The sequence below is a fragment of the Pan paniscus genome, chromosome 6 (assembly GCF_029289425.2).
Source record: "Pan paniscus chromosome 6, NHGRI_mPanPan1-v2.0_pri, whole genome shotgun sequence".
In the NCBI taxonomy this organism is placed as follows: domain Eukaryota; kingdom Metazoa; phylum Chordata; class Mammalia; order Primates; family Hominidae; genus Pan; species Pan paniscus.
This window is the reverse complement of record NC_073255.2, coordinates 185,997,171-186,058,289: the sequence shown is the minus strand read 5'-3', so window position 1 is coordinate 186,058,289 and position 61,119 is coordinate 185,997,171. Positions and strand designations below refer to the sequence as shown.

Genomic DNA, 61,119 nt, shown 5'->3' with positions numbered 1-61,119 from the left:
TTCCCACAGACCCCTGCTCAGGCTCCATCCGTCACCTCATGAGACCATCTCTCCCTTTGTGTGTAAAAGTTGTCTGTTTAAAAATGAGGCAAGAGGCCGGGCGCGGTGGCTCATTCTGTAATCCTGGCACTTTGGGAGGCTGAAACGGGCAGAACAGGAGTTCGAGACCAGCCTAGCCAACATGGTGAAACCCCATCTCTACTAAAAATACGAAAAATTAGCCAGGTGTGGTGGCAGGCGCCTGTGGTCCCAGCTACTTGGGAGGCTGGGCAGGAGAATCGCTTGAACCCAGGAGGTGGAGGTTACAATGAGCCAAGATCATGCCATTGCACTCCAGCCTGGGCAACAAGAGTGAAACTCTGTCTCAAAAAATAAAAAATTTAAAAAGGAATTAAATTAAAAAATAAGGCAAGAAACTTAGAAGTCACAAGGAGGCCTTCATTCCCTGACAGCTATAAAATGAAGTTTCTAATTTTGTTGTAATTGTCAAGTTTCTTTTAGCCCAGAGCTGTACAATTGTACCTGATTGTTTAAAAACATTAAAAATACAGTTTAGACATGAAATACATACACTTAAATAATTATGTTTTATAAAAAATTTGGTCAAAGAGTCATAAATGCAAATATTATGGATTGTATGACCCAATTACATCTGGAAGTTCCAGATAGGACCTAATAAACATAACTTTAAATATAGAGCTAAGATAGAATGAAATAAAAGGAAACTCCAGTGTGCCCCAAATGAAGGCAAAACTGTACCCCCAAGTTGTCAGCACATGGGTCGCTGCTGGGCCTACCTGGAGTGGGGTGAGGAGAAGGATATGTAGGCCTTGGGCCGACAGGTAAAAACTGGCACCTCCTCATGAAGCTCCTTGAAGGCCTCATTTTCGAGGGCCTCATCTTCATTAAATACAAGGTTCAGAAAAAAATGCATCCCAACACCAAAGGATGATGTGTTAGTTGCATCTCTGGGAAGCAGACACTGAGACATGGCTTGGAGTTCAGGAGGTCTACTGGGGAATACTGCCTGTAGAAGATAAACAGAGGAGGAAGCAGGATCTTTCAGGCAAGTCTTAGGCCACAAGGCAGGGCCAATACCTGTGAAAGGAAAGAGGCAAGGAAGCAGGAACAGAGCAGGATGTGGATCTGAGTTTCAGCCAACCCGATGAGGGGCTCTAGAGCAAATATTGTCTCTCAGAGAAGTCCTGTGTTGGGCAGAAATAATCAGGCCCTAGGACCCCACCTGCTCAGCCATGGGCTGGGGCTGCCCAAGAAAAGCATGAAAACCAAGGCATTTCCTGAAGGGGTTCACTACTTGAGCTGTCAGTTAGCAGGGCTCCTTGCAGCTGAATGGTAAGTTCCTGAATGGAGATGTGAGTGGCATAGCTCCATGGCTGCCACAGATGACAGAGAGTTTATGTTTCAGGCCGGACTCCGGGTGATGGCACCAGAGGGGGCAGTATCTTCCTTGAGAATTCAAAACCACAGCTAGTACCTCATACAGGTTTGTGATTCAAGTGTACATTATCCACTGGGCTAATAAATTGACGTAAAAATTGGCCTTAGCCCAATGATTGCACTTGAGGTTTCTGGCTGAAGCAAATTCAAAAACAGGAGGAACCATCCCACAATCCAGACCACAAGCCCTGCTCAGTGTAAGCTCATAGTCACACGTTGCAAAATCCACAAGGAAACAATCCACCATCAGTGAGAACACAAGCAGCAGATTAAAATCCAAGAGCTAGAATTCATGTAAAGATAATTCAGAAGATAATATAACATGCGTATTTTTGTAATGTATAAGACTAATAGATGGCACAAAGTAGAAAGAGCAGAGTGGGAAAAGCATAGAAATAGAAATCACCAAACACTAACATAAATCAAGATACTAGGAGTGCAAAAGTCTTTAATTTTTTAAAAAATCAAGATATTATAAAAAAGAAAGTAACATTTGAAAAAGAAAAAGAAACCAACAGAATTTCTAGAAATAAAATATATACTCATTGAAAAATTTTAATGGACTGGTGAAACTGCAGAACTAGATACAGCTGAAAAGAATCAGTTAAACCAAAGATAGACAAGAAAAGTACCCAGAATGAAGGGCACAGAGAGAAAATCATAGACAGAAACATGACATGTTAAGAGCATAGGCTAGGAATATTTACCATGCCTCTATCTAATCAGATGCTCTCATCTAGAAAGCAATGATTAGGAAATCTGGAGAAAAGAAACTTTTTTTAAAAAAAGAATGGCTAACAATTTTCAAAATTTGATGAAAGATATAAATCCTCAAATTTAAGAAGCACAAGTCCTGAATAAGGTAAATAGAATGTAAACCAAAAATAAAATTCTAAGCTCCCCAACTGACTGATGGACCCTCCCCACGGCCAAGGGCATTCCAAAGCTAACCTGAAAAACTAGTTCAGGCCATGATGGGAAGTGGAGGTTGGACATGCCTCATTATACCCTCCTTCTTTTGGAATCCAGGCACAGCTGACTAGCATTAACATTAAAATGGAGATCCTAAGACTGCCAGAAAAGACTTTTTGTAGCAATAAGACACAAATTCTAGCCTGACTCTAGTATGGCATCACATGAAAAATGGCAGGCCCTGAAAAAATTGTAGTATTTTATCCCAAAACATATTGCTTTGACATATTTTGAAATGGCCCTGCCAAGCTGTCTCTTGAGGGGAAAAATCTACATTCTATAGAAAATCTGTTTCTTTCCAGGTCTTTTCCCTGATCCAGGAGACAATTAACTAAGAGTCTGGCATCTTTTTAGGTCTCATAAAAGCTCTGAAGCCTGCTAGCTGGAGGTTTCATCTGCATGATAAAACCTCGGTCTTCACAACCCCTTATCTTAACCTAGACATTCCTTCCTATTGATTCCAGGTCTTTAGATAATAACTCTTTCAGCCAATTGCCAATCAGAAAATCTTTGAATCCACCTATGTCCTGGAAGGCCCTGCTTCCAGTTTTCCTGCCTTTCCAGACCAAACCAATGTATATCTTACATGTATTGGTTGATGTCTTGTGTCTCCCTAAAATATAAAAAACCAAGCTGTAGCCCAGCCACTTTGGATCCCCTGGGGCTGTGTCATGGGCCATTGGTCACTCATTTTTTTTTTGTTTACTTCTTGGTCACTCATATTTGGCTCAGAAAAAAAACTCTTCAAATATTTTATAGGTTGACTATTTTCATCAACAAAAGGTAAAGTCACATGTAAAAATATTGTGATAAAACTATCAAACACCAAAAACAAAGAGGACATCCTGAAAACAAACAGAGGAAATAACCAGATTGGCTTCTAAGGAAAACTACTAGATTAACAATAGACTCTTCTATGGTAAACATGGAAGTCAGAAGACAATGGACTATCATCTACAAAGTGGTAAGGGAAAATAACTGTCAATGAAGATTTTATACCCTGATCAACTATTATACAACAGCAAAACCAAACAAAGATGTTTTCAGAAAATAAAAACTGAGATATTCCATTCATAGACCCTCACTGAAAAAAAACTACTAAGGACTATCTTTTGGGAAGAAGAAACTTGAACTCAGTAGGTAAATCCTGTAGGAGAAGGATATAAGAAGAAACAATGGTGAGAAAAAAGATCAGTAAATGTGGGTAAATCTTAACATGCATTGACTTTATAAAACAATACAAATTTTAGGGATACAAAAAAAATGGAACTAAAATACTAGGAAACAATCACATGTAAGGTGGATGGAGTATGATTAAAATGAAAGCATTCTATGGTCCTTGTGACTTCAAGAAAAGGGCAGAGATATCAATTACATATAGACTTTGTGAGTCAAACACACATGTTTAAAATGTTCATTAAAACTGCTAGATAAATAGAAATAGAATGTTGCCTAGCAGAGGGAGAAAATTTGATTGAAGAAAGTTTCATTAATCTAATAGAAGGTAGGGAAAGGGAGAAAGAAGTGATGAAAAGATCACAAAATAAAATGAAAAAAATCTAAATATATCGTATTCACTACAAATATCAACAAAATAAGCTTTCTAGTTTAAAAACAAGTTGTCAGATTATAAAAGAAAACAAAAATCCAGTTCTATGCTTTTAAGTTTTAGGAGGAGTATTAATTCATAGGAGCATAACCATAAAATAGCTTTCCTTTTTCTTCATGACTACCCTGTAGTTGTGCTACATCAACCCTTCCTTGCTTTCCAGCTATTTGATACCATATGACATCTTGTCAAAATTCTAATACTATATTTCATCACTTTCTAAGAAAAGTCTCATTTCAGTCTTAGTGTGAGGCGCATTTGAACTTTGAGTGAAGCTCAACACAGAACTCAGGTCCCCTCAACTCCGGTTCAGGCTAGATCTACCTAGAGCACTAACAGCTTGGGGTGAAGAGAACATGTGGTCGCTCTTCAGACCCTGTCATGCTTCCTTCATACAGACACTAGCCTAGGCCTTCACAAAGCTTCACTTTTGGCTTTATAAGGTCAAAAAGGAGGTAGAGGAGAATGTGCTTACATCTGTTGATGGAGAACCTTCATTCAGCTTGGTTCCGCCTGTGACTGCAGGCATCTGCTGGTATGGTGGCGTCCAGGTAAGTGGGGTAGTGCTCAGCTTCACCCTCACCCCCTCTGACACTGAGAATCACTCCTAAGAGAGGGATCTGGAAAGTATTGACCCTAACTCTTTCTCAGGGGCAGACATCTCATCCTGTGGCCTGTGGCCCACAGCAGCGGCAGAGTCCCTGCCCCTCCCATTCATCTGTGTGCTCTGTCCCAGGGAGGCAAGGAAGCTGATGAGGTCTCATCGCACCATCGGGTTGAGAGGAACTGGGATGGAGTGGGAATAGCCCCGCCTGCCCCCTATGTTGCTTTAAGCCCTACTCTGATAAGTTACTTCTTCAGAAATCGACATGAAATACTGTCTGTTTCCATGATTCAGTACATCCACACACTTCAGGAAACACATATCAAAGGCCTCCTCTTCTTCCCTACAGTGGAACATGGAGACTGAAAAGGCTCATGAGCCATGTCCTGGGCTCCCACAAAAGGAGACCAAGACTCTCATGTGGTAGAAAGGGAAGGAATAGCCAACAATCTCCCTCTCTTGAAGTCTTCTTTTTCTGTGTATAGGGGGGAGGGGTGTCAGTGGTGGGCCAGTCCTGAGGTGGTACCTCCTGGTCAGCTCTGTGAGTGACTGTCTCAACTCCTTTTGGCCACATGAAGTTAAAATGCAGGGCTCCTCACATCTTTTGTCCTTAGTATTGAGCCTTAGCCTCAATTCCCAGACACAGGCAAAATGATGCTTGACATCCTGTCACATGATGTTTGCAAGCGATAGACCTAAAACTTGAGGGCACAAAATAGTTCAAAGTAACTCACTGGACAGAAAAAGACATACCAGCAAACATTAACCAAAAGAAAGCTGGAGCATTAATATTACTGGACAAAACAGGCTTTAATGCAAAAAGAGGGATTACTAGGATAAATAAGATCACAATGTTATGAAAAAAATGAGCTTCAATGTTTCTAACAACGTGGACTCAAAATACATAATGCAAAAAACGGCAGAATTACAAAGAAAAAATGGAAAAATCGCAATGGGAGATTTCTACATCTCTCTGTAATTGATAAACAAAAATTAGTAAGGATATAGAAAATTTCAAAAGCATATTCAACTAGTCTTATCCAAATAATTAGAGATTTTGTTCTTTTCAAGTATACATGGAATATTTACAAAAATAGATTGCAAAGCAAATCACAACAAATTCCAAATAACCTATTTTACTCAGGCTACTCTTTAAAACCACAATGCAGTAATCAGAAAGAAATAATAAAATAATATACAAAATGTTTTTAAAAAGAAGAACCATTTACTGAAGAAAATACAAAACACTTTTTGCTAACAATTTAATGCTGTTTTTGAAACAATTCCTATTGTGATAAATTCATAACAAAAATCTGCAGCTGATTACACAATATTCAGTATGAATGTGCAAATATACAGTTGGTAATCTTGTGAGGGGAAAATAAACCAAGAGTATACACAATTATAGGAGTAAATTCATATTAAGCATGTCATTTTATGAAATGAAATATGTACTACTGAGAAACACAAAGGACTGAACTACTGAAAATGCAACAGCATGACTGAATCTCAAAAACAGTATGCTGACTAAAGGAACCTACATACAGAAGAGTGTATATGTATGATTCCATTTCTATGAAAAGGCAAAAGTAATCTACCATGGCAGAACACAGATGCGTGGATTCATCAGAACTCAAAGATTGAAAAAAAACATAAGGAACTTTCTTCAGTAATGAAATGCTTTATATCTTTTTTTTTTTTTTTTTTGAGACACTTTTTGCTCTCTTGCCCAGTCTGGAGAGCAGTGGCATGATCTCGGCTCACTGCAACCTCCACCTCCCAGGTTCAAGCAATTCTCCTGCCTCAGCCTCCAGAGTAGCTGGGACTACAGGCGCCCGCCACCATGCCCAGCTAGTTTTTGTATTTTTAGTAGAGATGGGGTTTCACCATGTTGGCCAGGCTGGTCTCGAACTCCTGACCTCAGGTGATCCACCCGCCTCGGCCTCCCAAAGTGCTAGGATTACAGGCATGAGCCACCATGCCCGACTGAAATGTTTTATATCTTGATGGCAGGTATGGAGTACTTAAGTCTTTGCATTTGTCAAAGCTAGACAAGCCATAAACTTGAAATCTGTGCATTACACTGCATATAAATAATACTTTAATTTAAATAATTTTAATGTTTGTGCAACACTTACCATGAAACATGTTAAAAGACAGGCTGGGAGAAGATATTTGCCATCTGCCCATCTAACAAGGTATTGTGGAGATTATATACATAAACATAAAATGTATGCTAACAACAGTATAAAAGATGGTAGGGATAACCTGCTGTAAGGTTATCACACCACATGTGAAGTGGCATAATTTATGTAGACTGTTAAAAAATTAAAGACGTATATTGTAAAACTGAGGACAACCATTTAAAATTATATGTAACTAGTAAGAGAATGGTGACAAATAGAAATTACTAAAAAATAGAATACTAATATAAAAATAGAATTAAAAAAAAAAAAACCTCAACCCCAAAGCAGGCAGGGGGAGAGAGAGAGAGACAGAGAGAGAGAGGTATCACTGAACACCTGGAACACACAGAAAATAACTAGTAAGATGGTAGATTTAAATGCAATCGTATTAGTAATCACATTAAATGTTTGGTGATATGATTAAGATCCAGAATAGATTTTTAATGAAATACCTATAAGCCAATAAGAAAAAGATCTCACAACAGAAACATTGGCAAATGATATGAAGAGGAAATTCACAGAGGAAGAAACCAAATGTCAGTAAACATGAAAAGATGTCCAACTTCATTAATCAGGGAAATACAAATACAAATTAAAATAATGAGCTACCATTTCACAGTCATCATGTCGGCAAACGTTCTGAGTCCATTATCAGTAAGTATGAGCCAGGATGGGGAAAGAAAAAATTACACGATAATGGGTGTGTAAGTAGGCACCATCCCTTCAGTGAGCAGTTCGGGAAGCCGGGGAAAGATGAAGGTGCTCTTGCCATCCAGAGTCCCATGTCTAGGCGTCTCTAGAGACGCACTTTAGCAGTGCACAATGAGACATGCGTGCAGATGTCGCTGGCAGCAGGTTTGTTCTCATTCCTCTAGGGGGAATGGAACGTAAACTGTAGTTTATGTATTCAATGAAATACTATATTGTGGGTAAAATGAATGAACCAGATATTCTTGTTTAAACATGTCTGTGTCTCAAAAACAAAATGACCCATGGAAAAAAGCAAGTTGCGACAGGATAGGGACTGGATAATATCATTCACATAAAATGTAAAAATACCAAAACCAGTAGTGTGCATTGTTTACGAATGCACACATGTTAAGAAATGCATAAAGACCTGGGTGAGAACTCTAGCCTCCGGGAAGGGAGGGGACAGGATGCATAGCTCTGGCCTTACCTCTATCTGTAACTTTCCTTTTTTTTTTTTTTTTTTTTTTTTTTTTTTTTTGAGACGGAGTCTTGATCTGTCCCCTAGGCTGGAGTGCAGTGGGGCGATCTCGGCTCACTGCAACCTCTGCCTCCCGGGTTCAAGAGATTCTCCTGCCTCAGCCTCCCGAGTAGCTGGGACTACAGGGCCGCGCCACCACGTCCAGCTAATTTTGGTATTTTTAGTAGAGACAGGGTTTCATCACGTTAGCCAGGTTGGTCTCGATCTCTTGACCTCGTGATCTGCCCACCTCAGCCTCCCAAAGTGCTGGGATTACAGGCATGAGCCACCACGTCTGGCCATAACTTTCCATTATCTGAGCTGCCAGCATACTGAGTCCTGTTGCCTTCCAAGACCAGCTCCACTCCTGGGGTTCCATTAGGTAAACACAATGTCCTCTGCTCCCCCCCGCCGTCTTCCCTCACTTAAGTTAGTTCCAGTTGGGCTTCATCGCTAGTAACCAGGACGCCTGCCTATAGTTTCTTCTTTTTTTTTCCTTTTCAATTCATCCCCAGTTCTCGCCACCTCGTAGGTATTCAATTAATACATGTTTAAGTGGACCTGTCCAGGAAGGGGAGTCCTCAACTCTAAGCTCCTGCATTTCTTTTGGGACTTCTCATGGTTACAAAGAGCATTCATTCATACTGTGACTGAGGGTAAACAAGTCGCTGCCCACTCGGCCTCAGTTTCCTCCTAAATGACCCGTCTGGCCACTTCCAGCCCCAGCAGGGTCTGATTCTAGGAATTCGGTCCTTTCATGTCGAAAACAACACTCGGGCATTTCACAAAAGCACCCAACCCCCTGGCTCCCCTTGGAAGCACAGCCCGCGTCCCTGGAACCCGGGCTGCACTGAGCTGGTCACATGAACTCCGGGCTTTCTCTGGTGTGACGGGTTTCTTAGATCCCTTTGTGAGCGCAGGTTTTGAAAGGGAACGACCCCGGGTTCTGGGTGTGAGAGGCGCAGGGGATCGGCGGGAGGAAGGCTGTCGGAGCCAATCAAGCCGCCTCCAGACCCCGGCACGTCGCCTGGGCTGCGCGCTCCGACTGCGCCTCCGCCCGCGCGCCTCCCGGCCTCGCCCGAGGGTGCCTGGGCAGGCGAGGACCCCAGGTGAGAGGCCGGAGGGTCCTGGAGGGTGGGAGGCCCCGGCGGTTCGGCCCGGGCTCCACGACGGGCTGGCCCGGGCTCAGGGCGTGTCCGTCGCCGCCGGGCGGCTCGCTCGACACTGTTCGCTCCTACCGGCTGTAGATGGAGCTGTCTGGGTTCCGGCAGCCTCCGACGAGCCTCGGAGTGTTTCTCTTTAAACGGCCTGAGAGGGACATGCCTCCCAGGATGCAGTTTGTAGCAACATGGCAGCTGCTGTGCAGCTCCCCTGCTGAAGAGGCGCCGGGACGGCAGCGCAGCTCGCAGCCGGGGCCGGGGCCGGAGCTGGGGTCCCAGCCGCGGCCGCAGAGGGGCGGCGCGCGGGCCGGGGGCCGCCGTTGAGGGCCGGGGCCCAGCTCGCCGCCGGGACGCAGCCGGCCGGGCCGCCTGCACAGCCGCGCGCCCCGCTCCGACGCCGCCGCTCGGGCTCCGCGACCCCGCGCCCGCTCGCCCCGCGCGCCCCGAGCAGGCCGGGGCCCGACGGCCGCGCGCGAGCCCCGGCGGGGAAGATAGGGCTGGGCCGGCGCCGCCTGCGGAGAGCGCCGGGCGGCCGGGCCTGCGTGGGGCCGCGCGCAGCAGCGGCGGCGGCAGTAGCGGCGGCGACTCCGGGGGCCCGGGCCGGACAGCGCAGGGCCATGGCCGAGGCGGCCCCGGCTCCTGTGAGGGCGGCCCGCGCGCGCACGGACGCGCGGCCTCGGGGCCCCGGGGACGGCCTGCGTGTCCCGGGCTCGGCGGCCCGGCCTGGGATCTCGGTAAGGGGCAGAAACGCTGCGACGTTGGCGCGGGGGGTGGGGGCGCCCTGGAGGGGCCCGCACGTCTTGACCCGGGCGGTGGGGGAGGGCTACGGGCCTCGCCGCCGTCCGTGCGAGGGAGGCTGCGCTCACGCCCGGCCCGGCACACACGCGGCCCCGAGGTGGGGCGCCCGGAGGCGCGCTCGCTCCCTGCGGGGCCCGCGCTGCGTCCGTCGGGGTAGCCGCCGGCACGTTTTCCGCAGAGCTCGGCCCCGCGGAGCCTTCCCCGGCCCGGGCGCGGCGCTGACGCGGCTCTCCCATTTCGCAGAACGGAGACACTGAGGCACAGACACCTGGCGGCGACCCGCCCTGCCGGCCCCAAGGTCACGTAGCAAGGCATCCGTGGCACGGTGCGGCAGCCCCAGAAAGGCCTGCCCAGAGGGCTGCGGGCCTGGACGGGGAGGGGGTGGCTCTGGCGGCGGCCGCCCCTGGGTGAGGGGCTGGGCCGCCCTGGCAGCGGACGCGGCCCGTCGGGGGCGGCGGGGGAGGCCGAGCAGCGCCCAGCTGGGCATCTCCGCGGTGGGAGCAGGTGACCCTCTGAGCTCCAGCCTCTGCCTCCGGCCTCTGCGTCTGGAAGGTCGCAGGCTAAACTTTGAGTGCCCTGACAGATGGTGTCTGGGGAGTAAGCTTCTCAGGGGTTGGGGGCTGATGTTCCTCTTCAGGGAGACACTTAAAAAATCATCCCTCAGATCCTCCCGCAGACCTGCTCTTTGAGACGCCCTGGCCGTGCTAGTGAGAGGATTACTGCATGGGAGTCAGTGCCTTTGAGCCTCAGTTTCCTATTGTGTACACAGGAAGGAGGCAGGATATATAGCTTTCTAAAAAGCCTCCCAATTCTTTAATTAAAAAAAAAAAAACTCTTGAGAAAATAAAATCAAACGAAGATGTTTACATGCCTTACTCTGGGCTCAGGCCTTCGGGGCCCTTGAATGGTATATAATGCTGGGTGAACCGTACTGGGTCATTCAAAAAAATGCCATGACTTTCTTAATAAGTCAGATACTGTGGTTATGGATGCTTCTGCTAATGTGGCATGAATCCTGGAGACTCCGTCCACTCCTGATCCGTCGGGGAAGGAGGGACCGTTAAATCCTACAAATATGGTTCAGAAGAATTCTCCCTCCAACCCCCTACCAGCAATTTGAGAATTTGAGCTTATTCGTTTTAGATATATTTACAGCTCCCTCCCTCTCTTTGGTCATTTCTTTCTGCTTAGGGTAAGATAAGCGGCAGGTTTACCGGGATGGATGAAATTATAGCAAAGGGCTTTTATTTGGGAGGCGAGGGAGGGAACACCCTCCTGTGGCCCCTCTACAGTCCTCCAAATCCGGAAATGGAGAGAGACAGTCTAATAATAGCAAAGAAATAGTATTTTCCTTTGAGCTCTGATTCGTCTAGCTGGTAAAGATGCCTTGGTCTGCTGGCTCTGTTTACTATACTGGAGGGTTTTGTTTTGTTTCGTTGTTTCAGTTAAACCTCTGCATTACTCAGAGAGACTAACTTGCTCCCCAGGGATTTTTTCCCCTTCTTCTTTCTAGTGCTAGGCAGATACCCTAATCTCCCTCTAAGGCAAGGGCTGTAATGTGCCTATTGTGTTGCGTTAGGCAGTCACTTTCCCTGAGAGCCAGGCGCCTAGCCTCGAGGGCCCCCAGCGCTTCCTTCACAGGGAGTGAAGAGTTGAGAGGTGGCTTAGCTGTTGATGAGCCTGCAGGTTTAGGGGTCTGTGAGTTCCTTGAAGATGTTTGCAAAATTCTGTGTATGTGCCCTTGTGTCTTTTTTGAGGACAAGAACCCAAAACTTTCATTAGGTTTTCAAAGAGGTCCCTGACCCCAACTTAAATGATAATATCTCTAAAGGCAAGGCCTTCCTCCCCACCTCTCCCAACCCTATCAAATCTGCCACAGGTCTTTGTGTATAAATAATATCCAGGCCTCGGGATTTTAGAGGTAAAAAGGATTCAGAGCACACACCTGCCTGGCCAGCTGCCTCAGTTGACAGTTAAGGCCTCAAGGTAGCCTGCAGGCTGTGGAACCAGACCACTGGGTGACCTGGGGCAAGTTGCTTGGCCTCTCCTGTCCCCAGTGTCTTCCTGTACTAAGTATGGATAGTAACTCTAGTAGTACCTGTTTCATAGATTTTGTGAGGATTAAATGAGATAATCCTTTAAAATGCTTAACACAGCTCATGGCACATAATAAATGCTGGATAATTGTTAGCCATTCTCAGCTGATTAGCGCTCATGTCTGGTTCGCGGCAGAGGCTATTAGACGATACTATCTCAAAAACCTTTTGTGAATAGGATCTTGAATATTCAATCCGTGGCTTAAAAGTGTGATGCTGTCACAGTTAAGTCACCTATAAATGAACCAATAAAAGAAAAAAAGCTGTAGAAGATATGGAATTGCTTTAGATAAGTCTCTGATAGGTGACTAAAGGAACGTCATTATTTATCCTAATAATTTTTTTGTAACTCAACAATTTACTCTTCAGCCGGCATTTATCGAACACATACTATATGTCAGACTGAACACTGGGGCTCTGCCAATTTTCAACGGAAGAAAATTGAAATTTTAATTAAAGACCACTTGGATATAGAGCATAGTGACTGAGCAGATTGACTGAAGGAAGATGATGAGGGAGTGGACAGAAATTGTTACAGGAGAAATTGTGTTAGGTTCCAATAAAGATACCGATGATCTAGGTAAATACATAACTAGTTACTCACAGAAGATCGTGGCTTCGCCTCCCCAGTGATTCAAGAATTCTCTCAATGTGAGTATGGCAGGGTGAGGAACAAGGAGAGCGTGGGTCATTGAGATCCCAGAAGGACTCCAAGTCTTTATGTTGGTCTAGTCCCCCCAAATCTGGATACAAGTCACCAGTCCAGCTGACTTCTGCTCTACTTCCCCATCCTTCCAGGCCTCACTGCTTCCTCATTCCCCATGTCGGAAACCCCAGGGTGGAACCCAGACCACCTGAGCACACCTGCTGCAATGGACCGCTGCCCACTCCTAGGAGTGGTTGAATTGCCTGCCTTCACCTGCCTCGATGTCTCGCTCTGCTTATAGCAGAAGCCAGGCCAGAATACCCAGAAGCCCGTTCAGCCTCTACAGCAGGGGCCGGGCACATAGAAGATGTTTCCAAGTCAAACATACATATACCATACTGACTCATTGAGATGAGTCTGCAATGCAACTGTTATCAAAGAGTAAGAGTCTGGGAAACTTCAGATAATGTCATGTCCTCACTTTTGGACCGAGCGAAGGACAGAACCCAGGGCACCACAAAGGCCTAATGCTGGTAGAAGTGGTGGTGGCTGGATGCCAAGTCCACCTTCCAGTTAAGAACATTAACAGTTCTGGCCCCTGCTGGTGAGACCCCCACCCCTGCTGGGAGATGTGGGATAGTAAGTGCTTGGCTTTTACAAAATTCTGCTCTTTTGTTTCTCAAAGTTTTATGTTCAGTGCTTCAACAACTCAGGGAGGTAGTGTGTGTGTCAGATATTATTATCCTCGTTTTACGGATGAGGACACAGGACACTAAGAACAGAGAGGTCAAACGACCAATCCAGAGTGACACAGGTGGCAATAGGTGTAGACAGGGCCAAAAGCTCTAACAGGAGTCCAGCACCCTTCCGCTCTCCCACACTGCTGTTCGTAAGGTACCCGTGCAATGTATGTTGTGAAAAAGGAGATGGCTCTGTAAGAAACAAAAGGTAGCATAATCATGTTTCATTTGCGGTTCATAATAGTGTTATAATTGATGTCTAAATTGGTGCTGTGGTCTCTAGAAGAGATTCACATATGAGGGGCACATATTATTGCTACCAAACGGAAGCACTTTTTATGTGTATACTTGTCTTTGGGATTTATTTTGCTAGCTGGAGACTGTGGCCTTCAATCCTCTTCCTTTCTTCCATGAACACAGGTTCAGCAGCTGGACATGGAGAACCAACGCTCATCACCTCTGTCGTTCCCCAGTGTTCCACAAGAAGAAACCTTACGTCAGGCCCCGGCTGGACTCCCCCGAGAAACTCTGTTCCAATCCCGCATTCTTCCTCCCAAAGAAATTCCTTCTTTGTCTCCCACCATTCCCCGTCAAGGCTCCCTGCCCCAAACTTCCAGTGCTCCCAAGCAAGAGACTTCTGGCCGGATGCCACATGTGCTCCAGAAGGGACCCTCACTCCTGTGTTCTGCCGCTTCTGAGCAAGAGACTTCTCTCCAGGGCCCCCTGGCTTCCCAGGAAGGGACCCAGTATCCACCCCCAGCTGCTGCTGAACAAGAAGTCTCCCTTCTCTCCCACTCCCCCCACCACCAGGAAGCCCCCGTTCACTCCCCTGAAGCTCCTGAGAAAGACCCCCTGACCCTTTCCCCAACAGTTCCCGAGACTGACATGGACCCGCTGCTCCAGAGCCCGGTTTCCCAAAAGGACACCCCTTTCCAGATCTCTTCTGCAGTCCAGAAGGAACAGCCGCTCCCCACGGCAGAGATCACCCGCTTGGCTGTGTGGGCTGCCGTCCAAGCAGTGGAGAGGAAGCTGGAGGCCCAGGCCATGAGGCTACTGACCCTGGAAGGCAGGACGGGGACAAATGAAAAGAAGATAGCCGACTGCGAGAAGACAGCCGTGGAGTTCGCGAACCATCTGGAGAGCAAGTGGGTCGTGTTGGGGACCCTGCTGCAGGAGTATGGGCTGCTGCAGAGGCGGCTGGAGAACATGGAGAACCTGCTGAAAAACAGAAATTTCTGGATCCTGCGGCTACCCCCCGGCAGCAATGGAGAAGTTCCCAAGGTAAGCACATCCCAACTGGGGCTTCCCAAGGAAGTGATCTGAATTGGAGTGTGGTTTAGGAATGTAGTGTAATATGAAAGAAAGGGGTGGTTGATAAAGGAAAAAATACAGTGATCCCAGTTGCTAGGACATGCCAAAATCAAATGATTTCTCCTGTTGATGAGAGTATAGGCTAGTACAGAAATGCCCCTGGGATTGGGGATTGTCAGTTTGGAAGGGTGTTCAGCAGAGCTGTCCATGGTGTGAGAGACTACGAAGGCAAAGCGAAGGCCGATGAGAGCCGTGGAGAGGCTTTACCATCAGTCACTGAGGGTGCATTAGCTTCACAGTTGCAGCAGAGGAAGGAGCTTGGGTTAAACATCACAAGGATCTGTCCCGCTCCACATTTTTATGAGTTCACTTATAAGCCATGTTAGTGCCAGGAAAACTGATTTCAAGATGTTTCCTTTCAAAAGCTAGAGAAGTTAGGTTTCCATATTATTTTCCAGAAGGTTCTGAAAGAGCTTGAGCGTGGACTGGCTTGCTTTCTCTTCTTCAGTGCTGCTGCCCCCTTTCACAGCCATATGTAGGGAGAAAACAGACTCTGTTCTCTAGCCCGGTATGTCTCAAATGTTACTGTGCACATGGATCTCCCCGGGATCTTACTGAATGCAGAAGCTATTTAGTAGGTCTAAGGTGGGGTTGGAGAGTCCGAATTTCTAGCAAGTTACCTGGTAGCACCATTGCTGCTGGTCCACAGACCATGCTTTAGAGCTGCAAGAATTATATCCTGAAGGGGAGGAAAAGGATCCGACAAGACAGGTCCCTCACTCTTTGGGGCCAGGACAGTGGCCAGACTTCTAGAAAAGTCCTAGGTGAAGGCCCAGAGCCAGGAGTTTGGGCCTTGGGATTGGCCAGCCGTGGGCCTGTCACTGCCTTCCAGCGGGTCTGAGCCGAGTTGTTGTGTGGTTTCAGGTCCCTGTCACATTTGATGATGTTGCTGTGCACTTCTCGGAGCAGGAGTGGGGAAACCTGTCTGAGTGGCAGAAGGAGCTCTACAAGAACGTGATGAGGGGCAACTACGAGTCCCTGGTTTCCATGGGTAAGGAGAAGCCTTCGCTCGCTGGGGGCTGCCTGGACGCCAGCTCAAGGTGCATTCATAAACTTAGGGAGTTCTGAACCCCAGCAGAGCCAATAGTTGCAAGCAAGGAGAACAGAGTTGTAGAGATCACAACAAGTTAAAGCAAACGCCCTCATATACCCACACTCATCAGTGCGGCCCAGGCCAGAATGGCTTGTAAATTGAGACCCCACTCTCAGAGAAGCTGCTGGGGCAAGGAGGAGGAGAAAGACCTAGACATCAGTGGTCTCTCCGTCATCATATTTTTCCCCATGGGGACCCCTTTTTAAATAAATTAGTTTGTCCAGCAAACTATTATTAAGGAAGGAAAAAAGAATGAAAGGAAAGTGTGCTGAGTGTCTCCCGTGTACCAGCCACATTTGAGGTGCTGTACAAGTATCATCTCCTTGGACCTGCACAGCCAAGATGTTGGGGAGGCTAAGACAGGTGTTCACACTCCTGTTTGATGATTCAGGTGCCTGAACACTGAGGCTGTGATCAGGGAGGTTAAATGCTTATTTCATGGAGATCTGCCTTACCCCGAAGTCTGTAGATTCTTGTGATTTTAATTAAGAATATTTAAGGATGAAAACCTGGAAAAATATACTTTACTTACATATATATGTGTGTGTGTATATATATCTGTTTCTCTGATATGGAGAACTTTTTGGGTATATACAAAAAACGTTATCTTAAACATTTAAATGTGTTGTCACATAGAAACTTTGATTCCAGCTAGAATTGATAATTTTATACATACCTTTCCATAGGATACATTCCCTTCCTTTTAAAATTCTTTTTTCTTTTTTTGATTGTGTTTTTTAATTGTGAAAATTCAACAATTTAAATGATTTATATAATTAAGAGCAACCACCACCCATTCACCAGTACCACTCCCCAGAGGTAACCACCATGAACACTTTGGCCTGTGTTCTCTCTCATCTTTTTTTGCATGTGCAGATATAAGCATGATACATGCACTGAGGCACATGCAGTTTGGGGTTTGCACAGAGGGGCCCGTTTACTTATTTTGCCTAATGTAGGGGGATAGAGAGTGTTCCATGTCAGCACACGTAGGACTCCTTGGAAAGACAGTGCAGTGTTCCACGTGAACCATTAGGGCTTTTGACCTGTCTGCTGTTGCTGAAGAGTAGGTTGACGGTTACAAAGTGTTATGATAAACATTTCTGTGTATTTGTGCACTTCTGTGTGTTACAGTAGGACAGATACTAAGAAGTGGGATTGCCAAGTAAACAGGATGCACATTTATAGTTTTATGGCTACTGCCTGGTGCCCTCCAGAAGGCTGAGCCAGTTGATATTTCTGCAAGGGTGTGTGAAAATGCCACTTCATACCCTGGCCTGAGCTGATGTTCTTCTATTTTAAATATTAGCCTTTTTTATAGGTGAAAAATGATACCTTATTTATTTATTTAATTTTTTTTTTTTTTTTTTGAGACAGAGTCTCGCTCTGTTGCCCAGGCTGGAGTGCAGTGGCACGATCTGGGCTCACTGCAAGCTCCGCCTCCCAGGTTCATGCCATTCTCCTACCTCAGCCTCCCGAGTAGCTGGGACTACAGGCACCTTCCACTGCTCCTGGCTAATTTTTTTTTGTATTTTTAGTAGAGACAGGGTTTCACCGTGTCAGCCAGGATGGTCTTGATTTCCTGACCTTGTGATCCAGCCACCTCGGCCTCCCAAAGTGCTGGGATTACAGGCGTGAGCCACACGCCCAGCCTACTTCATTTATTTAAATATGTATTCTTTGATGATTAGTGAACTTGTGCATCTTTTTTTGTTTGTTTGTTTCTTTGTTTTTGAGACGGAGTCTCGCTCTGTTGCCCAAGCTAGAGTGCAGTGGCGCAATCTCGGCTCACTGCAAGCTCCGCCTCCTGGGTTCACACTATTCTCCTGCCTCAGCCTCCCGAGTAGCTGGGACTACAGGTGCCCACCACCGTGCCCAGCTAATTTTTTGTATTTTTAGTAGAGACGGGGTTTCACCATGTTAGCCAGGATGGTCTCGATCTCCTGACCTTGTGATCCGCCCGCCTCGGCCTCCCAAAGTGCTGGGATTACAGGCGTGAGCCACTGCGCCCGGTGAACTTGTGCATCTTTTTATATATTTATTGGCCATTCATATTTCTTCTATGAATTACCTATTTATAGCTTTGCAATTTTACTAGTTATAGAAGTTCTTTATATATAACTATGGATATTAACCCTTTGCCATATGTCAAACATGTATATATATGTATAATATTTCCTCCAAGTTTCTTCATCTTTTAACTTTATTTCCAAAGAACTGCAAACTCATTTTATGTAAGAAAATCTATCGATATTTTATGGCTTTTAGATTTTTATCAGGATTAGTTTTTTGTTTTTTTCTTTTTTTTGAGACGGAGTTTCACTCTTGTTGCCCAGGCTGGAGTGCAGTGTGCGATCTTGGCTCACTGCAACCTCTGCCTCCCAGGTTCAAGTGATTCTCCTGCCTCAGCCTCCCGAGTAGCTGGGATTACAGGCATCCGCCACCACGCCTGGCTAATTTTTTGCATTTTTAGTAGACATGGGGTTTCACCATGTTGACCAGGCTGGTCCCGAACTCCTGACCTCAGGTGATGCGTCTGCCTCAGCCTCCCAATGTGCTGGGATTACAGGTGTGAGCCACTGCACCCGGCCAGGATTAGTTTTTTACCTTACCAAATTTCAAATATCTTCTGCCTTTATCATGAAAACCTGGGCAGGTTTTGACTACCTCTGAGCAACATGATCCCTCTACCCCCCGCCACACACACACACCCACACCCCCACACCCACAGGGGGCTCTTGGGAAAAGAGGGGGAGACTTGGTGGTTTTCCGTTGTGGTCTCCAGTCGAGGAGCTGCTCCTGGAATCACGTGCCCACAGATGATACCTTAACAACATCCAGTGCAACCTCATCCCAGAGCATATTTTTTTTCCCTTTCTTCTGCCTAGACTATGCAATTTCCAAACCAGACCTCATGTCACAGATGGAGCGCGGGGAGCGGCCCACCATGCAGGAGCAGGAAGACTCTGAGGAGGGCGAAACGCCGACAGATCCCAGTGCTGGTGAGTGGCTAAGGGTGATCTGCAGCTCTGCATTCTAGATCTTTCAGTACTCAGGAAGCCCCAGCATGAGGCAGCACAATCCAAGGTAGGCCCTGCCAGGATATGTTAGCAGGAAGGAGGCCCGCAGGTGCCAGGACCTGCTTTGGAGTGCCATGATCACCAGTGGCCCAACTTGTTGATTAATAGGAATGCCGTTGGGTTCACTGTCTCAGGAATTTTTTGACATGACCAAGTGTCACCTCACTCTCTGTAGGAAATAAAGCAAGAAACTCAAAGAAAGGCAGTCCCTTGTCAAGTAGTCATTAGTGCTTAAAATTCCTGGAACTTCCGAGAAAAGGGCCACATCCCTGAGTCCTGCAGGTGGTCAGTGGAGGGATAAGGGGCAGGCATGGAGTTTACCAGAAACATCCTACATGCACAGCTTCAGCAGGACAGCATGTAGGTGGAGTCAGCAGATATGCACCCAGCGAGACTGACCAGAGGCCGTGTGGCTCATGTGCACACTCTGGTGTGAGGCTGACTGTATCTGAGTATAGTTTTTCTGCTTACTGGGGGTGGGATTTCAGTTGCTTGATCTTTTCAGAGTCTCAGTTTCCTCATCTATAAAATAGAACTGGCACTAATATCTAACTGTAGGGCCTGGCACAGTGATTGGCACATAGCAGTGGCTCAGTATGCACCAGCCGCTGTTGGTGTGCCTGGAGGTCGCCCCATTCACAGCAGCTGGGTCAGTGGCTCACACACTCACACTGCAGGCGCTCTTGTGGTGCATGGTTGCTCTCTGAAGCCCCTGCTTTGGAACTGCCCTTGGACTTGCATCACTTATCTTGATGGTCATCAGCAGAAGCTGATCCTTGTCCTTTGTGGGCAGGTGTGGCGTGTGAACATAGCTGAGAGTTACTGGCGATCATGTCTGCTGAAAGAGGATGATCCACCTGGAGAACTCTGTTTGGGGCCAACAGCCAGGTCTTGTTAGGAACTAATGTCGTTGATTTGGGGACCTATCAACTGGCTCCAAGCAGATGTTCTAGGAACATGGGAGTAATGTTGGCCCCATGTACTGAGTGGGAAGGTGACTTCTGGGAGAGACAGAACCCTGTAAAAATACAAGTGCTGGCATGTCCCAGAGAAATCCAGTGGTGTCACTTTCTATGGATTTGCCTAAAATTTAACTCGAGGAGAGGGGCTAATCCTGAGTTCATTCTGGCAGACAGAAAAGAGGAATTTAAAAATTGATGAGGATGAGGGATTGGTGACAGTGTGGCACATGGCAGGGTGAACTTTTGGTTGAGGAAAATCAGTCTGAACCTTAAAGGTTTGAGTGGCCACATCCAAAAGCAAAGGTCAAGTAGAAATAGATTCTAGGTGGAAGAAATGAGAAAGAAGTGTTGCGAGGCAGAGAATGAGAAGTCAGGAGAGATGATTTGTGGTTAAAATCCTAAAATACAGTCTGCTGTCCCAACGGGGCCTTGCGGTTCAGGTGCTGCTCTCATAGAATTTTCTTGGAAGGGCTGGATGCAAGAGCATGGATCCCCTTTCTCTGTCTGCTTTTCCCTGCCTCATCACAGATGGCCTCCCACAGAATGGGGCCAGAATTGAAAAGCAAATAACCCAAATCCATTCAGTCCTGGGCTGGGTTTGTTCTGACACATGCACATCCACAGGAGCTTCTGCTGGAAGAAGCGGCCTCACGGAGGCCTCCTTGTGTGGCTGAAATGTGTCATTTGTTCCAGTCACCATCTCCAGGCCCTGGGAGTCTGCAGTGGGAGGACAGGGGAGGACATAGGTACCGCTGCCCCTCAGAGTGGGCCGCACACTCGCACCTCTGTGCTAAACCAAAGGCCCCGGCCTCGCCATTGCAGGCTGGTTCTACAAAACTGCAGGTATCAGAGCCGTAGCACTCCAGTGGTAACCTGTCCATCCAAGCGCCTTCTCCTTTTGCAGAATGGCAGCAAATCCAGCCATGGGCCAGACCAAAAGTATGAGACAAAGGGGTAAAAGTCCAGAAAATTGAGACTTCTCATAATTCCAAATATACCAAACATGACAATTTTATGAATTGGCTAAGTAAATTCATTCAATAAACTATCATTTAATGGTTGGCTTCCCAAGGGCAAAGAGATGCAAAGATGATTCAGATGTCAACCCTCCAAATACTCAGAACAGGGGCTCCCATTCATTCACAGCCCTGGAAGGGTGGCCATGGAGGCCAGAGAAGCCAGGCACCATCTTCACCTAGCAAATTGGCAAAGAGTAAAGCGAACCAGAAGGCATGGCTGAAATCTGTGTGCTCAGACATTGCCACTCAGAGGGTTCATCATTTCAGTCTCTCAAGAAAGCAATTTGATGCTTTCTAGTCTGAAAATATATATGTATTCTTTACTATATATATATAGTTATATATATAACTATATATATATAACTATATAACTATAACTATATAACTATATGTATAACTATATACATACATATATATAACTATATATAGTTATACATATATACATATATACGTATGTATAACTATATATAGTTATATATATATATATATATAGTTTTGTTTTGTTTTTGAGATGGAGCCTCACTTTGTTGCCCAGGCTGGAGTGCAGTGGCGTGATCTCTGCTCACTGCAACCTCCCACCTCCTGGTTCAAGCAATTCTCTTGCCTCAGCCTCCTGAGTAGCTGGGATTACAGGTGTGTGCCACCACGACCAGCTAATTTTTGTACTTTTCTTTAGTAGAGATGAGGTTTCACCGTGTTGGTCAGGCTGCTCATGAACTCCTAATCTCAAGTGATCCTCCTGCCTCAGCCTCCCAAAGTGTTGGGATTAAAGGCATGAACCACTGCACCTGGCTTATTTTTAAGTATATTTTAAATATTTTAAATGTTCTTACATTTGACCTAATAATTTACTTCCTGAGAGTCTAGCAGGAAAAAGAATCCAAAATATAGATTAAGATGTACAAATACAAATCACAGTATGATAGACTATTACACACTAAAATCACATTTATGAAGAGTTTTGAAACCATAAGTTTCACTCATATGTTTATTTAGTTCATCAGATCTCCTTGGTAGCAGGTACTGTGTCAAGAACTATATTAACCCTGAGGCCCTTGCCCTCAGACTTAACTCCTGTGGAGCGACTGACATTAACAACCAAAACACCCCCCACAGATGAAAGCACGGGCACCAGCTGTGACAAAGCTGAGACGCAGAGCATCCAGGGCTGCGAGACACACGACAGGAAGGTGCCCTTGAGTTTGGGAAGTCAGAAAGGCCTCTTGGAGGACGTGGAATTTCTAGTGGAAACCTGAAGACTAAGTAGGGCTCTGGTTGCTCCGTAGAGAACTCACTGCAGGGGGGATGGTCTGGAAGCTAGGAGACTACTTGCAGGTTCTTTCTGCCTTCCAGGTAGGAAACCTTGGCATCGCCCTGAGAGAGAAGTGGCTGTTGTCAAGATATATTCTGGCAGTGGACTAGGAAGGACTTAGGGATTGGTGGGTGTTGAATAGGAGGGCTGGGGAGGTGCTAAGGATGGCCCCCAGGCCTCTGGCTTAAGTAAGAGTAGAGGGAGGGTAATGTAAGGTTCAGATTTGGAGAAACACTGAGAATTCCGTTTTGAACACATTAGGTTTGAGATCCCTGTGAGACATCAAAGAGCAGGTGTTGAGAAAGCAGCTGAATAAAGGAGTCTGGAGTTCAGAACTGAGGTCTGAGCTAGAGACATCTGGCCTTGGCACATTTGGACATTTGGGTGTCGGCAGCAGAGTTAGATTAGGTTGCTCAGTCTGTAGAGGGGGAAGAGAGGAGAACACAAGCCATGCCCTGCAGAACCCTGGCTTTTGGGGCAGATTCGGGGATTTGGAATATGTTGTTCATGATGGGGCCCAGATGTTAGTATTTTTTAGCTTCCAAGGTGATTTTCATCTGCAGCCAGGGTGGAAAACCACTGTTGTAGGATTTGGAAAAAGAAGGAGCCAGAGGAATCAAAGGAAACGGAAAGAGTGGCCAGAAAGGTAGCAGGAAAATTAGGATACTGCCTTGTTGGGTATTTCTAGAGAAGAATGTTTCCAGAAGGAGAGAGTATGCCCAACCGTGTTGTATTCTGCTGTGTGGTTTAGGAACAGGAAGACTAAAAAGTGTCCATTGGATTGCAAGCTAAAAATCATCAGTGACCTTAGGAAGACAAACGTTGGTACCTTAGTGGAGGTGGCAGCCTGATAGTCAGTGGGTGAGGAGCAGGTGGGAGGCGAGGAAGTAGAGATGGCAGGTGCTGACAGTCATTTCAAGAAGTGTAGCTGTGGGGGAGTGGAAATATGGGACAGTTGGGGGGATTCTTGTTTGCCTAAGATGGGGATCGCTAAAGCTTGTTTGAAATGTTAATGGGAATGATCCAGTTGATAGGAGGATTAAGGATGTAGAAGTGGGAAATGTAACTATAGTGAGGTCAATGATGTAAGCAAAAGTAGATTAAAAAAAACTGGATGGAAACATACCAAAGCCATATTTCTCTATGTTTTTTAAAATGTTCTGATGTGAGCATATATTACTTCTTATTCAGTAAAAATATATTTTTTAAAACAGTACACAATGAAAGATTGAGTTGAGCAGGGCAGATTGAACATGTATTCATTCCCACCTTCCCAAATCCTTCCTTTTTTTTTTTTGAGATGGAGTTTCGCTCTTGTTGCCAGGCCGGAGTGCAATGGCGCGATCTTGGCTCACTGCAACCTCCGCCTCCAGGATACAAGTGATTTTCCCGCCTCAGCCTCCCCAGTAGCTGGGGTTTCAGGCATGTGCCACCACACCTGGCTAATTATGTATTTTAGTAGAGATGGGGTTTATCCATGTTGGTCAGGCTGGTCTCGAACTCCCAACCTCAGGTAATCTGCCCGCCTTGGACTCCCAAAGTGCTTGGATTACAGGCCACCACACCCGGCCTCCCAAATCCTTCTAAAACAAGAGTGAAGAAACTTTTAAAAAGAAAGGAGAAATAGCAACGAAGTTTTTCAGCCCTGAAGCAGGTGGATAGATGTGGTGAGCTGAATCTGAAATTGGTACTGGGGAAAACTGAGAAGAAACCCAATTTGCACCCCCACACCTGCTTGGGGCTCAAGAGTTAATAGTACCAGAGACTCTAGGGATCCCTGGAAATAGGAATGAAGTGAGGCTAAACACAGACAGCTGGCTGAACATCTTTTAAAGAGACCGCCTAACGCTCCCCTCAGCTCCCATTGCCTCCCTCAGTCCCTACTGCAGGCATCTGCCTCTCCCTAGCCCTGATATGTGACAGGCTTATTCTCTGGAGAGGGTGCAAAGGAGGCTCTCTGGACATGGGCACCAGGCACAGTTGAGGGTGGGGCACCATACTGAAAACAGGGGAAGAAGGAGACTTGACATGCAGATATTGAGATCTCCAGCCTTCTTCCCTAACTCGACTCCCAAAATGTTGCCAACACCCAGAATTAAACCCATTGGGAAGGATATTGGAAGAGGCTTATCTGGAGACTTTTGGGACCAGCCCAAGAGGTTTCTGAGTAAAATGACTTGGCCAAAGCACCCTATGGGCCAAACAGAGTCCCATAGTTAGCAAGCCCCACCCAAATGCACTCAGCTCCCTGTTCTCTTGAGTGTCCCCTTTTAAGTCTCCGTGGACAACCAAGAACGAGAAGACATTTGGGAAAAGTCTGTGGTGTACAGAGACAAGTAAAGAAATCAGAAAAAATATATTTAGAGGAACAGAGACCATGCAGAGAGGGAAAAATGTATATATGAATACTTACATGTAAAATCCTTAAATCAAATAAGTGAATGCATTCATGACACAAAAGTGTAATGCTTGTTTTTTAAAAAAGGAATAGAAAGGAACTCTTGGAAATAAAAAATGTAATAGTACAAATTAGAGACTCAGGAGCAGTGTTGGAGGATAAGCACACATCCCAGAAAATAAAGCTAAAAGAAAAGAAAATAGGGAAAAAAATAAAAATAAAGGATGGAAGGGAATAGGGAAAGAATAAGAAAACTGAAGGATGGAAGTCCAACATCCAGATAATAGGAATATCCAGAAAAAGAGTAGCAGAAACAGGTGGGAATTATCAACAAAATAATTCAAGAAAAAGTCCCGCCAATTAAAGCCGTAATTTTCTAGATTGAAAGAGCCAGCTGCCCAGAGCACTGGAAGAAAATAGACCTACACTTTCAGCACTGAATTTCAGAGCAACTGAGAACAAAGGAAATCCTACGAGCTTCCAGGGAAGAGAAACAGAGTCATGCGAAGAAACGAGAATTAGAATGGCCTCAGACATTTGTAACCACATTGGGAGCTAGAAGACAGTAGAGTAGTGCCTTTCAAATTCCAAAGGAAAATATTTTCCAACTTATAATTCAATGTCTAGCCAGACTATTTCGATTAAATATGAGTGAAACTGAGACATTTTTAGATATTCAAGTCTCCACAAATCCTTTATCAAACTGGGGCAGGCGCTTTGCCAAAATGAGGAAGTAAACCAAGAAGGAGGCATTACAAACCCCAACTTGAGAGAGAGGTGGAGGCACTCCAGGCGCACGGCCCAGGGGCATTCCGAGAGGTCAGCTGTGCACCTAGAGGCAGCCAGTCGAGTGGGGCACCTCCACAGGTCCCAGAAATTTGTCTTCAAGTAGATGAAATGGATAAATACCCAATATATTTGAATGTTTGGAAAGGAGAGTTACACAGCAAGGTAAGGTTGGGGGAGTTTGGGGCTAAGTTCATGATAATTAGTCGTAAGCTGGGCAAAAGAAATAAGTGTCAGATCTAGGGAAAGCAAGAAGGTTTACAGGCATAGGAGGCACTCACTGAATACTACAGAGTTTAGTTATAAATAACATTGATATAATCTAGCGAGGTAAACACCCAGTATTGATCCAACTAAAATTACAACAAAACTGTATTGGCAGGATCAGTTCGGAGGAGATGGTTCTGACTGTCATCCCTTGGAAGTCAATGGATGATGCTTAAAATTGAAAACTCAAGGAGTAGCAATATAAGTGTGTTACTTAGAGTTATGGAGGTAAATGACCAAAGAGTCAGCTGGAATCATTGAAGTGATTGCTTCGGGGAGCAGGAAATGGGGGCAGAGGAGTGGAAAAGAACTTTTTTAAAAATAAGTTTTGGGCCGGGTGTGGTGGCTCACGCCTCTAATCCCAACAGTTTGGGAGGCCGAGGCAGGTGGATCACTTGAGGTCAGGAGTTTGAGACTAGCCTGGCCAACATGGTAAAACCCCATCTCTACTAAAAGTACACAAAATATGTATATATAGCTGGGTGTGGTGGCCCATGCCTGTAATCCCGGCTACTCAGGAGGCTAAGGCAGGAGAATCACTTGAATCCAAGGGGTGGAAGATGCAGCCCCATCTCAAAAAAAAGAAGTTTTGAAGAACTGTTCAACTATGTTCCACTAGCCTATGTGCATGTATAACTTTAAAAAATTTTTTTTAATTAAAAAAACCTAACAGAAAGTATAGCCATGCGAAGATTGGAAAGTCAGTGTCCACCAATATTTATTTACTTTGAGCTGGTAGAGAGAGTTAATGTGGCAATACTGGTTTTTAATTTCACAAAGAAAAAGTACAGAGAGAGTGAAAGTCCCCTATAGTTTTCTCTCAAGAGTCAGCAGTTTATTCATTCCAGTTTTATGTGCATGTGATTACATACACATGGCCTTAATTATATAAGTAATACATATACACATTATCATTGTAAAAAATTCAGACAATATAGAAGTATTGGCAAGTTTCTTTTTTCAATACTATATCATTGACATTTTTACATGTCAGAATATATAAATTTGTCGTGTTCTTTTTCATAGCTGACAGTAGTATTCTGTGTATTGATTTCATAATTTATTTAAATACTCTGCCATTGATGTGCATTTAGGGTGTTCACAAGTTTCAGCGCCTCAGTAAAGATTATTATAAATAGATCTTCATGCACTTGTCTGGAATTTATTTAGAAATGGATTTTCTGGGTCAAAGGATACACCCACTTAAAAATTTAATAGATCCTGGCAAATCCCTTCAAATCACTTGTGCCAATTTACATGCCTTCACCCTTCTAAGCATGAGAATGTTTGTTTCTACACACTCTTACCAGTAATAGGTATTATTTATCTTTTTCTCATTTGCCAAAGTAATAAGTAGAAAAAACACAATATTTGGATGTTTTTATTTGACTTTCCATAAGGGTGATGTTGAGCATATTTTCATACCTTTATTGATTACTAGTATGTCTTACTACTCTGTGAATAATCTTTGTTGTTATTCTTTTGGATTACTCATCTTTTTATTATTGATTTGTAAAAAGCTTTTAAAATATTAAGGATATTAGCTCTTGTCTAACGGTATGTATGTGAATACTTTTCCCAGTTTGTGGTTTACTTTTTTTTTTTTTTAGACAGAGTCTCACTCCGTTGCCCAGGCTGGAGTGCAGTGGCGCTATCTCAGCTCACTGCAACCTCCACCTCCTGGGTTCAGGCTATTCTCCTGCCTCAGCCTCCTGAGTAGCTGGGGTTACAGGTGCCCACCACCATGCATGGCTAATTTTTTTGTATTTTTAGTAGAGACAGAGTTTCACCATTTTGGCCAGGCTGGTTTCAAACTCCTGACCTCCGGTGATCCACCTACCTTGGCCTCCCAAAGTGCTAGGATTACAGGTGTGAGCCACCACGCCTGGCCTGTGGTTTACTTTTATATTGTGTGTGTGTGTGTGTGTGCGCGTGTAATAGCAGTTTTTAACTTTTATGTATTCAAATTTATCACTTTTTTTTTTTATTTTGAGACAGAGTCTCACTCTGTCGCCCAAGCTGGAGTGCAGTGGGGCAATCTCGGCTCACTGCAACCTCCGCCTCCCGGGTTCAAGCGATTCTCCTGCCTTAGCCTCCCGAGTAGCTGGGATCACAGGCCCCTGCCACCAGGCCCAGCTAATTTTTGTATTTTTTAGTAGAGACGAAGTTTCACCACGATGGCCAGGCTGGTCTCGAACTCCTGACGTCAGGAGTTTGTCCTGACGTTACCCGCCTCAGCCTCCCAATCTGGGTTTCGTATCAAGTGTAGAAATATTTACTCAAGCTATTTTATTTAGTAAACACTATGATCACAGATCTTAGGTCTGTGAGCATCTCAAAAAAAACCTATAAAAATATTTGAAACACAAAATAAAATATTTTTTGCCCTAGAAAACAAAAAGAAAATTGCTAAGTCTAAGTAATTAAATGCTTATTTTAACTAAATGTCTAAAAATATAGCATTATATCACTTTCAGTAACTAATAAATTCAGTCTTCACAAAGGTTTAATACATTTGAAAACAACTTATAGGATTTCCCCACCTCACAGGAGTTCTTATGAACACAAATTATTACAAAGATTAAAAACCAATCACAGATTAAATAAGTTTCTTATAGCCAAATGATGGCAACAGCAAGCTACAAGAATCCTTTCAAAACAATTTATAGCAAAATTTATAGTTGATAAGAGTTGGGCACGTTTAATATGTTTGGCACGAATAACCAAACATCCTCCAGAAGGAATATCTGAAGTCCCATAGGGTTACAGATAGCCTGTTCCTCAGCTTAAAGTTGTAAAACTTGGGTATGAATTTCTTATTTATACATAAATTTTTTTGTTCATCAGGAGTTTGATGTGAAATATGTGAAGTAGCTTTTTTCCCTTTCTAATCAGGAAGCCAGTTGTCTCCCTTCCTTTTAAACTTTTCCCCACTGGATTGAAATGTTACCTTTTTCATAAACTATATTCCCACAATGTATGTGTCTTCGATTAATTTTTTAAATGGGAGAACAAATTCCTGCTTATAAATAAATGCAGCTTGGTTGTCAATACTCTTTGAAAAGTTGTTCGGGGTGGGGAGACATTTTTGGTGGGAAACGCTGGCGTTCCCTGCTATTTAGCAAGTGGAGGGGAGGTGAAAGTGTGTACATACTGCCTGTTTTGAGGGAGGAAGAGTATGTGCCACAAAGAGGAGCAGGTGAATGCCTAGAGCTCAGGGAGGAGCACAGCTACGTCCAGCTGAGAGCACTGAAGAGGCTTGATGGAGTGGTGGACACCCGAGTTGGGTCTTGAAGTAGGGCCAGGTATTGAAGGCACTAGTCTTCAAGCTGAGGTACCCATGCTCTTGAGGGGACAAGGGTACTCCCCAAGAGGGACATAATACAGGTGGCTTTGAGGGCACAATTTCCAGTCCTTAGTCCATCTCTTCTTGTCCAACTGATCAGCCAAAAGCACACAATGCACGTGGTCCCTGAAATGTGGCTTCTCATCTACATCTCCCATTATTTAAAAAAAACAAAAAACAAAAAACAAAACAGGCTGCTGGGCATGGTGGCTCATGCCTGTAATCGTAGCTCTGTGGGAGGCCGAGATGGGAAGATCACTTGAGTCCAGGTGTTTGAGACCAACCTGGGCAACATAGGGAGACCTCGTCTCTACAAAAACTTTAAAAATTAGCTGGGCATGGTAGCACTTGCCTGTAGTCCCAGCTACTCTAGAGGCTGAGGCGGCAGGTGGTTTGAGACAGGAGGTTGAGGCTGCAGTGAGCCGTGATCTCACCACTGCACTCCAGCCTACGCAACAGAGCAAGGCCTCATCTCTTAAAAAACAAAACAAAACAGTCACTTCCTGCTCATCTCCATCTTACTATAAAGCATTTCTCAGAGGCATAAAGCCCCCAGGTCACCAAACAGAAAACATTCAGAATTTTAAGATACATGTCCTGCAGCGTGTCACTCTGGGGCCTGGATGGCAAGTTCTCTTGCAGCTTAGGTTGTTTGCAATATTTTACCTTTAACAAAATTGAAAGAACCTAATCATGTTGTGAGCTAATAGGTCATTAGAAACAGTTTTTGATGATCATGTTGACCATGTGATCTTCGTGGCATATAATTCAGAAGTTCAGAATTGAGTGACAGTTCCATAACAAAGCTTCTTCCAGCCCATCTACATATTTATGTAAATGAGGTTTCCCAATGTAAATGAGGTTTCATATATAAAAATGAAAAAGACTAAAATTGATTCTGAACTATACATTCTACAATAAGAATATTGATTTCTAGATAAGTAAACTAATTGGAAAAAATTTCTATTCATCCTTATAAGAGATACATTTCCCAAAGTTTCTTTATTTTCTATCTTGGATAATTATTTATCATTCTATAGTGATAATCACTAAGGATAACTTAAGCCAGAAAAAAAATGAACACTTAGAGACCTGTGGTTATTAGAAATGAAAGCAAAATTAAACTTTCAACTTACATACACATTTTTGTGGCAGAGTGGCAGATGAAGTGATCAGTAAAAGCCTTCTAAACATACAAATATGTTCTATTAGGATAAAATTCTGTGGGCAAAGTGGGAATAGAAATAGAAGTTCAAGGTGAAAAGGAATGATATAAAAATTCCAGCTATCAAAGAATTTGTTCATGTATTTTTAAGTGAATAATGGTGGGTTTAAAATTGCTGGGGTTCTTAGATTCCATTGGTGACATTAAAGGGTGATGGAAGAGTTTATTTCAAAGTATCAATATTTACAGTACTCCAGAAATTACATCTTTTGCAGTTACTGATGCATTTTATATATTTATTCAAAAAGGTGCAAAGGAGTACATAGTTTTAAAAATCATTTTAAGGTGTAAGCAAGCAAAATATTTTAAGTAGTTTGTGGAGTCAGGGAAGAAGTTTTCCTGATGCTAGAGTCGTGGTCATGTTTGTGGAGGGATCATAACAATTTAGTGCAGAGACAAGGATTGAAGACAGATGGGAAAAGGCACACAACTAATGGAGCAAAACTCCAGGGAGAAAGAAATGGGCAGGGCTAAGGAAACAAGCAGAGGAGTTCAGTGACAGGAGGAGGGAAGAGAGACATTACTTTCCCTGAGATTGGAGAGAAAAGGGAGGTAAAGATGGTGACTTTGAGCCAGTGTAGGAAGTAGGGGATGGAGGTATGGATGACTTTTTCTTTTCCTTTTAATAGAGAATAGGACACAGACATCTTTGGAGAGAGTGGGAGAGTTCCACAGTTCTGAGGGAATCAAAGGTCTTCATTTAAGGCTGTGGCGGGGGGGTAAATGAGAACATTAGAGCTGCTTTATATTCCATCCACTTCCAAACCAGTTGAGTTGGTGAATCAGAGAGGCATTAAAGGAGTGCCGCGCATCCGAAGGAATCCAGCTTAGGTCATCTAGCACCCATTTTCAGCCTGATGAGTTTGTCTGATTTCTTAGTAAGGGAATGAATGGATTTGGCAGAGGAGCATGAAGAGCCTCAGGAGGGCAGGACTGAGGCTGCTTGGTTCATTTATCTCCTGGTTTCTTTTCTCTTTTTCTCACAGCACTTGTCACCTTCTAACATACAAAGTAATTTATTTATTGTGTCTACCACCTTATGTAAGGTCTATGTTTTTTTCACTGGATATATCAAAAGCCGTTAGACCACATGACATGTAGTTGGTGCTCAGTAAGTGTCTGCTAGTAAACATTCGATGAATGAATGAATATGTGTGTACATGACATATTCTATTGTCATTGCAGTAAACATTTGTTCACCATAGCAAAACTCTGGGAACAAAAAGCGAATGTTCTTCTGTTAGGGAAAGAATGAATAAGCCACGGTATTATCCTGACCGTGGAATATATACAGCATTTTTAACAATGTATTAGCACTGTAGAAATTGATTTGAAGCCGGGTGTGGTGGCTCATGCCTGTAATTCCAGCACTTTGGGAGGCTGAGGTGGGCAGATCACTTGAGGCCAGGAGTTCGAGACCAGCCTGGCCAACATAGTGAAACCCCATCGCTACTAAAAATACAAAAAATTCACGCCTGTAATCCCAGCACTTTGGGAGGCTGAGGCGGGCGGATCACGAGGTCAGGAGATCAAGACCAGCCTGGCTAACACGGTGAAACCCCGTCTCTACTAAAAATACAAAAAATTAGCCGGGTGTGGTGGCGGGTGCCTGTAATCCCAGCTACTCGGGAGGCTGAGGCAGGAGAATCGCTTGAAGTTGGGAGGCGGAGCTTGCAGTGAACCGAGACCGCACCATTGCACTCCAGCCTGGGCAACAGAGCGAGACTCTGTCTAAAAAAAAAAGAAATTGGTTTGAAGGGATTTCTACAAGATATTTGAGTAGAGGAACACAGAAGAGGCCAATAGTGACCAAAAAAAAAAAAGAAAAAACATAAATGTGTATGTGTTGTTTAGAATAACAACATAAGCACAGAGAAAAGTCCTGGTAAATTATAGGAGTTACCTGGGAAGTCATAGCGGTGAAATGGGAAGTAAGGGAAGGGGAAGGCAGATTAGATGGAAAAAAATACTGCACTAAAAACCAAAAATGTGTTATAATCCCATTTATGTAAAATGACACCTATGTATGTAATGATCATTTGAAATTCATCTACAGACCTATAGGCAAGTTTAGAAACAAATTTCAGGGCAGTGCGTAATAGGATGCTATTTAACTAAAAGCAAACCCAAATGCCCATGGTGTACATGCATACGTGCTTGGGAATGTGAGTCTGTTTTTTGGACACCTCAGGGTATGGGGCCGAAGGGTGGGAGTGGTCAGGAGGTAGCCTTTTCTTCATCGACCTGATTGTGAGTGAGCAGATGAGAGAGAAACTGTGTTAACTGTACCAGTTGGCTGGTCTGACTGAGAAAGGGAATGAGCATCTCTTTAAAATAAACCCTGGCTGGGCGCAGTGACTCATTCATGCCTGTCATCCCAGCACTTTGGGAGGCTGAGATGGGAGGATCATGTAAGCCCAGGAGTTCAAGGCTGCAGTGAGCTATGATCACACCACAGCACTCGAGCCTGGGTGACAGAGTGAGACCTTTCTCTATTGAAAAAATAAGAGTAAAAATAAACCCTGACAATGCTGAATTTTTTTTTAAATTATGGAGCTCATGGAAAACAAACTTTGCATCTATTTTAACTTGACTACAGTTTGTATTGGTATTCAAAGCTACAAGGTGTCCAGAAAATTCTGTGTCTACTCATTTCCAACTCAATATTACATTTCTTCAGGGTCTCTAAGATAAGACTTATTGAGATGTAAATTGTAGGGCTGCAGAAACCTGGGCAGTTGGCATGAACATTCTGGGTTCTTTTCTCCTCCTCACCCCTGCCCACTCTCTCTCAGCACACGATGGGATCGTGATTAAGATCGAGGTACAGACCAACGACGAGGGCTCAGAAAGTTTGGAGACACCTGAGCCCCTGATGGGACAGGTGGAAGAGCACGGCTTCCAGGACTCAGAGCTGGGTGACCCCTGTGGGGAACAGCCAGACCTGGACATGCAGGAGCCAGAGAACACGCTGGAGGAGTCCACGGAAGGCTCCAGCGAGTTCAGCGAACTGAAGCAGATGCTGGTGCAGCAGAGGAACTGCACGGGTGAGTGCTGGGCGGGGACGGCCGGGGAAGGGTTGCCATGAGGCCTCCCAGAGGGCCCCTGCCCCCTGGGAAAGCTGTGGTTCCTTCAGAGAGGTAGCTGGACGCTGATGGGGCAACAGGTGGGAAAGAATTACCAAGCACGGCCTTGAGTATAGGCTCCGTGACGCGGGACTTGTAAGAATCCGTCTCCAACCTAGGAAAGAAGTGGTTACATCTAAAGACTGGTTCAGGCAAAGGGATCTCAGAGCTCACCTATCCCACCCCTCATTTTACAGGCAGAGGTTAAATAGATGGGGCAAGGCCACACAGAGAGTGGCAAAGCTAGAACTCTCCCAACGTGTCCTTGATCATCTCATATCACCCTAGAAGCCTCAACTACCTTGAAGATTTCAGCCCTGGAGAGCATGGTTTTCAAATAACAATAGCACCGGCATTCTGTGGTCGAACCTAGTCTTCATTTTTGTTTAATTATAAAACTTTATCACCATGCTGCTCACTCTTGCTCCTTCTGAGTTCAAGAACAGTAAGGCACTGGGGCTCACGGTGGCCTGATCCCAGGACATCTTCCGTGATGGATTTTCTGATGCTGAGCCATCCTGGCAGGCCTGGGAAAAGCCCTACTTGATCATCATGATGTATTTTTTGAATTCACTATTGGACTTAGGTAATAAATATTTTACTCAAGTTAGACAACTGTATTCATAAATGAAATGAACCTTTTCTTGAATTATTCTCATCTAATTTTGGAAACAGTATTATACTGGACGTATCAGATGAACTGGGCAGCTTTTGCTGTTGTTCTGTATTCTGAAAAAAAAAATAGGAATTGAGTGTGTTCCTTGAAAAATTGGTAGAACCCACATGGACTTTTGTTTTTGTCTGGATGTTTCGTTTATGTGTGAGTCATTCACCATTACATGTTTGTATTGTATTTTCATATTTAGAAATAGATCCACATCCATTTCTGTTTTTAAAAGTATTATATTGATGTAAAGTGTTTAAAAATTATCTGTAGATAATTCCTCTATAATTTGCCTTTTTGCACTTAATAAAATACCCATGGTATTTTATTAATGACCATCTCATTGGTCAAAAGATATGGATCTAGGCCCAGAGCAGTGACTCACACCTGTAATCCCAGCACTTTGGGAAGCAAAAGCAGGAGGATTGCTTGAGCCCAGGAGTTCATGGCCAGCCCAGGCAACATAGGAAGACCCCATCTCTACAAAAAATTTAAAAATTAGCCGGGAATGGTGGCGCATGCCTGTAGTCTCAGCAACTCGGGAGGCTGAGGTGGGAGGATTGGTTGAAGCTGAGAGGCTGAGGCTGCAGTGAGCCATGATTGTATCACTGCACTCCAGCCTGGGTGACAGAGCAAGACACTGTCTCAAAAATATGTACATATATGGATCTACCACCTTATTTTTAAGTAACTCCATGGTATTTCAGAAGTGTTTTGACATACCATGCTGTCTTTCATAACAGAATAGTGAAAAGACATAAGTTAAATTCTGAGTATATGCTAAATTGGGACCATCATCGTATAAACTCTATTGCCTTTTGAGCAGTCCCCATTAATTGTAGTAGAACTTTAGAAAACTACTAAACAGTAGTTTGTGGAGTTTTGAGTCTTGAGTTTTAGGGCCAAATGTTTGGTGTTTACCATTCCATTAAGAAAAAAGCACCTTCGGCCAGGAGCGGTGGCTCATGCCTATAATCCCAGCACTTTGGGAAGCTGGGGCAGGCGGATCACTTGAGGTTAGGAGTTCGAGAGCAGCCTGTCCAATGTGGTGAAACCCCATCTCTACTAAAAGTATAAAAATTAGCTGGGCATGGTAGCAGGCACCTGTAATCCCAGCTACTCGGGAGGCTGAGGCACGAGAATCGCTTGAACCCAGGAGGCAGAGGTTGCAGTGAACCGAGATCATGCCACTGCACTCCAGCCTAAGCGATAGAGCCAGACTCAGTCTCAAAAAATAAATTAAAAGAAATAAGCACCTTTGATGCTCAAGGAGAGTTTAGTGCTTCTCAGGATCTATTTTGCCCTTTGCCTTTCAGACATACTCAGTATTTTCAGGATAAACACCAGGGCAACTAGTTACCACACTCTGCAGCTGCCTGCTCCTTGATCTTTTAGGCATCATGCTCCAAGGATGTTCTGGGTCGCTTCTTGCTGAGAATCCTAACACTACTGAGGCAGCCTTGACTCAGCACACCTGTGTCCTAATTTTACCACTGTAGTTCACTGGCTGTAGAGGAGGCCAAGGAAGTGCTAAGGACAGGGAGTCATTAGCAACCTTACAAGACGTTGGCTGGGTCACAAACATTGCTAGCTTCAGTCCATGTTACTTGAGGAGGTAGACCAGGTGGGTCCCAACCTGCAAACTCTAGAAAGGCCTAGGACTTCATTTTCTATTTGGAAACATCACTTGATATCTCTGGGCTTGGATGACCCATCTGTAAAATGGGGAGAATTCTTGCTTGACTCGTCCTATAATAAGATACTGTGCTCATGAAAAAAAAGGACAGGTATGAGTACTCTGAAAAGGTCTTGTTGGTTTTTAATTATTCTGCAAACACGGAATTTTTGTGTCTTCTGTCACAGATGGGTCCAGAGAAGTGAGTGACTTTCTTATGTCACACAAAGCTGGTGACTAAAAATAGAACTCACCAGTTAGTGCCAAATAAGTACAAGGCACTTGAGAAAACTCAAACAGGAGTCGGGAGCCACTTCTTTTCTCTAAAACTTACATTATCATAAAGGACCAGGCTAGAGAGTTGAGGGGGCATCCCCGGGTGGGGCATGCACTGCCTGCACCTGATCCAGATTCAAGGGTGGTCGAGTCTGACTGTGCCGGTGCATCTTCCGCCCATGAGAGGCTGCAAAAGGCTGGGTTCCTGATCCCTGGGGTGGGCACCAGTGAGTACTGTGGGCTCCAAGGAGGGGTGGAGTGCTGTAGGTTTTGATCACCAAGGCAGACATGGAGAGGAGAGGGAAATTTCTGGAGGAAGGTGAGGAAAGGCACCAAGAGGAGAAATCATCCTCCAAGTGGATTAAGAAAGAAGTGGGCCGGTCTGAGCAGAGTTCAGGCAGAGATGTCCTCAGAGGGGCAAAGACTGAGAACCTTAGGAGTGGAGACCCTTTGGTACAGCTGGTAGAAACCCAACCTTTAAGTAGCCTAATGAAAAAGGGGTGTGTATCGCTCATATAATTAGAGAATCGTGAGTATTCCAGCATCAGGCATGGCTGGATCCAGGTGTTCCCACATCGGCTCTGTGTACTGGTTTCCTTCTTTCCTGCTGGGTCCGGCTGTACCAGCAGTTTCGCATCATAACCAACAGGAAGCGATTTCCCCTGCGGTCCTCTGTATAAAATCCAAAGAGGACTCTTTTTAGCCCCTTTTAAGTCTGGACTAATTCCTGAAGCAAACAGTAAGGCCAGTCTGGGTTACGCGTCTACCCTGTTGGGGGAGGGGAGCGGACCAGGGGACGCAATGAGGGGACTTTTCCCAAAAGAAGGAATTTGGGCCAATAATGCAATGTTTTGGTGAGGGTGAAGCAATGCTGTACCTCCATCCAGGTAGGTTAGGGGCGCCAGGCAGCAGCTAACGACTTTCTCTCTCTGTCCCTGGAGCAGAGGGGATCGTGATCAAGACAGAGGAACAAGATGAGGAGGAAGAAGAGGAGGAGGAGGATGAGCTGCCGCAGCACTTGCAATCCCTTGGGCAGCTGTCCGGGAGATATGAGGCCAGTATGTACCAGACCCCGCTGCCCGGGGAGATGTCCCCCGAGGGCGAGGAGAGCCCCCCGCCCCTGCAGCTAGGAAACCCCGCAGTGAAAAGGCTGGCGCCCTCCGTGCACGGTGAGCGGCACCTGAGCGAGAACCGCGGGGCCTCGAGCCAGCAGCAGCGGAACCGGCGCGGCGAGCGGCCCTTCACATGCATGGAGTGCGGCAAGAGCTTCCGCCTGAAGATCAACCTCATCATCCACCAGCGCAACCACATCAAGGAGGGGCCCTACGAGTGCGCCGAATGCGAGATCAGCTTCCGGCACAAGCAACAGCTCACGCTGCACCAGCGCATCCACCGCGTGCGCGGAGGCTGCGTCTCACCCGAACGCGGGCCCACGTTCAACCCCAAGCACGCGCTCAAGCCGCGTCCCAAGTCACCCAGCTCTGGTAGCGGCGGCGGTGGCCCTAAGCCCTACAAGTGCCCCGAGTGCGACAGCAGCTTCAGCCACAAGTCCAGCCTGACCAAACACCAGATCACGCACACGGGCGAGCGGCCCTACACGTGCCCCGAGTGCAAGAAGAGCTTCCGCCTGCACATCAGCTTGGTGATCCATCAGCGCGTGCACGCGGGCAAGCATGAGGTCTCCTTCATCTGCAGCCTGTGCGGCAAGAGCTTCAGCCGCCCCTCGCACCTGCTGCGCCACCAGCGGACTCACACAGGCGAGCGGCCCTTCAAGTGCCCCGAGTGCGAGAAGAGCTTCAGCGAGAAGTCCAAGCTCACCAACCACTGCCGCGTGCACTCGCGCGAGCGGCCGCACGCCTGCCCCGAGTGCGGCAAGAGCTTCATCCGCAAGCACCACCTCCTGGAGCACCGGCGCATCCACACAGGCGAGCGGCCCTACCACTGCGCCGAGTGCGGCAAGCGCTTCACGCAGAAGCATCACCTGCTGGAGCACCAGCGCGCGCACACGGGCGAGCGGCCCTACCCCTGCACGCACTGTGCCAAGTGCTTCCGCTACAAGCAGTCGCTCAAGTACCACCTGCGGACCCACACGGGCGAGTGAGCGCGCGCCCCGCCGCCGCCGCCGCCGCCCGGCCAGGTGCGCGGGCCGAGCCCCCCTCGGACACCGCCAGGCCCGAGCCCAGCGGGCGGGGGCGGGGCGCCCCCCAGCCCCTTTGCCGTGAGCTCCCCCTCTCCTCTCGTCCCTCCTCCCAAGGACATGGGGGCAGTGAGACCAGGTCCCTTGCTGCCGCGTTTCCCCGGGGGCCCCAGGGGGGAGGGCGCGGACCTGGGGAACCCTTTCGGGCTGTTAATTTCCTTGACAATAAAATGGATGAAACCAATCAGCACGGGGGGCGTGATTTGGCCGCCGGCCACTCAGAGGGGCGGTGTAGGGCCCATCTAGTTGGGGATAGAACTTTATAATTACCTTTTGGATACTGTGGTTCTATTTGATAATAATAGAGTAATTTTTAAAAGACGAGCGTTTCCTGTTTGCCGTTTTTGTTTGGTTTGAAGGGGAGGGATTGAGAAGGCCGGAGGGACATACGCTAGTGTCAGTTGACAGGTTCTGTTGGGACCCTTTTTTGTGTTCCTTCTCCATTTGGGTGGTGAGGGAGACGCTGATCCCGCCGGTTCTGAAATGGAGAAGGAGAGGCAGGACTGACGTCTAAGGGACCACGGGAACCCCAGACCATCGCGTCTGCCCTGGAGTCCATGAGGTTGCTGGGAGCTCAGGACTGAATAGGTCCCAGTTGACTAGCGTGGTCAAGGAGAGTGACGGTCAGGTTTGGAATGAGCTGGAAAGAAGGTCCTGTAGCAAAAGCTGGGCGCTGCCTTCAGTGCCCAGGCGTTCCTGCGTAGCTTGAAATGCAGCTGGCTGAGGAGTAGGGTGGCGGGAGGGAAGCCTAGGGAAGAGGTGCAGAGGCCCCTGGTGCCAGTCTTTGCGGAAGCCACAAAAGGCACCAGTCAGAACATTTTTTATTTGAATGTTGCACCAAAGCTACTCTGGACTTGCTGAACGCGCTGACGAACCCTGGTTTCTCTAGGTATTCATTCATTTCCCATCTCCCTCCAGCTCTCTCTTATAGAAAGAGAAACTGCAGGAATATTACATTGCCCACAGAGCGATTTACTTTGCTGATGGGTTTGGCAGTGGCCCAGAGAGAATTCAGGCCATTCAAAGGGATAATTCATGGAGGCTAGCAGAGTGCACAGCTCAGCCTCGCACACTGGGGAAGCTGGGCTGAAAGCAGAGAGACTGGCCTGAGAGGAGAGCACTGCTGAAGCCAGGCCTGTCAAGTTGTGACAAGATACTTGAAGGGGGTTCAAAAAAGGGGATTTGGAGGAAGAAGGTGATACACTCTTGACTTTCAGGAGACCATAGAGATCATCAGCTCCCTCTGCTTTGTATAAAGAGTTTGTAAGCTAAGCACAGAAAGGGGAAGTGATTGATAGCACAAGATCTCACATGTGAAGCTTCTCCATTTAGACTGAATTTCTAAGTCGATGATAGGACATAGGGATGGTGGCCAGAGGAGGGAGCAGAGGTCTGGGCTGGTGTGAAGGACTGAGGGGCAGTTTCCACCAAGACCTGAAGCATCAGCTGCGAGGCTGGTGCAGCCACGTGGGCAGGTAGTTCCCTAGTGTGCAGCCAGCTTCACCAGTTGCCAGGCAGAGGGGGCCTGCAGGAGGACAGCTTCCCCCAGGAGGTGGAATCTGAGCTGGGCCTGCGGGATGGAGAGGATTTCCATACATGAGAAAAATGAGGCAAGCTTTCTTGGTGGGGGTGGTCATAAAAGGAAAAGTGTGGAGAGTAGGCTGCATGTAAGATCAGGAGCAGTGATGGATTAAACCTCAGCTGGATGAAAGGGCCTGTCTAGGAAAAACAGGGCCAAATGTTGGTTTGGAGTAGACTAGGGGTGCAGAAAGGATCTAAGACTTCAAGGCTGCAGACTTTGAATTGGATCTTGTAGGAAAAACCATTGAAGATTGCTGAGTAGGAGAGAGAGATGATACAAATAGCTATCCAGGGACTGAATCTGGTAGAAGGCAAAGAAATCTAACAGTCAGGTGTGGGAGAACCAGCTCAGTTCCACGGACGGGTTGCAGATAACAGAACCCGTGGGTGGAGGTTGAAGGGATGGCAGTGGAAATGGTTCTTTTGAACGTGAGGATATTTGAAGTCTCAAAGAGTTGTTAGTGGAGGAATTTGGGGAGGTATTTGGTAGAGGGCTGTTGCTGCCCTAAATTTTTACTAGCTCTGGAATTGGAGGACCAAAGGGTGCTGGAAATATCCACCCTGAGTGGAGACGGAGGTGCTGTGGGGTAGAATCCATGTGGGAGACTCAGAGAGGAACTTCATTTGTTACATGAAGTTAGCAGGACATTATGGGGTCAAATGAGAATGGTGCTTGAGAGGCTTTCTTTTTCTAGGAAATCTGGGTGGTTTTTGTTTCTTTTTGCTTGTTTGTTTTCTGAGACAGGGTCTTGCACTGTCACCTAGGCTGGCATGTGGTGGCACCATCATGGCTCACTCTGACCTCAACCTCTTAGGCTCAAGCAGTCCTCCTGCCTCAGCCTCTCGAGTAGCTGGGGGACTACAGGTGTGCACCACCACACCCAGCTAATTTTTTTTTTAACTTTTTTGGAGATGGGGGAGTCTTTCTGTGTTGCCCAGGCTGGTCTCAAACTCCTGGCCTTAAGCCATTTTCCCACCTCAGCCTCCCAAAGTGCTGGGATTACAGGTATGAGCCATAGCTCCCATCTGAAATTTGTTTTTTAAAAGGATTAAACCAAATATAGTCAAAGATTGGTATTTCTTTTTCTTTTAACTGACAATTTATTGCATCAACGAGAACAGCCTGGTTCGTGTATCCTTACGTCTCTGTCTGTTGGGATACCATTTAAAGTCTTTCAGGACACGTCATAGTATGTCAAGATTGGTTCACCTTACATGTAGCTGGGCTGCCATGGCTTCCCTGACTTCTACCTCCCCTTCCTTGGCTCTGACTCCCTCCTCATGCCTCTTCCTAAGTGCCCAGCACCCTGTGCCCCAAATCGTCTCTCCCCTTGTTCTGACTTCTTGCCACCATCTTGAATCTCACTTTCCATTTGCCCTAATCTCTGCTATTGGTTCCTAAAGTGTAGATAGCCTTTGGTGTCAAAAAGACGTGGCTTTAAACTTCATAGTTGGATGGCCTTGAACAAGTTAATTAACAGAACATCAATTTCCTCATCTGTCAAATAGGGATAATAAAGTTCCCATTGTTCTGAGGCTTAAATCACAATAGATACATAGCAAGGACACTGGCAGATACTAAGGTCTCAGTAAGAGATTACTAATTTCAAACAGAAGTTCAAGTTGGTAGTGGGCTAGTGTTATATCCTAAAAGAATGAATCTTTGAGAAAGAAGTTTCAGTAGGCAAATGTAGATTATTTTGGTGTGAGAAACTACAAATTAAACCACAACTATATCATGGTCCTTATCTAGGAGTGGACAGGGTTTCAGTTCACCCCTTGGCCACACTCCAGAGTTTGCAGGAGGTAGTACCCCACCTCGCTGAGTTTTCTGGTCCTCTTTCACAGTGCTTTTCTTGGGTGCCCTTAATTTAATTAGACTTGTGAACTCCTAAGTTGCCTGTTGCTGTTGGCCCCATAAAGCTGTGTAGCAGAAGGAATAACTACCATTTATTGAGAGCTTCTTACTTTGGAAGACTTTACATACATCCCTTCATAACCCTGATGTATGTTTCATTACACCCATTTTATAGGTGGAGAGCTCCAGGCTCAGGGAGGTTAAGTAGGCCCAAAGTCACACAGCAACCAAATAGTAGAGCCAGGATTTGAACTCAGTTCTTTGACTCCAAAGCCCATGTGCTTGGCCAAAAAGTTGTTTTCCTGGGGCCAGTATGGTTGTTGAGAAAAGAAAAGCCAGCACCTCTTTTAAATTATTCCATTTTGCCTCCAGATTTTTTGACTGAAGATAAAATTGGGGGAAACAAAATATATTAAACAGAACATGCTCTGTGCATTTGCCAAAATGATGAACACAGTAAGAGGATAAAAAAGAATGTTTGAGGCAGGAAAAAACCCTTAGCGCTGAGCCCTAGCATTTTATAGCTGAGAAATGAAGAGGAGCGGAGTTGGGTCCTCCGAGGTCACAGGTGGGACAGGCAGGGCTGGTGCCGAGGGGATGCTCACTGTCTTACAGGCCCCCCCCCCCCAGTATTTATTAATCACCACTTGTGTGCAAAGAATTGTGCTGGGCTCTGTGGAGAAACACAAGAGGATTAGGAATCCCTGGCTGCCTAGACAGCACTTAGCATCTGGTGGAGACTGGCAGCCTGGTTAAGCCTCTGGGGATCTGGAAAGCTGGGACCATCAGAGAGGCCTTTAGGCAGCTGTCTCTGATAAAGAACCGCATCCCCAGCTTTTCTTCATTCCTCTTCAGTGGATGTAGCCTGAACCAGCCAGGTGTCTGTGGGAGACCTTTCCTGAAGCACTGTGGTGGCAGCTCCTCAGATTAAGGGATCAGGGACAGAGGCCCTCCAGGCCCTACTGTTGCCAGGGCAACATTGAGTCAGGCCAGGGCCTCTCCTCCAGCGCTCTGGAAAGCATTACTGCTGCTGAAGCCTCTTGTTGCTTCCCAGTCATACTGGCAACTTCTAGATGACAATTTGTAAAAAAAAAAAAAATCAACTTTGCATCTACCATTTCTAGTTGGTTTCCTTGAAATGAGGAATTTTAGTTACAATATAGACTTTAGCCCTTTTATTTCTGTTTTCTACAAAGGATGGCTCCAGGTTAAATGATTTCTCTAAAAAAAAGAAAGAAAAGGAAGGTGAAAGGAAGGAAAAAAGGGGAAAAGACCAGGATAGAAAGAAAGAAAAGAAAACATTAAACATAGTACTATTGATCGCAACCTTACATGAAAAGTTCTGTTCAGAAGTCAGAACTAGCCATAAGTTTATTAAGGATAATAACTAAAATCACTACAATTCATTGAGTTTTACCATGTTGCAGTCACTGTGCCAAATCATAAACGCTTTCCTTTCATTTTATCTTGCAACAACCTGTGAAATTGGTACTTGTGTCCCCTTGAACAGATGAAGTTCAGAGAGGTTCAGCCATCAGCAGCCAAGGTCACACGGCCAGAATTTAAACCTAAGTGGGTGGGAACCCCAGTTGTGTGCTATTAACCACTGTTACATACTGCCTCCCAATTTCAACATGGATCCTTAATAAAAAGGGCAAAACATGACTATTTCTCTTTGATTTGCAGCTTTCACTGTCTATGGGCACAGCATGTGAGTCTGGACCTGCCTGAAAGCACAGTTCCCTGGCTGCCTGGCCAGCCAAGCCCAGGCGACATTGGGAGACGCGCTGAGGTTCACCTGACCAGGGTAGAATAGGTGTTCCTGGGCACACTGGTGGTTAGAACACCAATCCAGTCCCCGTTTTAGACTGAGTCCTCTATACCTTAGGGACTTTGGGGAGAGCACTGTTATGGCAAGAGGCCACCTTTCTCTGTTTATTTCTGACGTTGGGACCTAAGAAGCCATTTGTTTATCAGTCAGAGGAGTAGTTGCATGAAGGAGATTATTATAAGGAAGACATACCTGCTCCCTAATAACACAAAATACACCCTGACTCTAATCCTGCCGGCTCAATGCTACCTCTGAGTTCTCACCATTCCCTCCCCGCCACTACCGCATGAATGAAACTCACTGCTTCTCTTTGTAAAATAATATCTCAAAATAACTCAAGAATTATAAGACAGGAGCATCACTGCTGTCTATTAATTCAGGTAATGGAAAGTTGAATTTTAATGACAAAATGTATCAATGAAAATTTCTATCCCTGCTGGTAATTTTAGTTAAAGAATGATTATCAGGACAACAGACTGTTTCTTCTTAAAATCAGTATAGTCTAATAAGTATAAAATCTTTTTAAAAATTAAATGCAATCAGCTCTTCATTTACAGGATACACAGATAATCAAATTATGCCCTCAAAGGATTGAAATAGCTTGGATTTAAGCTAAACTCAATTAAGAAAAGTAAACAAGTATGAAAGGTGAAATTTGCCATTTTTCCACAGAAGGTACCAGCCAAGAACTACATGGTCCCATGATCAAATTTGCTGCAGGTAAATTATGCAAATTCTAAAATTTAAGATTTAAAAAATTTATTTATTTATTTTTGAGACAGGGTCTTGCTCTGTCTCAGGCTGGAGTACGATGGTGACATCATGGCTCACTACAGCCTGGACCTCCCACATTCAGGTGATCCTCCCGCCTCAGCCTCCTGAGTAGCTGGGACCACAGGCATGAGCCACCAAGCCTAATTTTCTTATTTTTAGTAGAGACATGGTCTCATCTCACTACGTTGTCTAGGCTGGTCCCAAACTCCTGGACTCAAGCAATCCTCCATAGGCCTCCCAAAGTGCTGGGATTATAGGTGTGAACCACCGCGTCTGGCGTATACAAAAAAATTTCTGCTAGGTGTGGTGGTTCACACCTGTAATCCCAGCACTTTGGGAGGTCTAAGGAGGAGGATCGCTTGAGCCCAGGAGTTTGAGACCACCCTGAGCAACATAGTGAGAATCTGTCTCTTAAAAAAAATTCTGTATATATTTTTCTATTTGGATGATAGTCATCACTATAAATCACATTAATTTTGTCAAAAAGTAAAGACACTAAGTTGGTTCCCATAGTTACCCCCTGAACAATTTAATAATAATGACTGTCCAACTAAAATTTGTATTATTTCTTTCCCACTTTAACCCAGTGGTTCCTTACTGTGTCTTGAATTAATCAATGCCTTACCAAGCCAATTTATCCAGTGATGCATTCTGAAATAAGTTTGGGAGGAAAAAAAAAACCTCAAATGTTTCAGAGTGCTGCTAAAAAAAGCAAGTCAATATTCAGACCAATTTAAGCCAATCTCTGGTGTGTTTAATTCATACAGTAGACAAATTGAGAGAAATAGACACATTTTCCTTGCCCAAATTGTTGCCAGCTCTTCAGAGTCTTGAAACAAACGTTAATTGCATACAAACATGCTTGGGTGTTCATTTTACCAAAAAGATTAACTCTTATTAGTATGTAGTAATCACATAACACAATTCCAGAATCTTATTTAAAATTCTTTGCCCCCAAATGAAAATAGCGTTTTTTTCTGGTTGTAGAAGGAATTTCTATGTTCTAAACAATAAAAACTTACAATTGAATGAGTCCCTTATTTCTCCAAGAGAAGGTATCAAGTCTTTTCCATAACTATGGAAGAAATCAATTTTAACCACCCAGTATGAGGACTTCTAACCATCTCCACCTGTGAAATTACTTGGACGAGTTCATCCCTTCTCTGTAGAACTAAATCTGTAATATATTTTAGAATCTCTTTCAGATTCAGGACATGAAATCTTTATCAAATTTATAATGGTCAGCCAAATTTTTTGCACTTCATCTGTCAGTGTTTTCAAGCTTTCGTTTGTAGCCTCCGGAATCCCTTGTTTAAATAAAACAAATTTCAGAAGCTAAATATGTAAAATAACTCATGCCTTAAGAGGCTGGAGAGGGAGCCAAGCCTACCTGCTCTGGCGCCCCCGTCTTCCCAAACTCCCCCTGCACTGAGGGGTCTCCAAGGAGGAAGCTCACTTCAAAAACCTCTGCCCTGGGCAAGTCACCAGGGCTCCTTTTCTCTTGCTTCAACCTTTCCTAGCCTCAATCCAAACTCTGTATGTTTAATTTATCCAGTGACACACTCCATGCTTACTTAATTCTTTGATAGAACAGTTTCTTAGTTTTATTTTTTTCCTTGTGGGATATGCATGCTTTCCTATTCTCTATGCGTTACTTGGCAGATGTTCATATCAGAAAATGGTAAGTCTCTATAACCTTGCCAGTGAAATCCAGAGAGCTAACATCCACTGAGAATCCCTGGAAGGCCGGGGAAGATAGCAGGACAGATGTCCTAAGCCCTGTGAGAAAGCTACAAAGACGTCTCCCCCGCCCCAACCCCCATGTTATTTTTACAGCAAACGCTTCCACGGTGAAGGCAACGGGAGATTCAGGTGCAAGGTGCAGCCTAGCAAGACCCCTGGCCACACACGCATCACTGCGGGAGGTTGGAGGGTCCCCTCTACCAGGCTTTCCAGGGCTTGGCGCGTGCTCGGAGCGTGCACTCGGCGGCCATTGTGTGTTTGATTTTTCCCAAGGGCAGGGCCGGCTTTTGTTCATTTCGCGCTTGCTCCAGAGTCTGGCGCAAGGTCCTCAGAGGTCCTCAGTGCACGCGAAATGAACGGATGAACAAGCCACAGGTGACAATGTGCGGGAAGAAACACGGGTACAATCCCAAATCTCTGCCCAGCTGGGATGGAGATGATTTTCTTCATTAAAACTGATCCAACACCTTTAAACGCTATCACTTAAAAATGGATTTTATCATTCCTTCTGATATTTCAGCCCCAATATTAGGTAGAGTACCCGGATCACTGCCAAATCCTCTTACCACCGTTGCAGGTGGCTGGTGTGCGGCAGAAATCCTGCTCCACGGCCCTGCCCTTTGCAGCAAGGTCACCCAGCTGCCTGATAAGGAGTCCAGGGACGGGCAGCAAGCGTGACTGCGGGGAAAGCGCCGGGCACGCCGCGTGGCACCCGAGGCCCGCCCGCCCTTCCTGGCTGGGTATGAACACCAGCCGCGCCCGCGGGCGGCGACCCCGGGCTTCCTCTCGTTCAGGTCGCCTGGCGCGGCCGTGCCTTCCTGCTTCCCTACGGCAGCGGCACACGGGGACCTTGGGGAACCGGGAAGGGGCCCTTCCCCAAGCCAGGCCTCTGGCCCATCCAGGTCCCCTCGAGTCCCCCCAGCTCACCCAGAGCTCAGCGGGTCCCGTCCTCGGTCTCCCCGCCGGCCTCGCGGCTCCATTGCTGCCGCCCGAGAGGCCCTACGCGAGCCCCTAAAACCCTGCGCCCTCCATTTGGCGCCTGTGGGATGGGGCACAACCGTGTCGGTCTCACTGGTGCTGTGAGTGCAGCTGCGAGCCAATGGAGCAAGGACTTAACACAAACGATTATATTTTTATTTTAAAGATGTATTTATGCGTCTCTATCCATATTTTAAATATGCACATTTTCTCGATTAAATTAATTTTGATGACTTGACTTTTAGACGTTCCTCTGCCTGGGCGTTTTTTCTCCCGTCTGATGAGAACGGGAGCGCGCTGCTGGGTGCCCGGCAGGGCGCGCCGGCGGCCCACGGGCTGCCTCCCGGGCCAGCGCCACGTCGGGCCGCGCGGGGCCGCGCGCTGCCCCCTGCCGGCCAGAGGCGAGGAGGCCCCGGAGGCCGCGGCGCCCTCACCTGGCCGCTGGCGGCCGCTCTAGGAATGCGCGCGGCCTTCTCGGTGGTGGCGTCCGCCTCGCGCCAGAGACCCGCTAGTCCCGACATCCGAGCCCCAGCCCCGCCTGCCAGCCGGCTGGCCCTTAGTCGCAGTGCGGGAGCCGCCCGGCCGCAGCCCCGAACCAGCCCTGGTTAGCAGGAGCCGCTGTCAGGTTGCTTTTCTTGCACACACTGGCCTGCCGGCCCAAGGCCCCAGCAAATCCCCGTGCAAACACAGTTGGTGCAAACACAGTTGGTGCAAACAAAGGTGCGGCCGCAGGAATCTGAGAGCACAGGAAATATGAGACCTACCCCACCTCGAAGGCTCAACCCACGGCACAAAACAGCACAGAAGACCCGGAGGGCCTTGGGTCCCAGAAGGAGAGGGGACTCCGTGAATTGACCCCGAGCTTTAGGGTTGCTCAAGCTCCTTCCCAGGCAGCCTGCATTCTACCCACTTTTCTCGTTGTGCAGATGAGGAAACCAAGGCTGAGGCCCAGCTCCTGGCCGCTCGCTGTGTTTGTCCCATGCGGAGGTGGACCTGGAGGCGCTCTCTCATGATAGGCTGCACTTTTTTTTTTTTTTTTTTTTTTTTTGAGACGGAGTCTCGCTCTGTCACCCAAGCTGGAGTGCGGTGGCAGGATCTCGGCTCACTGCACAAACTCTGCCTCCCGGGTTCACGCCGTTCTCCTGCCTCAGCCTCTCGAGTAGCTGGGACTACAGGCGCCCGCCACCACGCCTGGCTAATTTTTTATATTTTTAGTAGAGACGGGGTTTCACCGTGTTAGCCAGGCTGGTCTCGATCTTCTGACCTCGTCATCCGCCCGCCTCGGCCTCCCAACGTGCTGGGATTACAGGCGTGAGCCACAGCGCCCGGCCTGCACTTTTTTTCCTTGATATATTTTCAAATGTCTGCCTAGTTTTTTCCGAAGACTAAATTCTTTAGCCCAGGCTGCGGTGGCCCCCTAATAAAACAAATACCATGCAAAGACTAACCTCCTGGAGTGGAACTGCCTGGTCCAGGGTACGAGCGTTTTCTAAGGCGTTTGAGGCATAGGGCCAGACGATCCTCCCGCAGGTCGGCCGTCTCCCCTAGTTGTGTGTGGGGAGCAGGCAAGGAAGCCCCGCTCTGTGGGCCGGTGGGAAGGCTGGCAAGCACCCGGTGTATTTGAGTGACGTGTGCCTCCGTGTGAGTGATGTGCAGGCGGCAGGGCCTCTGTCCTATTGTGGGGCCTCACTCTTAACGGATTTGAATGCTGTGGGAGCACTGGGCGGCCAGGGAATCTTTTGAAAAGGCAAATTTGATCATAGTCCTCTCTTGCTTGGGAGGTTCCCCATTGCTCTTAGGGTAAGGTCCAAAATCTTTCAGGACCCACTAGGCCCTGCCTGCCTTCTCGGCCCTGTCCGGGGTTGCTGTAACAAAGTGCCACAAACTGGTTGGCTTTAAACAACAGAAATGGATTCTTGCAGTTCTGGAGGCCAGAGGTCCAAGATCAATGTGTGGTCCGGCTTGGTTCTTACTGGAGGCTCTGAGGGACACCGTCCCATGCCTCTCTCCTGGCTTCAGCATTGGATGCAGTGCGCCAGCGTGCACTTGGCCTGCTCCCTTTGTCTCCTCTCTTCTGATGAGCATAACAGTCATATTGGACTGAGTGCCCACCCTGTGCCAGGATGACCTGGTCTTAATTAACTATTACATTGGCAATGACCCTATTTCCAAAGAAGGTCACCTCCTGAGGTTCTTGGAAGGACATGAACTTTGGGAAGACCCTACTCAGTCCACACAGGCTGCCTCCCAGACTCCGGCACCCTGACCTTCTCTCTGCTCTTGGCACCCCACTGCCTCAGGCTTCACCCATGCCGCCCAACTTCCTGGGCTGCTCATCTCCCAACTAACGTTCCTTCCTCCTGCACGGTGTTGTGGAAATGTCACTCCCTCAGAAAAGGCCTCTGGAACACCCCAGCTTAGGGTAACTGTGGTGCCCACTCTCCCCCTTCCCCTTTCTAGGTTCACAGAACTTAAGACAGTTATCACTGAAGTGACACCGAGTGACAGTGGGTGTTCATGTGTGCCTCCTCCACCTAAATCTGCTCCTCAGGGGCAGAAACCAGGTCGGCTGGATGAACAATAACCTTAATTGCATGGCCGAGGAGGCTTACAGACTGACCTGGGAAGCCTGTCTCCACAGGACAGGCCCGAGGTGATGAAGACCTGTGCCAAGCCCAGCACAGAGTCTCTGAGGAAGGGCTCAGAGATGTGGCCCCTGCACATGGGAGGGAGATCCAAATCCAGGCTCCACTCTCCCTGGGATGACACAGTAAATAAATGCCACCTCCTGACCCAGCTCACAGGGCCCTCTGTGGCCTGACCCCACCTCACCTCCACCTCAAATCACTGTCCTGCTCTGCCCCCTCTGCTGCCCCACACTGGCCTCATTCTTGCTTCATCCTGCCAAGCCACTTCCAAGTGGGTCACTCTACCCAAGGCCTGGGATCCACTGCATCCAGAATTTTAGTTATTTTTATCTACTTATTTTTTGAGACAGGGTCTCATTCTGTCACCTAGACTGGAGTGCCAGTGGCACTGCAGCCTCGACTCTCCAGCCTCAACTGATCCTCTGGCCTCAGCTTCCCAAGTAGCTGAGACTACAGGTGCATGCCACCACGCCTGGCTAATTTTTTTAAAAATCTTTTGTACAAATGAGTTTTCGTTATGTTGCCCAGGAATGGTCTTGAACTCCTGTGCTCAAGCAATCCGCCCACCTCAGCCTCCCACAGTGCTGGGATTGCAGGTGTGAGCCCGGACATGCATCCAGATTTTTCCTCACTGGCTTCTTATCATTCGGATTTCAGCTCCAATCATCGTTTCCTGACCATCCCTGTTGTCTTCCATCAGAATACCATGCTTTATTTTCCTGTAGTGTTTTCAATATCTGTGATGTTTTCATTCATGCATTAGTTTGCTTGTCTGTCACACTGCACCTCTGGGAATATAGCTCCATGGGGCCAGGGCTGTGTTTCTTGGCCTCGTTCACTGCTGAGTCCTCAGTGCCTAGACTAGACCCTGGAACGTAGTGTATTTGTTAAATGACTGAATGAGTCGCTTAGTCCCCCTGAATCTGTTTCTTCAGCTATAAAATGGGAGCAGTCTTAACTATTTCCTAGGATATAACAATTGTACCTGCCTCAGACAGCTATGAGGATTCTGTAGGATAGTGTATATGAGCCTCCAACATAAACACTCAGCACACATGAGTCATTATTTCTATCTCAGATTCACCCGTCCTCACATGGAGAGGGCAGGACTGGGAATGAGGTGGTAACTCTTTCAGATCCCAGTGATCAGCTCTCTGTTCTTCCAGTTATCCAACCTTTACTAGAAAAGATGAAAAAAATATAGTATTGTGGAAACAGCCCTGGACTTGGACAGAGAGGTCTTGAAATTGAGTTCCTTGCAAATTTTCTGAGGCTGTGTCCTCATGTGCAAAATGGAATTAATTATTCCTATAGAAGCATAAATGAGGCCAGGCATGGTGGCTCACACCTGTAATCCTGGCACTTTGGGAGACTGAGGCAGGAGGACTGCTTGAGCCCAGGAGTTCAAGACCAGCCTGGTCAACAGAGCGAGACCCTGTCTCCAACAACAACAACAACAAATCCAGATGATGTGGTGGTGCAGCAGGCCTGTAGTCCCAGGTACTTGAGAGGCTGAGATGGGAGGGTCGCTTGAGCCTAGGAGTTTGAGGTTACAGTGAGCCATGATCACGCCACTGCATTCCTGAGCAACGGGGCAAGACCTTGGTTCTTTAAAAAAAAAAAAAAAAAGGCACTTGAATGAGTACGTTATGTGTAAATTATAATGCACTTATTTCCCAAATTAGCATTCCTTGGAGTCTTTTTTGTCTTATTTAGGCAATTACGTACTAATTATGTCAAAAGGAAATGATATTGCTTGTAATTACTAGAAGAGATATGCTTAAATTTGTAATATTTGTGGGTTTTTCTGATTTTCAAAGTGATACATTTTATTGCAGAAAATGTGAAGAATATAGAGGAATATAAAGAAAAACGTTCTGAAATCACCCATAACCCCTATATTCATGCTTTAGTCTTCACATGTGTGCCCTGGAGCAAACAGTGCACGTGAAGGGCATCCTCACCGAACTGAGATGCCCTTAGGTGGGTGATCCAGGAAGCTGACAGGTAGGTGGCTTCCTAGAAGGCCACGGAGAGGACCTGTGCCAGTTCCACGCACTGATGCTTGTTTGACTGAGTCCTGGGAGTGGCTGGATGGGAGGGAGGGCACAAGAAGGGGCTATGGCCCTAAATAGGGCATTTAACTATAGATTAAGAGCTTCCAATTTGAATTGAGGTGCTTCTGGGGGCCCTTAAACTTAAAAAATAATTTCTTAGTGGTTTAGGAAAATAAAACAATCACTGAGAATACCAAAAAGTATAAAGAAGAAATAGTCACTAACAATCTCACCATGGAGCTAGGAGATATTAGGATCTCAAAATATTTCTTTTTATCTTTTTGTTTGGTTGATTCTACTTATTTTTACCTTTGAGATAATACCTACTCTCATTTAACATCGTGATTCCCAACCGTGGCTGCACACTGGAATCCCCTGACAGCACAAACTATCAGTGTCTGGGTATCACTCTAGATATTCTGATTCAACTGATCTGCCCCCTCCTACCTGCATTAGTACTTTTAAAACCTCCCTAGGTGATTCTAAGGTAGTCAGAATCGAGAACCACTGACTTAAGATGTAATTCACATTTTCTTGTGAATTATATCAAACATTTTAAATAGCTAGTTTTCTATCATGTAGATATGCCATAGTTTCTTAACCACCTCTCTAATATTAGGCATTTCTGTTTCTATTTGTTTAATTATTATTATTACTTTTTTTTTTTGAGACAGGGTCTTCCTCTGTGGCCCAGGCTAGAGTGCAGTGGTGCAGTCTTGGCTCACTGCAACCTCTGCCTCCCGGGTTCAAGCTATTCTCCCACCTCAGCCTCCTGAGTAGCTGGGATCACAGGCACGCACCACCACAGGCCAGCTAATGTTTGTATTTTTAGTAGAGACGGGGGTTTCACCACATTGGTCAGGCTGGTGTCAAACTCCCGACCTCAGGTGATCTAGCCGCCTCGGCCTCCCAAAGTGCTGGGATTACAGGCATGAGCCACTGCGCCCTGCCATCTATTTGCTTAAATATTTTAAATAACACTTAAGAGCACTTAAATATCTTTGAGCCAACATTTGTTCATATTTCACGCTTTTTCTGGGCTGGGTTCATAGAAACAGAATTACTACTAGGTCAAAGGGAATTGTTTTAACTTATCTCTTATTTTATACTGCCTTTCCTCTCGAGAGAGATTATACCAAGCCCAGGCATGGTGGCTCAGGCCTGTAATCCCAGGACTTTGGGAGGCCAAAACAGGTGGATTGCTTGAGGTCAGGAGTTGGAGACCAGCCTGGCCAACATGGTGAAACCCTTTCTCCACTAAAATACAAAAATTCGCCGGGCATGGTGGCGGGCACCTGTAATCCCAGCTACTTTGGGAGGCTGAGGCTGAGGATCTCAGCTCACTGCAACCCAGGTGGTGGAGGTTGCAATAAGCCAAGACTGCGACACTGCGCTCTAGCCTGGGCGATAGAGCAAGACTCCATCTCAAAAAATAAAAATAAAAATAAAAAATTGTACCAGTTTACAGGCCTAAAATAGTATGGACTTACCATGCCCTTGCCAGTATGAGGATTGCTACTTTAATTTTTGTCCATTTCAATACAGGAAAAATGTTAAATGGTGTTGTTTTCATTTGCATGTCTTTGGTTTTACTAAGATTTATTTTGACTTACTAACACTTATACTTTTCTATCAACTACTATTATACTATTTCCTTTTGTGAATTGTCTTTTGATGGCCTTTGCTATTACATGTGGGCTCTTTACTTATTAAGGATATTAATTTGTAATATTTTGACTGTCCTACATGACAGAAATATTTTCCCAACTTGGTGTTAACCTTTTGATTTTGTTTACATACCTGAACCTTTAATGCTTATGTAGCCGAATCTATTGGTATTTTCTGTTGGGATTTGTTCCATTGTGTATTAGAAAGTCCTTCAGAAATCAGTTAGATGCAATTTATACTGTCTTATGCTTTTATTTGTTTGATATTTTATATGTAATAATTTAATCCACTTGGACTTTATTTTGGTATATAATATGAAGTTTAGTTGCCACTTTATTTTTCCCAAATGGCCAACTAAGTCTCCCAGTAGAATATATGTAAATGACGCTTCCTTTCCCCTATGAATTTGTGATGTGTAAAACACGGTGGTTGAGTGTATGGACTCTGTTGCCAGACCACTTGAGTCTGCATTTCCACTTACCAACCATTTGACGTTGGACAGCTTTTTCAACGTTTCTGTGCCTCAGCTTTCTCATCTGTAAAATTGGGACACCAGTCATAGCGCCAGCCTTACGGAGTCGCTGTGAACACAACTGCTCTGTAAAAGTGAGTGACGCTCTTTCATTCAGTTCGTGCGTGGACTATGGTGGGCTCCCAGGTCTGCGTTCCAGGTGTTCTGTCCCTGCACCGAGTCCATTCTTGTGTCCTGGCAGATGCTGATGTGTAGTGGGGCAGGCTCTCTCCCGCTGCTGTCACTTTTTGGTTTTCTTGGCCTCCATCTCCTATTTTGCTTTAGGAAATAAATGGCCTACCTTTTCTTCACTGCTCCGGGCCCTCCATTTTCATCGCAGATAAGCAGTTAGTTGAAAAAGACAATGCTTGCATCAGATAAAGGCCTAAGAAGGTCTTCGTGGTTTGCGGGGAGGAGAATTGGTGTGGGGAAGGGCCATGAGTGACGTCAGAGGATCGTGGGAAGAGGACAGAGGTGGAGAATAAAGATGAGAGCAAAAAGGGAAAGAGCCCAAAAGGGATGGATAAAGAAAAGGTTCGAGGTGACGGCAGCCGAAGGAGTAAACGCCGTGAGCCGGGGCTGTCACCCCGGGGTTTCTTCCCAAACTCGGGGAAGAAAGTGCATTGGAGTGTGACGGTAAGAGCGCAAAGGTCCGAACTGGCCGCCGGAGAAAAGCGCCGCCCAAAGCGCGGACCCTGCAATGCTGTACGCGGCTTGCGTGCGGCTGACTACGAAGATGTGAGTGACGCTTTTCTTCTGCGTGACGGGGGTATAGCTCAGCGGTAGAGCATTTGACTGCAGATCAAGAGGTCCCCGGTTCAAATCCGGGTGCCCCCTGAACAGTGGCTTTTAGAGGTTTCTTGGCTCTAGCAAGACCTGCATACAGAGCACACTGATTTCCAAAGACCTTGTCGTGTAAATCCGCATTCCCTCTGCGCGATGACTTTTAGAGGTTCCCAGGCTCTAGCAAGACCTGCGTACATAGCACACCGATAGCAAAAGACCCTGCAGCCCCACTGAAACTGAAATATAGGACCGTCTTTACCCTCACACTCCCAGAGAGGGCTGGTTTCCCATCACACATTTCTTCTGACCTAAGTGGGGGGGTTAGCCAGGCTCTCTTGGAGAGGCAGGATCTCCAGCGGCTGCTCCTGGAAAGGTGTAGAAAAGCCCCGCGGGTTTCCGGGCTTCAGCAGTACCTCGCATCTCACACATCTGCGCCCCTGGAGCCACAGTCAGGTTCCCAGCCACATATATTGTTCAAGTAAGGATGATTTGGAGAGGAGTATAATTCTGAGTATGATTTGTTTTAGTATTTTGGTAGACCAAATATTGAATAGCGATTCTATTCAATAGCTATTTTCAAAAACACTCGCAGAAAGTGCTCAACAGCTATTTTCAAAAACACTTGCAGAGAGTGCATACATACTACCATAACTAAATATTTTATTATACTAAATCAGCTGTTACAAAAAAATAATTTAGTTTATTTGCATATATATCACCTAAAAAAACACCTCACACTTAATCTGAATTGGTAGACTATCCCAGCCTGTTTGGATGGACTTGTGAGTTGTGTGTACACCACATCCGGTTCCAACGACATCCTGCTGAATCTTCTTAGGATTTACTAAAGACTTCCTTGCCAAGAACATTGTTTTTATCACAGTGCTGTGCTCTCCAAATCGCACCCTTGTATTGTTGCTGCACAAAGAGTTCTACCTTCAATATTGCACTTTTAAACGGAGTACACCAGCATTCACAATAATGGCAACTGTTTCATCTTTTATAAAGTGAACTTCCAAAAGCTTTGGTTCCATTAATTAGATGCCAGGACTACAGACCTGAAAGGGGATTGTCCTCAATAACAGACTGATGTTCACCTTTTTAATAATGGCTTTGTAGTTTCTCAACTTCATTAATCACCAGCTTACCAACTCATTATTCCCCAGGATAATGTTTTCCTCAGAAAGGTTTATCTCCATTGGCTGGTGGGGAGGGTGCACTGGAAGGAGGAGAAAGTCAAAGTAGGGTAGTCCATGCTCCTTCTGAGGTGTGAGATTGAGATTCTGGAGCAGAAATCAAAACCTTGGAGTCAAGTCTTTTTTTTTTTTTTTTTTTCTTTTGAGACAGGGTCTTGCTCTGTTGCCCAGGCAGGAGTGCAACAGCACAATCATGGCTCGCTGCAGCCTCAACCACCTGGGTTCAAGCAGTCCTCCCACCTCAGTCTCCAGAGTACCTGAAACTACAGGCGATTTCTTTTTCTTTTCCAAGGATGGTTTAAAATTTTTTTTTATTTTAGGGTTGGGGGTACATGTGAAGGTTTGTTACATACATAAACACATTTCACAGGGGTTTGTTGTACATATTATCACATCACCCAGGTATTAAGCTCAGTATTCAATAGCGATCTTTTCTGCTCCTCCCCCTCCTCCCACCCTCCCCCCCAGGTAGACCGCAGTGTCTGTTGTTTCCTTCTTTGTCTTCATAAGTTCTTATCATTTAGCTCCTACCTATAAGTGAGAACATGAGGATTTGGTTTTCCATTCCTGCATTACCTTGCTAAGGATGATGGCCTCCAGCTCCATCCATGTTCCTGCAAAAGACATGATCTCATTCTTTTTTATGACTGCATAATATTCCATGGTGCATATGTACCACATTTTCTTTATCCACTCTATCATTGATGGGCATTTAGGTTGTTTCCATGTGTTTGCTATTGGGAGCCGTGCTGCAATAAACATTTGTGTGCATGTGTCTTTATGGTAGAATGCTATACATTGCTCTAGCTATATTCTCGGTAATGGGATCAAATGGTAGTTCTGCTTTTAGCTCTTTGAGGAATCGCCATACTGCTTTCCACAATGGTTGAACTAATTTACACTCCCACCAACAGTATATAAGGGTTCCTTTTCTCTGCAACCTCACCAGCATGTGTTATTTTTTGACTTTTTAGTAATAGCCATTCTGACTGGTGTGAGATGGTATCTCATTGTGGTTTTGATTTGCATTCTTCTAATGATCAGTGATGATATTCAGCTTTTTTGCCCATACTGGTTGGCCGCATGTATGTCTTCTTTTGAGACCTGTCCATGTGTTCATGTCTGTTCATGCCCTTTGCCCACTTTTTTTTTTTTTTTTTTTTTTGAGACGGAGTCTTGCTCTGTCACCCAGGCTGGAGTGCAGTGGCGACATCTCGGCTCACTGCAAGCTCCGCCTCCTGGGTTCACGCCATTCTGCTGCCTCAGCCTCCCCAGCAGCTGGGACTACAGGCGCCCGCCACCACGCCTGGCTAATTTTTTTTGTATTTTTATTAGAGACGGGGTTTCACGTGTTAGCCAGGATGGTCTTGATCTCCTGACCTCGTGATCTGCCCGCCTCGGCCTCCCAAAGTGCTGGAATTACAGGCTTGAGCCACCGTGCCCGGCTGACCTTTGCCCGCTTTTTAATGGGGTTGTTTGTTTTTCTCTTGTAAATTTGTTTAAGTTCCTTATAGACCTTTGATGGATGCATAGTTTGCAAATATTTTATCCCGTTCTGTAGGTTGTCTGTTTACCCTGTTGATGGTTTGCTGTGCAGAAGCTCTTAAGTTTAATGAGATCCCATTTGCCAATTTTTGCTTTTGTTGTGATGGCTTTTGGTGTCTTTCTCATGAAATCTTTGCCCATTCCTATGTCCAAGATGGTATTTCCTAGGTTGTCTTTCAGGGTTTTTATAATTTTCAGTTTTACATTTAAGTCTTTTTTTTTTTTTTTTTTTTTTTTACATTTAAGTCCTTAATCCATTTTGAGTTGATTTTTGTATATGGTGTAAGGAAGGGATCCAGCTTCAATCTTCTGCATATTGCTAGCCAATTATCCCAGCACCATTTATTTAATAGAGAGTCCTTTCCCCCTTGTTTGTTTTTGTCAACTTTGTCAAAGATCACATGGTCATAGATGTGCAGCCTTATTTCTGGGCTCTCTATTCTGTTCCACTGATCTATGTGCCTGTTTTAGTAACAATACCATGCTGTTTTTGTCACTGTAGCCTTATAGTATAGTTTGAAGTTGGGTAATGTGATTCCTCTAGCTTCGTTCTTTTTGCTTAGGGTTGCCTTGGCAATTCAGTCCCTTTTTTGGTTCCATATAAATTTTAAAGTATTTTTTCTAGTTTTCTGAAGAACGTCATTGGTAGTTTAGTAGGAATAGCATTGAATCTATAAATTGCTTTGGGCAGTATAGCCATATTAATAATATTGATTCTTCCTATCCATGAGCATGAGATGTGTTTCTATTTGTTTCTGTGTTCTCTGATCTCTTTTGATCAGTGTTTTGTAATTCTCATTGTAGAGATGTTTCACCTCCCTGGTTAGCTATAAGAGATAGAAATATTCCCGGACATTTACACTCTCCTAAGACTGAGCCAGGAAGAAATTAATTCCCTGAACAGAACAATAAGGAGCTCCAAAATTGAATCAGTAATAATAGCCTACCAACCCAAAAAAGCCTAGGACCTGATGGATTTGCAGCTGAATTCTACCAGATGTACAAATAAGAGTTGGTATCATTCCTACAGAAACTATTCCAGAAAATTGAGGCAGAGGGGCTTCTCCCTAGCTCATTCTATGAGGCCAGCATCATCTTGATACCAAAACCTGGCAGAGACACAACAAAAAAATAAAACTTCAGGCCAGTATTCTTGATGAACATCAATGCAAAAATCCTCAACAAAATACTTGCAAACAGAATCCAGCAGCACATCAAAAAGCTAATCCACTGTGATTAAGGAGGCTTCATCCCTGGGATACAAGGATGGTTCAACATACAAAAATCAATGAATGTGATTCATCACATAAACAGAACTAAAGACAAAAAACACATGATTATCTCAATAGACGCAGAAATGGCTTTTGAGAAAATTCAATATCCCTTCATGTTAAAAACTCTCAATAAACTAGGTACTGAAGGAATATACCTCAAAATAATAAGAGCCATTAATGACAAACCCACAGCCAATATCATTCTGAATGGGTAAAAGCTGGAAACATTCCCCTTGAAAACCAGCACAAGACAAGGATGTCCTCTCTCACCACTTATATTCAACATAGTATGGGAAGTCCTAGCCAGAGCAATCAGGCAAGAGAAAGAAATAAAGGACATCCAAATAGGAAGAGAGGAAGTCAAACTATCTCTGTTTGCAGACGACATGATTCTATATCTAGAAAACCCCATATTCTTGGCCCAAAAGCTTCGTCAGCTGATAACTTCAGCAAACTTGCGGGCTACAAAATCAATATACAAAAATTGCTAGCATTCCTATATACCAACAATAACCAAACTGAGAACCAAATCAGAAAAGCAATCCCATTCACAATTGCCACAAAACAAAACAAAAAAATACCCAGGTGATTTGTATGTTTTGTAGATACAGGGTCTTGCTTTGTTGCCTGGGCTGGTCTCAAACTCCTGGGTTCAAGCAGTCCTCCTGCCACCACCTCCCAAAGTGCCGAGATTACAGGCCCGAGCAACTGCGCCCAGCTTGGAGTCATAGTCCTGACCATTGTCAACAGCCCAATCAGACACAGGCAGGCCTCTGAGTCTCTTTCCAGGTGGGTGGCATGGAGGAGGCAGCTAGATCCGTGTTTTCCAGCAGTCCCTGAACTCTCCGAAGAATTTTTCTATTCAAATTTTAATCACAATCTTAGCATTTTTAATATGGGCATTCTAGGACTTGTTTGGGTGGACACTTTACAACAAAAAGCTGTTTCTAGGCACTGTGTGCTTGGGTGTGCCTGTACGCGTGTGTTTGTGATTCACTTGTCACCATGTGGTGCTTTAATACCTGTGATGGCAAAAGAACAGAAGCTCAACTAAGTCCACAAGAGAGGGAAGTGAGAGTTGTGCTCACAGAGGCGGTTTCCCAGACGTGCTGGGGCCCAGCGGGTCTTCACAGGCTTGTGAGGGACAGCCTCACAAACACATTACACAGAGCCTGTTAGTTCTAGCAAGTTAGTTTCCTCTGAATGAAACTAATTATTTGAGTGTTATTTATGATTTCATTTGTAATGATTTCTAAAAAAAAATTGGTTTTTTTGAGAGACAAGAGTCTTGCTCTGTTGCCCTGGCTGGAGTGCAGTGGTGTGATCTTGACTCACTGCAACCTCCGCCTCCTGAGTTCAAGTGATTCTCCTGCCTCAGCCTCCCGAGTAGCTGGGACTACAGGCACATGTGAGCATGCCCAGCTAATTTTTGTAATTTTAGTAGAGACGGGTTTCACCATGTTAGCCAGGCTGGTCTTAAACTCCTGACCTCAGGTGATCCACCCGCCTCAGCCTCCCAAAGTGCTGGGATTACAGGCCTGAGCCACCACCCATGGCAGGATTTCTAAAATTATTTTGTTTTTATAGCCGTATAAAACTGTAAGTACAGGGCATTTATATGTAGTTTTGTGTACATATGTGTATACAGATCTAAGAACTAAACTAAATAAACTAAGAAATAAACTAAAATAAAATTAACTCTGGGGCTCTAAGAGAAATGTTTCTCTTTTGAAAGTGTACAAGAAACCAGCAAAGAGGTTACATGCTGGCCAGGTGACAAGGATGGAATGGAGTCTTAATTTTTCTCTGTATGCCATCTCGTACATTTTAAACTCTGAGCCACGTGAAATCGTTACTCATACAAAAGCTAACTAATTCACACATTTAGAAAACCTCAGTTTAAATGTTCCGACTTTCCCAAAAGCAAATGCGATAAAAACAAAGATAAATAGCCGGGACTTAATTAAACTAAAGAGCTTTTGCATGGCAAAACAGACAGTCAGCAGAGTAAACAGACAACCCATAGAGTGGGAGAAAATCTTTGTAATCTATACAAAGATTACTAATATCCAGAATCTATGAGGAACTCAAACAAATTAGCAAGAAAAAAATAAATAATCCCATCAGAAATTGGGCTAAGGCCATGAATAGACAATTCTCAAAAGAAGATATACAAATGGGCACCAAACATATGAAAAAATGCTCGACATCACTAATGATCTGGGAAATGCAAATCAAAACCACAATGTGATACCACCTTACTCCTGCAAGAATGGCCAGAATCAAAAAAATCAAAAATAATAGATGTTGGTATTGATGTGGTGAAAAGGGAACACTTCTACACTGCTGGAGGGAATGTAAACTAGTACAACCACTACAGAAAACAGTGTGGTGATT

At 45.6% G+C, this 61,119-nt stretch overlaps 1 protein-coding gene and 1 non-coding gene across 3 annotated transcripts; both read left to right on the top strand.

Moving 5' to 3' along the window:
* Positions 1-9,014: 9,014 nt before the first annotated feature.
* On the top strand, positions 9,015-38,456 carry ZNF777 (zinc finger protein 777). Of its 2 annotated transcripts, none has more exons than XM_034965183.2 (6): positions 9,015-9,145; positions 13,897-14,757; positions 15,712-15,838; positions 18,829-18,942; positions 33,131-33,382; positions 37,020-38,456. In XM_034965183.2, exons 2-6 carry the CDS (start codon positions 13,912-13,914, stop codon positions 38,174-38,176), a joined length of 2,496 nt encoding a protein of 831 aa, XP_034821074.2. In that variant the 5' UTR covers positions 9,015-9,145; positions 13,897-13,911; the 3' UTR covers positions 38,177-38,456. The 2 variants fall into 2 exon arrangements, with proteins under 2 accessions (XP_034821074.2, XP_034821073.2); XM_034965182.4 differs by lacking the exon at positions 9,015-9,145 and adding an exon at positions 9,763-9,930.
* A 16,230-nt stretch (positions 38,457-54,686) lies between these two features.
* On the top strand, positions 54,687-54,758 carry TRNAC-GCA (transfer RNA cysteine (anticodon GCA)). The gene has a single exon. It is a non-coding gene; the product is annotated as a tRNA-Cys (tRNA).
* Positions 54,759-61,119: the final 6,361 nt, after the last annotated feature.

Bases quoted from the DNA above. Each gene is read 5' to 3' on its own strand.
- ZNF777 (XM_034965182.4), top strand. From the start codon at position 9,814: ATGGCCGAGGCGGCCCCGGCTCCTGTGAGGGCGGCCCGCGCGCGCACG. The intron at 15,839-18,828 runs GTAAGGAGAAGC...TCTTCTGCCTAG, and splicing joins CGAGTCCCTGGTTTCCATGG to ACTATGCAATTTCCAAACCA. The intron at 18,943-33,130 runs GTGAGTGGCTAA...ACTCTCTCTCAG, and splicing joins GCCGACAGATCCCAGTGCTG to CACACGATGGGATCGTGATT.